General features: G+C 35.8%; 2 pseudogenes; both read right to left on the bottom strand.

The window, feature by feature from the left end:
• Window positions 1-18511: 18511 nt before the first annotated feature.
• On the bottom strand, window positions 18512-19814 carry LOC101244172 (uncharacterized; annotated as a pseudogene).
• Window positions 19815-36977: 17163 nt separating this feature from the next.
• Window positions 36978-45199, bottom strand: LOC138348870 (uncharacterized; annotated as a pseudogene).
• Between the last annotated feature and the right edge of the window lie 26890 nt (window positions 45200-72089).

Here is a 72089-nt window from a genome sequence, read left to right as displayed (position 1 = left end):
TGATGATAGAGTTATTTGACTATGCATGCAATTACATGATATGTATGTTTAATTGACTAGTTTTGATGTTGTTGGTCTTGTAATGCATATGTCTATGACTTAATTAATATGCCTAAGTGATTTGGTGTAGTATTGTTGATTGTGCATAACGGTTTTCAAAGTAAATTTCATACTTAATGAAATGTAATATTTAGGATGTTTTCGTGATGTGGGTGCATATGGTCTCATACTTAGTACAAGTGATGTACTAACACCATTTATTCCTTTTCCCCAACATTTTAGGTTCCGGTCATTGAAGGACTTTTGGAGACGACATTGAAGAAGCCTTGAAATTCCTACCAATCCAAGTAGGGTAGGTCCTCACTTTCCGAGGGAGATGCCACTATCAATAACTGATGTTGTTTTTTGTATAAAGATTCTTATGTTTCTTTCCTTTTCATTGGGATACTAAATATTGTATGACCTATATGTGGTCTTGTTTCATTGATGTATGGGATAGGCCCAATTTGATATACACTTATTAGATTGTTATGAGATGAGACGACTATTTTTTAGACTATGTTAAATTTTATATGCTTATGTTCAATAAAAGTAGAAGACTATAATCTTCATATGCAAAGGGTCTATGTAAACTCGATATATATATACTATGTGTATGTATAGGTCTACGTAAACCACCGAGTAGAAGTAATATAAAGTTTAAAATATCCACTAATTTTTACCTATGACTGTAATGATGTAAGCTAAAAGACTAGTATTTGTCCTCAATGAGGAAGATGTCGCCCGTCACGTCTAGGGGGTATTCCCAGATATGACACTAGAATTGGATGTTGATTAGTCTTAAAGACACTTTGTTCATTCTCTTTCATTTAAGTACTGCGATGGTATATCCTAGATGTGGCTTCTGTTGTAGTAATGTTTGGGCTATGCCCAATTGTTGTACTCTTGTTTAGATTGTTATGGTAGGAGACATTCGTTTTAAGACTATATCTTATCTTATACATATATATTCCATAAAAGTAGAAGACTTTGTAATCTTCTTATACGAAGGGTCTATGTATACACGATATGAATATATTATGTATATGCGAGAAGTCTATGTAAACCTCATGATATATAAAGAAGAAATGTTTCATGTTCGCCGCATTTTTAACCTATGAATGTAAGGATGAATGTTAAGAGGATACTTTTAGTATTATCGAAGGACGATGACGTCGGTTACGTCTACGGGGTACTTCTTGGATGTGACAACCTCAGTGATTGAGGACACTTTTTGTCACCATGTAGGCGCGACGCGCCTGGCCTTCCCCGGGTGCGTCTAACGGATTTTCAACTCATTTTTAATCTCCAAGCCCTCCAAACCTCCCTCGTTATTTCAACAAACCCTTGGGACTATTCTTACACTTAGAAACTAAAATTAACTCAGAAACAACCGAAGAAACAAGAATCAACCAACAATAGGTAGGCAACTATTCAATCAGCAAGAATTCGACATTTTCCTTCAAAACCATCAATTCTTAACATATAAACAACTTATAAATTGTCTAATTGAAACAAATTAGTGTGTGTGCATGAACTTACCCAACACAAAAAGAACTTACATACCTTTATAGAGATCACCCCTGACAAATTCCACTTGAAATTCCTCGGCATTTTTTACGAAACCCTAATTTTTCTTCCCTTTTCCTTCTTCTCTTCTTTTTTCTCCCAAAATCTAAGAATGATTTGTTTTTTCAAAACATAATTAAGGATTATTTTTTCCCCAATTAAACCCTTAAAACTAATTAGGAAATAATTAGGTGAAAAGACTATTTTGTCCTTACTAAAATTCGATAGGTATATCTCTCTCACACGATATTGAAAATGGGAAAACACTGCGATGTTAGAAAGATCTTTAAAAGGGATTTCCAAACATATCAACAACTACCTCTAACTCCTCCTGAGTTAGAAAATATATTTATTTGAAAATGACCAAAACTCACTTCATAAACTTGGAGAAATTTTCCAGATTTTCCCCTTTATTTCCAAAAGTGGTTATGCTTAATTTCTTTGCTTATTCTTAGTTATTTCAAGTCATGAGACGTACCAATATGTCCCCCATGGGAACATTCATCCTCGTATGAGATTTCTTTCATTAAGATAAGAATGATAACCTCATGCTTAAAATTAAGAAATCAAAACCAAGTAATAAAATGCTTATTCATAGCTTACAAAGTACCAAGAAGATAATTAATACCTTGATCTATGTTCTCTCGGATTCAAAGAGATGTGGTTATCTCTTGTTCATATCCCCTTTTCAGCTTCCCAAGTCGCTTCTTCAACAAACAGGTTCCTCTAAAGGACTTTGACTGACGCAACCTCATTTCTTCTCAACTTGCGAACTTGGAAATCTCAAATTTTAACCGGAGTTTCTTTTAAGGATAATCCATCCTTAGTCCGAACATTTTCAGTTGGTACAATCAATGAAGGATCACCCATGCAATTCTTCAACATGGAGATATGTAATATTTGATGAACCACTGATAACTTTTGTGGTAGCTACAATTCAGAAGCTACATTGTAAAATCTCTTATATATTCTATAAGGACAAATACATCGGGCAATATGTTTCCCTTTTATCAAACCTCATAAAACCCTTCATGGGTGAAACTTTCAAATATACCCAATAATCCACTTCAAAATCAAACGGCCTTCTCCTAACATATATGAAGGACTTTTGGCGACTTTATGTCATTTTCAATCTCTCTTGAATCACCTTCACCTTCTCGGTGTCTTAGTGAACTAGATCTGGTATTATCAACATTGTTTCATCAAGTTCAAACCACCCAATGGGATATATGCATCTTCTTCTATAAAAAGCTTCATATGGATCCATTTTGGATGCTTGAATGGTAGCTATTGTTGTAAGTGAACTCAATGAGAGGCAGGTAATAATCCTAATTCCCCATAAAATAAATCACACAAGCCCCCAACACATCTTCTAAGGTATGGATAGTACGCTTTGCTTTCACATTCGTCTTTGGATGAAGAGCAATGCTTAAATTCAACTTTTAACCCAAACACTTCTGGAAATACTTCCAAAACTGAGCAGTAAATTATGCACCTCTATTTGAGATGATGGACAATATGACTGCATGAACACTCACTCCCTCCATAATGTATTACATCGAATAATCCTCTATAGAATGAGTGGTCTTTACTGCCAAAAAATGTCCAAATTTTGTCAGTTTATCGACAATCACATAAATTGAACCATGAAGTCTACGAGACCTTGGCAAGACTATAATGAAGTTCATATTAATCATATCCCACTTCCATACTGGAAGTTCTATATTCTGAGCTAACCCTCCAGGCCTTTGGTGTTGTACTTTAACTTTCTGGCAATTCAAGCACTTGGCAACAAACTCAGCAATATCCTTTCTCATAACTTCCCACAAAAATACCTCTGTGAAGTCGTGGTACATCTTGGTGGAACATGTATGAATAGAATATCTGGATTTATGAGACTCCTCCATGATCCTATCTTGGAGTCCATCCACCCTAGGTACAAAAAATCTACCTTGATACTTATCTCCACCTTGTTCAAAAAAGTCGATACTTCTTGATTATGAACATTTGCATTAAAAACAAGCAAATTGGAATCTTGTTCTTGCTTTTCTTTCACCTCTGACACAAGTGATGATTCATCCCAATTTGTAACCACTATCCCTACTTTTGTTGAATTATAAGTTAAGACTCTTAAGCATGCAAGTCTGTTCACATCTTTAGGTAACTACCTCTTTTCTTCCTCAAAATGGGCTGTACTCCCCATGAATAACTTGTGTAAAGCATCAGCAACCACGTTAGCCTTACCCAGGTGTTAAATAATACTCATGTCATAATCCTTGAGTAATTCTTACCACCTCCTCTGTCTTAGATTGAGCTCTTTCTAGGTGAATACATATGGTAGGATCTTTTGATCAATGAATATATAAACATGAACGCCATACAAGTAGTGAATCCATATCTTCAAGGCAAAAAAACTACAATAGTCAACTCCAAGTCATGGATTGGGTTATTTCTCTCATGAACCTTCCACTTTCTTGATGCATAGGTTGTTTCTTTGCCATCTTGCATTATACAGAACCCAAATAAACTATAGAGGCATCACAATACACCACAAAACCTTGAGTACCCTCTAATAAGGTCAATATTGGGATAGTAGTCAACCTTTTTTCAATTCCTGAAAGCTTTTTTTACAAGCTTCAGACCATTGAAACTAATATATCTTCTGAGTCAAACTTTGTCAAAGGACACGAAAAATATGAAAACCCCTTAACATACCTTCTATCATAGAAAGCCAAACCCAAGAAACTCGTTATATCAATTGGAGACGTAGATCTAGGCCAACTTTGAACTGCTTCAATCTTTTGGTTATCCACTCTAATTCAATCACCAGAAACTATATGGCCCAAGAGTTCTATAGACTTAACCCAAAACTCACACTTGGATAACTTGACATACAACTTCTTATCTTTGAACGTCTGAAGGACTATCCTGATGTGATTACTATGATATTCTTCATTATTTGAATATATTAGTATGTCATCAAGACGATAACACATATATAAAAATAAGTTTTGAAGACTATTTATAAGGTCCATGAATGCTGCTAGTACATTATTAAAACCAAATGAAATGAGCAAAAACTGATAATACTCATATATGGTTCAAAAATCTATCATCAGAATTTCACACTCCCTAACTTTCAACTGATGGTAGCTAGATCTGGGGTCTATTTTTTAAAAAGTTGTGGAACCCTCAAGTTGATCGAAAAGATCGTCTATCAATGGGAGAAGATACTTATTATTGATGATAAATTGTGGTAGTTTATACACATCCTAAGGGAACCATCTTTCTTTCTTAAACATAGGACTAGAGCGCCCCAAGGTGAGATACTTGGTCAATTGAATCCTTTATCTAACAGATCTTTCAGCTATTTTCTCAACTCCTTTAACTATGTTGGAGCCATTGTATATGGCGGAATAGCGATAGCATGAATGTCTGGGATGATTTCTAATGCCGAAGTATATTTCTCTCTCAGGAGGGACTTTGGGTACATCATCAAGAAAAAGTTATAGAAAATCCTTTATTATAGAGACTGACTGAAGGGAAGGTACCTCAACACTTGAGTAATTAATTCGGACTAAGTGATAGATAATCCTTTTGATACTAACTTTTTCACCTCAAGGTATGAAATGAAACGACCCTTAGTTAGTACTAAACTACTACTCCATTCAATAACTGACTCATTAGGAATCTGAAACTGGACAATTCCATTTCTACAATCTATTGATGCATAAAAAGCATGAAGCCAGTCTATACCTAGAATGACATCAAAATCTACCATGTATAACTCCACTAGATTAGACCTGGGGTACTTGTAATTGATTGAAAAAGTAGAATCATGATACACTCTTTCTAATAGAATAGACTCTCCAATAGGATTTGAAACACAGAAAGGTTCACAAAATTTCTCAGGAAAAATCTCAAATTTATTTGCAACATAAGGAGATACAAAAGAAAAACTTGTTGTTGGGTCTAGCAAGGAATAAACATCAAAAGTAAAGACATTGATATACCCGTGAAAACATCTTGAGAGTTCCCTTGCTCTTCGCGGCTAGTTATTGCGTATAGGTGGTTTGCCTCTCCCTTAGTTCCAAAAGTTGATCCTTTAGGTGAAGCCCTATCTAGTGGAGTAACGAATGAAGATTGGGATTTGTTGCCCGAATTTCCAGTACCCTGCCTGTTCTTCGGGTACTCCCTATGAATGTGCCCTCTTATTAACACTTGAAGAAACCTGTATGGCCCTCATGACATTTAACTGGGTGGTTTCTTCAACACATAGCACATACAGAATCCCAATTACCTCTTTGTGCCACACTACCTTGAGACTACACTGGTTTAGCTCTGAAGTTCTATAAATTCTAGCCATGATGCTCACCTTTGTTTCTGGGTGCAGGAGCACCAGCAGATGATGGTGCATGCCCCTTTTGTTTCTGAAATTGTGGTCGATTTGAACCACCTTTTTGTTGCCCAGATGCAATACCAATTTTAGCTTTCTTATCCTTTACTCTTATCTATCCCTCAGATTCTCCACTTCAACCTGCTGAACATACACTATAAACTTTGATATGCCTATATTGCCTATCAACATTGAACCTCTGCCCTCTTTGCTTGAAGCACGCCCCAAGCCAGCACAAATAAGCTCATTCTGCTCTTTATGTCCTTAATCATTTGAGGAGCATGGCGGGATAGTTCGGTGAACTTCTAACCATATTTATGTACACTCTAGGAGTTTTTTTCCATGTAAGGAACTCCCTTACCATAGCTTCCTTTAGTTGTCGGGGAAAGAAGCACCTCAAGAAACCTTCTTCAAAGCAAGCACAACTCGGATGTTGTAAATCCCCATCGCTGACCTCCTTCCGTTGATCGAACCACGTCCTAGACACATTATTCAGTTGATATGCAGGTTGCTTAACTTTTTAACCACAACCATATGCCTCACATCAAAAACCTTCTTCAACTCTTTCACAATGTTTTCCAGATCCTCAGTAGTGCTTGAACAAGTGAAACTAAGATGATTTATTCTCTTCTCAAGAACTCATGAATCCTCGAAGTGTCAACCTCTTCTTGTCAAGCCCCTGTCTGTTTCCAAGCATGGTTAGTCACCGCTTGGCTTAACATCTGAATAGCCTCACGGAACTCAACATTGGTGACTTCTCTTAGAGGTTGCACGTTCGATGCATTTTGTTCCTCTAGTTCCTCAACATTTATTTTAGATGGAAGACCTCTTACTTCTCTTCGTGGAGGTATGATTTTAAAATAACGAAGACCATAGTAATGAGTATCATGTTTTTAATAGATTAGGATGGCTCCTAATTTGTTGTTCACCTTTGAGATAATTTATGGCATAGTCCTATGAAACTTGGGTAGTAACTTATTGTGTAAAGCATGTTATGAATTTGGTATTTGGGTTAAATGTCTGATTTGAAGTATTTAATGAGATTATTTGATGAGTTGATATAGAAACTGCGACTTCAGCCGATTTATGGATTGTGACTTGGAAATCATATTCATGATGTCCTGTACATAATTTTAAGCATCATATTGTATATGAATGACAATTTTTTTCGTGTGGGAATCATATGGAAGGTAATTTTGATTTACAGAGGAAGCACTCGTTTACTGACAAATGTTTAAAGGTAATGTTACTACTTGATGAAGTTTATGGCCTCCAATATTATTCAATTGGAAAACGTTCATTGATATACTTGATACAAATGTACCTTATGTTATTCCTCTGATCAATCATGAATATTCCTTTTAATTGATCAATGGTTGGTTCTATGAAAACTCAAGTTGATTTTGGGTACTTGATATGATGTGGTATTGGGGTATTTTTTAGTCTGAGGTCATTGTTGGATGGTTATATGGACTTTGCAAGTTTCCCATACATCTCAATTTACAACACATCAAATGTGGATGTTAAGTGTACACTAATAAGATCATATGCAATTGAATTTCATACTTATTAGTTGTTTTATTAACTTTTGTTATTGTATTGATTAAGTTGTTGGCACTTTTCAGAGTGCAAGTCTATTAATATTTTGTATGTGATATAGTACTATTTCTTAATAAATCTATAATATTTAGAGAATATACGTGATTTTCTATTCATACAATTCTTATTGTATATTTTCTGATGCATGTTTCGATACTAGTGATATTTGTTGACTCTGGTCATGCAGAATACTTGTGACCCAAAGTTGTGGTTAGCTCCTCATATTTGGAAAATTTACCCAACTTCGTTTATCTTTACTTTATACCTTTACTGCTTCTTAGTTAATTGAAGTATGTACTAGAATTATTGTTTTTCTTTTATTAGAAAGCTCTCAATACATCAAAATATTAAGTCTAGTACATACTTCAATTGTCTAAGAAGTAGTAAAGCCATAAATAGTTAAAGATAGTTGAAATTGGGTATGGTCTCCAAACAGGAGGAGCTAGCCAAGGGAGGTCTATATAAATCCAACAGTGACCTTAATTTTTTTCGTAAAATACGGATCATTCCCTCCCCTATAATTTCATATTATAATGTTCATAGATTTGTTCATATTAGGTGGTTTATCATGGGAATGTCCCTTCTAAATTTTATGGAGGCTTCCATGTTCGGATTCTTCACTGTTGGGTTCATTACTAGCACATAGTTTCCACTGTAAGGGTTAAAAGGGTGTCCAATATCTATTATGTTTTTTAAGAAATTTGGTGGACAACTAACTATGAATTTCTTGTTGTATTTTTTTTGTAAATCATTACTTTTATTTCCCTTAACATGACTATTATGTCCTTGTATCTCTCATTATTTCTTGAGCTTCCACTACTTCAAGGATTTTGTATTCTCAAGTCTAAATGGAACTAAGTTTACATGAGGGATCCCTATTGTAAACTTAGTTCAGTTAGACTTGTGAATACAAACACCTATAAATCAGAAAAATCATTTGAGATAATGAGAGAAACAAGAACGAAAAGAGTTGTGATAAAGGAAATAAAATTATAAAAACAATGATTTACAATGAGAAATACGACCAGAAAATTTTACTTTTCTGTCCACCTAATGTTTGAAAATTTTAATACATATGATGCACTCTTTATGTCCTTAGATAGGGAATTATATACTTGTAATGAACCCTACATTAAAGAATCTAAATATGAATGCTTTTATATTGAACCAATGTAGGGTGGAAGCGGAATTAAGAGTGAGAGAGAGAGATGTATATGAAAGGAATGATTTTATTATGAGGGAGAACCCTCTATTTATACAATCAGATTTACATGTATGGCCAATATAAATGGCAGACACTTACTTTTACACATGGCCTAATTATGTTTGGCCGACGCATAACGACAAAAACTTTACATGACAGTGGCCTTTACTTTATTTATGGCCGACACGACTTTTTACATATGGCCTTTTTTTATATGGCCGACGCAAAACAACAAAATACAATAATACTATTACAATAATATTATTATTACATTAATATCTTATTTTTGTAAATAAGTAATTTATCTTATTCTAGTTGTACCTCAATGTGGGGTGGAAGCGGAATTAAGAGTGAGAGAGAGATGTATATGAAAGGGATGATTTTATTTTGAGGGAGAACCCTCTATTTATACAATCAAATTTACATGTATGGCCAATATAAATGACCGACACTTACTTTTACACATGTCCTAATTATATTTTGCCGACGCATAACGACAAAAACATTACATGACAGTGGCCTTACTTTATTTATGGCCGACACGACTTTTTACATATGGCCTTTTTTTATATGGCCGACGCAAAACAACAAAATACAATAATACTATTACAATAATATTATTATTACATTAATATCTTATTTTTGTAAATAAGTAATTTATGTTATTCTAGTTGTACCTCAGGGATTATGTCATCACCTTGGTTACACTTAGAACATATATGGTCTGGATATTTATGACGAACTAACTTACAATATCTTGTCATTAGTTCTTCAGAGATGAATCCTTATTTTATTGCTCTAGTTGTTGCAGTAGCTTCTGGTTTTAATAAGGACAAAATCCATTTCTGGACTTCCTCCATATCTGCTTACCTTATCTCTCGCGAATTGGCATATATTTGTCACGACCCAAATCGGGCCGCGACTGGCACCCACACTTAGCCTCCTATGTGAGCGAACCAACAAATCTAAACCCCATCATTTCAAACATAATGAACAAAATACAATGCGAAAGACTTAAAACTCATTAATAAAAATAGATTAATAACTTCTAAAACTCAAACACTTATTATTATACCCAAAATCTGGAAGTCATCATCACAAGAACATCTATCCTCGAGTTACTAATTCTAAGAGTATCTAGAAAGCTAAAATAATATAAAGCTAGTCCATGCCGGAACTTCAAGGCATCAAGACATGAAGAGGAGGATCCAGTCCAAGCTAGAAGCATTAGCTCACCCTGAAATCCAGTGTAATGAATACTGGCTAGAGTTGCGGTTGAGTTGAAGATGACGGTACGTTTGCTGCACTCCACAATGAACAAAAGAAAACATATACAAGTAGGGGTCAGTACAAACACAAGTACTGAGTAGGTATCATCGGCCAACTCAAAATAGAAAACAGTATATATCAGATAACATCATAAAATCAACTACAATACTCAACATGCGGCATTTACAATTACGATAACCTTTGGTTACAACACCAAGCACATCAATGAGGACTCACGTCTCCTCATCATACTCATTTGGGAATTAGGTTCATTAAATTGAATATATTAACATCTTTCAAGATTCATTATCTTTATTCCTCTCGTGTGGGTACGTGACACTCTCCTCATATACTATGCTGGTGTCGGAACGTGACACTCTGATCCTCATTCTATCTTGGTGTCGGAACGTGACACCCGATCCATATTCTATCCTGGTACCGGAATATGGCACCCGATCCATATACTATCCTGGTGTCGAAACGTGACACTCCGATCCTCATATACTATCCTGGTACTGGAACGTGGCACCCGATCCATATACTATCCTGGTGTCGGAACGTGACACTCTAATCCCCAAATACTATCCTGGTACAAGAACATGGCACCCGATCCCCTAATCTCACTACTTTCGTTCATCAAGCCTTCTCGTATACTAAGGCATCATCATTAACAAAGTAGATTAGGGTTTCTTTTTCAAAATTTAGGATTCAATAACTTCATCATGCTTATCTCATTACAATTACATAATCACATTCATGCAAGCATACAATTAAGCATATAGAAGGGTTTACAATACTACCCATACATATAATTCGCTATTAAGTGTTTACTATGTATAGTATAAAAACCATAACCTACCTCCACCGAAGATTCGTGATCAAGCAAGCAAATTTCCCAAAGCTTTGTGTTATCCCCTTCTCGATCGATCCTCTCTCTCTCTTCTTGTTCTTTCTATTTTCTTTATTCAAACCCTCTTTCTTTTACCCTAATTAGCATATAATTAAGAATAAAAGATGGCAATAATAACCCACTAATTAACTTAAGGTTACCTCTTTTAACCCCCAAGTAATTAGACTTATTAATATTAACCCACTAATAACTTAAGGTTACCTCTTTTAACCCCCAAGTAATTAGACTTATTAACATTAACCCATTAACTTTATAATTAAAGCAGGAATAGTCAAAAATGTCCCTTAAAACATTAAAGAAAACCGACCCAGCCTGGGATTAAGCAGCCTGTGACGGGCCGTCGTGCCTGCGGTGGTCCGTCCTGCTGCTCCGTCACAGAGTTCAGAGACTCAATTCTCTGAAGAGTCTGTGACGGTTCGTCACACCTGTGACGGTCCATCCTGTCATTCCGTTACGAAGTTCAGAGAGTCGATTTCAGTACCCATTTTTTAGATTTTCTAAGTGTTTTGAAACGAGACCCCTCGACGGTCCGTCGTGGGTTCCGTCGTCTCAGCCTGTTTTCCCAGAAATAAATTTGCTGCTCAAAACGACCAAACAGGTCGTTACAATAGATACCAATTTACCCATCGTTCGTCCCCGAACGATCACAAGAAGGAAAGCAAGGGAGAAAAGGAGTACCTGAATCTGTAAACAGGTGTGGGTATCTTTCTCGCATATCAGCCTCTTTCTCCCAAGTGGCTTCTTCGACTGGTCGATTCTTCCATTGAACTTTGATGGATGCAATCTCCCTTGATCTCAACTTTCGAATTTCTCTATCTAGAATGGCAACAAACTCCTCCTCATAAGTCAAATTCTCGTCAAGCAAAACTGAATCCCAACGAATGATGTAGTTTCCATTCCCATGGTATCTTTTCAGCATAGACACATGAAATACCGGATGCACTCCGGACAGCCCTGTAGGCAAGGCTAACTCATAAGCCACCTCCCCTACTCGCTTAAGTATTTCAAAGGGACCAATATACCTTGGGCTTAATTTTCCCCTTTTTCCAAAATGCATTACCCCTTTCATGGGTGAAACCTTCAGCAAGACCTGTTCACCCTCCATAATCTCCAAGTCTCTAACCTTGCGATCCGCATATTCCTTTTGCCTACTTTGCGCCGCTAGAAGCTTTTCTTGAATAGATTTCACTTTATCTAACGATTCACTCAGAAGGTCAATACCCCAAGGTCTAACTTCAAATGCATCAAACAAGGCAATGGGAGACCTACATCTCCTCCCATACAATGCTTCGAAAGGAGCCATATCAATACTTGAGTGATAGCTATTGTTGTATGAGAACTCTGCTAAGGGTAAGAAGTTATCCCAATGTCCTCCAAATTATATCACACATGCACGAAGCATATCCTCCAACACTTGAATTGTTCGCTCAGACTGACCATCGGTCTGAGGGTGAAATGCAGTACTAAGGTCCAACCTAGTACCTAATTCAGCATGCAATGTTCTCCAAAACTTAGAAGTAAACTGCGTACCTCTATCTGATATGATAGAAAGTGGAACTCCATGCAATCGAACAATTTCTGAGATGTAGAGCCTGGCTAACTTCTCTGCATTATAAGTCACCTTGATCGGAATGAAATGTGCAGACTTAGTTAATCTTTCCACAATTACCCAAATAGAGTCAAACTTCCCCAATGTCTTTGGAAGACCAACCACGAAGTCCATTGCAATTCTCTCCCACTTCCATTCAGGAATGGGCATTCTCTGAAGTGTTCCTCCGGGCCTCTGGTGTTCATACTTTACTTGCTGACAATTTGGACATTTGGCAACAAACTCCACAAAGTCACGCTTCATTCTACTCCACCAAAAGTGTTGCTTTTGGTCACGATAAATCTTTGTTGCACCAGGATGTATAGAATACCTTGAACTAGGAGCCTCTGTCAGAATAGTGTTGATCAAATCATCGACGCGGGGTACACATACCCTTCCCTTGATTCTCAAAACACCTTCCTCATCGATTTGTGCTTCCTGAGCCTCTCCTCGCAATAATTTATCTTGGATTCTGCTTAGTTTCTCATCCTCAAACTTTTTTCCCTTAATCTTGTCAAGAAAAGAAGATCTTGCCTCCACACAAGCCAACAATCCTCCCTTCTCATTTACTTCTAACCTCATCAAGTCGTTAGCCAGAGTCTGAACCTATCTAGACAATGGACGTCTAGAAACTTGCAAGTTAGCTAGACTTCCCATGCTCCCTGCCTTTCTACTTAAGGCGTCTGCCACAACATTAGCCTTTCCCGGATGATACAAGATAGTGATGTCGTAGTCCTTCAGTAGTTCCATCCATCTCCTCTGTCTCAAGTTCAAATCTTTTTGAGTAAAGACATACTGTAGGCTACGATGATCCGTGTATACTTCACACTTAACCCCATATAGATAGTGTCTCCATTGCTTTAAGGCAAACACTATCGCAGCCAATTCCAAATCATGGGTCGGGTAATTGCGTTCATGCACCTTTAATTGCCTTGAAGCATAAGCAATTACATTCTTCTCTTGCATTAGCACCGCACCCAAGCCAGAATAGGATGCATCACAATAGACAATGAAATTCTTACCTTCCACTGGCAAGGTAAGGATTGGTGCGGTAGTCAACAAAGTCTTGAGCTTCTGGAAGCTTTCTTCACATTCATCCGACCATACAAATGGAACATTCTGCTTAGTCAAGTTCATCAATTCGGAAGCAATGGAAGAGAATCCCTTGACAAATCGACGGTAATAGCTAGCTAAACCAACAAAGCTCCTTATTTCTGACACATTAGTAGGTATTACCCAATTCTTTACTTTCTCAATCTTAGAAGGATATACCATCACCCCATCTTTCGAAACCACATTCCCCAAGAAGGACACTGAATCTAGCCAAAACTCACACTTGGAGAATTTGGCATAAAGCTTTTTCTCCCTCAACATTTCCAATACCATTCTCAAATGCTCTTCATGTTCCTTCTTGCTCTTTGAGTATACCAATATATTATCACTAAATACGATCACAAAGAGATCCAGATATGGCTTAAAAATCCCGTTCATCAAGTTCATGAAAGCAGCAGCGGCATTCGTTAGACCAAAAGACATTACTACAAATTCGTAATGCCCATACCTAGTTCGAAAAGCAGTCTTTGGCACATCCGTTTCCCGTATCTTCAATTGATGATAACCGGATCTCAAGTCAATCTTAGAGAAGACACAAGCACCTTGTAACTGATCGAACAAGTCATCAATGCGAAGAATGGGATACTTGTTCTTAATAGTTACCTTGTTCAATTGTCGGTAGTCTATGCACAGCAGAAAACTCCCATCCTTCTTCTTCACAAATAACACCGGAGCACCCCAAGGAGATGCACTTGGTCTAATGAAGCCTTTGCTCAACAACTCTTGAAGTTGGGCCTTTAACTCTCTTTACTCCGCGGGAGCCATTCTATAAGGGGGTATAGAAATGGGGCGAGTGCCCGGTTCAAGATCAATGCAGAAGTTAATATCCCTATCTGGTGGCATACAAGGAAGGTCTGCAGGAAACACATCTAAAAATTCGCGGACTGTCGAAACTGACTCAATTGAAGGTACTTGGGTAGTGTCATCCCTGAGATGTGCCAAGAAAGCTAGACAACCCTTACTAACCATTTTCTTAGCAAGAAGAAAAGAAGACAATACGAACCGGATTGGAAGTGTAGTCACCCTCCCACACTAACGGATCTGTCCCAGGCTTGGCTAACGTCACAGTTTTAGCATTACAATCCAAGATCGCAAAATTCTTAGAAAGCCAAGTCATACCCAGAATTATATCAAAATCAACCGTTTCTAATATAACCAAGTCAACATAAGTGTTGCTCTCCATAAAAGTCATAGGACAAGACCTATACACCTCACCTTCTCAACTATCACAGACTCACCCACCGGAGTAGAAACACGAATAGGCATGTCAAGCAATTCACAATTTAATTTAAGACCAGTAGCAAATGAGGAAGATACATATGAAAATGTGGATCCAGGGTCAAATAATACAAAAGCCATTCAATCACAAACCAAAAGATTACCTGTGATGACAGCATCTGATGTCTCCGCTTCTGACCGCCCAGGGAAAGCGTAACAATGGGCCCTATCACCTGTCTGCCCATTGCCTCTACCAGGCTGCACTGCAGTAGTTCCCATTTGTCCGTCACCCCGACCGTTTTTGTGACCACCATTACCTCGACCACCGCGTCCTCCAGAATGACGGCCTCTTCCATGACCACCTCTACCTCTAGCTATTGGGGGTCTATAACTCTGTTTTGGACAATTCCTCCTTATATGTCCAGTCTCCCCACATCCATAACACTCCCTGGAGTCAAGCATTGGTCTCTCAGAGAAGTGTTGACCGGTATGAGGTGGACCCCCAACTACAGTTTGTAGTGAAGACTGAATTGGTCGGACTGAGTAACCTCCTGAACCCTGTCCTCTAGAGTAAGAACCATTAAAGTCACCTCCCTTTCGAAGCCTTTTTGATGTTGTTGCCATGGTGATGTCATCTGGCTTCACTCCCTCTACCTCTATCACGAAGTCTACCATTTCTTGAAAAGATTTTGCCGTAGCCGCTACCTGTACGGCTGAAATCCGCAATTCTGACCTTAACCCCTTCACAAAACGGCGAATCCGCTCTTGTGGACTGAAACAAAGTTGGGTGGCATACCTGGATAATGCACAAAACTTAGCCTCATATGCGGTAACCGACATCCTACCTTGCTCTAGGCTCAAGAACTCATCTCTTTTCCTATCCCTCAAAGTACGGGGGATATACTTCTCCATAAACAAGCTAGAGAATGATGCCCAAGTCATAGGTGGTGCCTCTGTTGGTTGACACTCAACATGTGACCGCCACCACATTTTGGCGTTCCCTTGGAATTGATAAGTCACAAACTCAACACCAAACCGTTATACTATACCCATCTTGTGTAGTAGCTCATGACAGTCCACCAGAAAATCGTAGGCATCCTCAGATTCAGCACCCTTGAAGACTGGAGGTTTCAATTTCAAGAACTTACTGAAAAGTTCATGCTGATCATTTGTCATTATAGGCCCTGTAGTCAGACGAGGAAACGTGCCTATTTCCAATGAGGCATCCATGCGGGGAGCCATAGTAGCCGCATGTTGTACCTCCGGAGCCTGAGGTGCTGGTGTAGAAAACACTGGAGGCGCTTGGCCTTGATCACATAACCCGCTAAGATAAGCAAGAACCTGATTGATCAACTCTAGGGTAGGTTGGGGTGGTAATTCCTCATTCTGTACTTGTTCATTTTCTCCATCCTCCCCTTCTCTTACTACTTCCTCAGTCGGTGGAGGATTCACCGCCCTAGTACCAGATGGGCCAGTCGTTCGTCCTATTCCTCTAGAGGACGTCCTCCAGCGTCCTCTACCGCGGCCTCTTGCTACTGCTCCTCTTTGAGCTACAGTCTCAGTGGCTGGCTCAGATGCATCTTGTATTGCCGATGTTGATGTTGGCGTGGTTGTTGCTCTAGTTCTAACCATCTGCGAAATAGAGTGAAGATGGTCAGATACCAATTTGTATAACCTAGATACCATATTGGATCCAAGTAATAGCACGAAAGAAAGAAAGAAAGAATGGAATTTTCCTAAAGTTTGATAGCCTCTCAAAGAAAAGTAAAGGCGTCCCCCTACCATTCCTTAAGACTCTACTAGACTCGTTCTTGTGTGATGAGACCAACGAACCTAATGCTCTGATACCAACTTTGTCACGACCCAAATCGGGCCGCGACTGGCACCCACACTTAGCCTCCTATGTGAGCGGACCAACCAATCTAAACCCCATCATTTCAAACATAATGAACAAAATACAATGCGGAAGACTCAAAACTCATTAATAAAAATAGATTAATAACTTCTAAAACTCAAACACTTATTATTATACCCAAAATCTTGAAGTCATCATCACAAGAACATCTATCCTCGAGTTACTAATTCTAAGAGTATCTAGAAAGCTAAAATAATATAAAGCTAGTCCATGCCGGAACTTCAAGGCATCAAGACATGAAGAGGAGGATCCAGTCCAAGCTAGAAGCATTAGCTCACCCTGAAATCCGGTGTAATGAAGGCTGGCTAGAGTTGCAGTTGAGTTGAAGATGACGGTACGTTTGCTGCACTCCACAATAAACAAAAGAAAACATATACAAGTAGGGGTCAGTACAAACACATGTACTGAGTAGGTATCATCGGCCAACTCAAAATAGAAAACAGTATATATCAGATAACATCATAAAATCAACTACAATACTCAACATGCGGCATTTGCAATTACCATAACCCTTGGTTACAACACCAAGAACATCAATGAGGACTCACGTCTCCTCATCATACTCATTTGGGAATTAGGTTCATTAAATTGAATATATTAACATCTTTCAAAATTCATTATCTTTATTCCTCTCGTGTCGGTACGTGAAACTCTGCTCCTCATATACTATCCTTGTGTCGGAACGTGACACTCCGATCCTCATTCTATCCTGATGTCAGAACGTGACACCCGATCCATATTCTATCCTGGTACCGAAACATGGCACCCAATCCATATACTATCCTGGTGTCGGAACATGACACTCCGATCCTCATATACTATCCTGGTACCGGAACGTGGCACCCGATCCATATACTATCCTGGTGTCGAAACTTGACACTCCGTTCCTCATATACTATCCTGGTACCGAAACGTGGCACCCGATCCCCTAATCTCACTACTTTCGTTCATCAAGCCTTCTCGTATACTAAGGCATCATCATTAACAAAGTAGATTAGGGTTTCGTTTTCAAGATTTAGGATTCAATAACTTCATCATTCTTATCTCATCACAATTACATAATCACATTCATGCAAGCATGCAATTAAGCATATAGAAGGGTTTACAATACTACCCATACATATCATTTGCTATTAAGAGTTTACTACGTATAGTATAAAACCCATAACCTACCTCCACCGAAGATTCGTGATCAAGCAAGCAAATTTCCCAAAGCTCTGTTTTTTCCCCTTCTCGATCGATCCTCTCTCTCTCTTCTTGTTCTTTCTATTTTCTTTATTCAAACCCTCTTTATTTTACCCTAATTATCATATCATTAAGAATAAAAGATGGCAATAATAACCCACTAATTAACTTAAGGTTACCTCTTTTAACCCCTAAGTAATTAGACTTATTAACATTAACCCACTAACTTTATAATTAAAGCAGGAATAGTCAAAAACGACCCTTAAAACATTAAAGAAATTCGACCCCGCCTGGGATTAAGCAGCCTGTGACGGGCCGTCGTGCCTGCGACGGTCCGTCCTGCTGCTCCGTCACAGAGTTCAGAGACTCAATTCTCTGAAGAGTCTGTGACGGTCTGTCACACCTGTGACGGTCCATCCTGTCATTCCGTTACGAAGTTCTGAGAGTCGATTTCAGTACCCATTTTTCAGATTTTCTAAGTGTTTTGAAACGAGACCCCTCGACGGTCCGTCGTGGGTTCCGTCGTCTCAGCCTGTTTTCCCAGAAATAAATCTGCTGCTCAAAACGACTAAAAGGTCGTTACAATATTATTAAATGGTCTCTTGAATAATAGCTCCATATGGCATTTCCTTGTAAATAGTTATTAGCTAACTCCTGTATGATAGTTGATAACCCAATTATTCTTTTGTTTGCATAAAAACTGGGTATCTCAACTTTTGGTATCTCTGGCTGTTGCCCTATGTCTTCTGGTATTATCATCTATTGTGTTAATCTAATTTTCACTATTTGGATCATTGGTTTTATCTCATCATAAAGTATCTCAGCTGGTGGTGTGTAGAATCTTATAAAAAATAAGTTTCCTTTTGTTATTTTTTTGTATATAAAAACTGATTTGTGGACCTCCGGGATTCCACTTATCTCTTATCCTGTATATGTATAAACTGTATTTAATAATCCATAATTATAACAAGTCTTAACTAGATTTGGATTCGTTTTTGGTTGTGCAATTAGCTTGTTATAACCTTGTAATTTTTGGGTTAAATAGTCTTGGGTTTTTTCTGTAGTTGTGGCAGATTTGGGTTTGAGATTTAAAAAATTTTGTATTTTGTATAGGTTTTCAATGTAAGCTTGGTATATATGGTTATATGTTTTCTTTTCCTTATGCAGGCTGGCTGCATATGTAGATGTTTGTGGTGTTGGGGTATCTATTATTTGTACCTTTGGGATAAATTGTTTTGTAAATAAGCTGTTTAGGTTTGTATTTTTTGATGTAGTTTCTTCCATAGCTCCTGTACTTGTACCTGCAACATTAGCAATGTTATGGGTTTTAGGGAGTTTCCCAACGTCTCCTTTTAGCTCTGGCTGTTTTCCGTCTGCCGAACGACGTAGCTCCGCATGTTTATAGTTATGCTGCTGACTTGTAGCTTTAGATTTTTCTGCATTTTCTTCTAGCTTTTGAACTCTCAAGCCTATACTATCCACTTTTGTACAAACTGTAGTTAAGGTTTTTAGTATGTTCTCCATAAGATTATCTTGTTCTGGCTGTGTAACTTTGTTTTGATAGTTAGTCTGCAATCATATTTTTGCCAGTTTTAAATACCTCAATTGTAATTGTAAAATTCAATATATTCAGTACTAATCTCTTTATTTCTTTTGTTGTAACTGAATCCTCTACCTTTTTTGTTATCCACCATTTTACCTGTGTGTTATTTGTTCTTACAATAAATTTATTGTAAAGAATATATGGTTCAAATTGTAATAAACATTTATATAATGCAAATAAATTCTTTTCTGTTTATTTCCTATTTTATTTGTGCTTCTGCATAAGATCCTGAATAATATCTACAATAATGTTCTATTTTTTCTTTTTCATATTTGTATTTTTTAAAACTCCTCCATAACTATGATCACTTGAATCCGTTTCAACAATATAAATAAATGTTTTATTTACATCAGGAAAGTAATGTTTTGGTAATTTTTTACATAAATTTTTAATATTTCTTATATGTTCTTTATCTTTATTGTCAAAATAGTATTCTACATCTTTTTTAAGTTTTTTGTGTAATGGTTTTACATGTTCTGCTAATTTTGGTATATATTCTCTTACCTGATTTACTAATCCTAGAAAGGATTGTAATTTCTTTTTTGTATCTATATTTTCATCAAGGGTGATTATTATTTATACTATATGATTTTGCATTTTTATTCCATTCCAATCTATTTGTATTCCTAGAAATTCTATTTGTGGTTTCATAATTTCTATTTTCTTTCTACTTAAACTTTTACGTGAATGTTTGATTATATGTATAAATTTTTCTAATAATCTTATATGTTCATCTTTTGTTTTAGAATATAATAATATATCATCTATATATACAATACAATTTTCTAACCGGTTAAAGTGGTTGTCCATAAAATGTTGATATCTACCTGGTGCATTCTTATATCCAAATGGTAATACATTCCATTCATAGAAACCTTGTGGTACTGTGAATGTTGTTAGCTGTTTAGTTTCATCTTCTAGTTTTAGGTGATAAAATCCTGATTTATAATCGAATTAACTGAAATAATTATATCCTTGTATCTGTCTTATTTTTAGTATTTTATTTGGTATTGGGTAATTATATGTTTTACTTTTAGCATTTAAGTTGCGATAATTTATAACCATTCTGCTTTTACCTCTTTTTTGTTCACTATGTTTTATAACTATAAATGTTGGACTTGTATGTTTACTATTACTTTCTTGTATGTAATTATTTTCTAATAGTTCATCTATATGTATTTTGAATTCTTTTAAATCATCAAAGTTATATTTCAATGGTTTATGTGTTATTATACTACTTTCATCTATTAGTTCAATTTTTACTTTTGTCTTATGTTTTTCCCATCCTTGTAATGGATCTTCGTTATATAGGTGTTCTAGCTGTTCATTTATTATTATAACTTTATCTATTGTAAATATGATAATTTCTAATTGTGATATTTGTTTCTTATATATATTTTCCATTTCTTGATTTATTTTTTCACTTCCTTTTATCCATTCTGTAGGTTTTCGTTGTTTATTATTTACTCTTTTTGCTCCTATTTTGTTTTCGCATGGTGTAGTAAACCACCAGTGTGTTTTTGTTATTATATGTGGGTAGAATTTATCTAAAAATGACATTCCTAGTAACATATCTTTTGTTGTGAACTCAAAATTATAGATATCTTCTATCGTTAATATCTTATCACATATTTGTATTTTTATATTTTTTGCTTTGTATTTAATCATACTTCCTTCATTATTAAATCCTGTTACTACCATAGGTGTTTTTTATTTTTCCCATTTATCTTCTGGTAAACAATTATATTTACATATATTCGCTTCTGCTCCTGTATCTATCATAGGGGTATAATATCTGTTGTGATATCCTTCTATAATAATTTTTGCAAGTATAAATATTTTCATTTTTCATTTTGTTCTTTTTATAATTATTTTCTTATTTTGACAATTTATTGTTAATTGTTCATTTTCTATATTGTATGGTTTAACTTTTTCTAACCATTTTATACCTAATGTAATATTATGATTTCCTTGGTATATTTTAAATGGTATTATTAAGGGTATTCCTCCTATAATTATTTCTTTTTCCGTTGTTTCTTCATTTATGTTTACTATCTCACTAGGTAATCCAGAGCATATGTGTCCTGTTTTTATAATTTCTTCTTCTAATAATAACTCTCTTGTTATGTAATTTTCTTCTTGTCCTGTATTTATCAAAATTTTATATTTTCTTTGGTCCATTATTCCTGTTATGAAATAATGATATGGTGTTATTTCTTCCTTATCAAATAAGTTTTGTGGGATTTCATAGTTTCTTTTAGTTGTACTCATTCTTGATGAGGTAGCTCTTGTTAACGTATTTGGTACACTTGAAGTACTTAATCTTTCTTTTACAATTTCTAAATCTTCTTCCATGTCAATTTCTTTATAGATATAGTCATTATTGTCTATTACAGTAATTATTTTTTCGAAATGATTTTCTATCTTTATTTTATCAATTTTATTTTTTGTTGTTATTTTATGTTTTGTTGTTAATATATATAAGTTTTTACTTCTTGCTTTAAATATTTTACTGCCTGATGCTAACTCTATTCCAAACATTTTTCCAATATAATACTAATGATTTATCTATATTTCTGTCTGTTAATGCTACCGTATAATTGGCACTTATTATAAATTTAAATTTTTGGTATATTTAGTTTCCTGTTACTGCACTAATTACACTTTTTTCTATAGGGTGTATGACTCTGTCATCTGCTAAGTATATTTCAATAGGCGTATTTATTCCTTCTCTAAAACAAAGTTTTATTAATATTTCTGTTCCTCCTAAATGTACATATTTTATAGGTGTTTTAGCTTTTATACCTTGTATTTCTTTATTTATTATTCGTTTACTTAGTATAGGTATATATGCTTTTCCGCTTGTATATTTACAATCTATAATATGTTCTTTCTGATTAACTACATAATATTCTTCCTTTTGTCTTTTAAACCAATTTCTCAAAATAGGTATTTCAAGTACTTTTTCAAAACTTAAGTCTAATTCTTTTCCTTTTATTTGTTCAAAAATTGTATTATCAAATATAATTTTTTGGTCTGATAATTCTTCATTTTGATAATCTTCTTTAGATGTTATTTTTATCTCATCTTCAGACATTATATTTCTACATCTGTTTCATTATTATCTAGATTAATATTTTCTTCTTCATTTTCGGTTTCTATATCTGATACTTCATATATACTATCGTTTTCACTTAATTCATAGTCTATGTATTCTATTTGCATATATTTATCATTATCTATAATTACTTCTGCAATTTGCTTCCTTTTTGGATCTTTGGGTAGTTTTGTCACGACCCAAATCCGGGCCGCGACTGGCACCCACACTTACCCTCCTATGTGAGCGAACCAACCAATCTAAACCTTAACATTTCAAGGTAATATCAACATAAAGTTATGCGGAAGACTTAAACTCATTAATAAAATCAATTCCTTAACTTCTAAAATTCAACATCTATTATTCCCCAAAATCTGGAAGTCATCATCACAAGAACATCTACTTTAAACTACTAATTCTAAGAGTTTCTAAGAAGGTAAAAATACATAAGAAGCTAGTCCATGCCGGATGTTCAAGGCACCAAGACATAAAGGAAAAGATCTAGTCCAAGCTAGAAGCGTTAGCTCACCCTGAAGATCCGGTGTGACGAAGACTGGCTTGAGCTACTGTTGAGTCGAAGATGACAGCACGTTTGCTGCACTCCACAAATAACAAGAAGAAAAACATAAAAGTAGGGGTCAGTACAAAACACGGGTACTGAGTAGATATCATCGGCCAACTCAAAATAGGGAACAGTATATATCAAATATTATCGTAAATTAACTATAAAACTCAACATGTAGCAATAACAAGTACTATAATCATCAATAAGTACCATCAAGTTCATCCATGAGGGCTCAAGCCTCAACACCATACTCATTTGGGAATTAATTTTATTAAGTTGAGTATATTATCATCTTTCAAGATTCATTATCTTTCTTCCTCTTGTGTCGGTACGTGACACTCCGATCCCCTACTGCTATGTGTCAGTACGTGACACTCTGATCCCCTAATTCTACGTGTCGGTTCGTGACACCCGATCCCCTATATGTGTCGATACGTGACACTCTGATCCCCTATATGTGTCGGTACGTGACACTCAGATCCCCTATATGTGTCGGTACATGACACTCCGATCCCCTATATGTGTCGGTACGTGACACTCTGATCCCCTAATTTATGTGTCGGAACGTGACACTCCGATCCACTAATACTATGTGTCGGAACTTGACACTCCGATCCACTAATACTATGTGTCGGAACGTGACACTTCGATCCACTAATACTATGTGTCGGAACGTGACACTCCGATCAACTAATACTATGTGTCGGAACGTGACACTACGATCCACTAATATCATTCTGTAAATCATCAAGCCTTCTCTATACCAAGGCATCATCAATCCCATTACTTTAATTCATCAAGCCTTCTTTTATACCAAGGCATCATCATTAATAATGTATATTAAAGTTTCTTTTCAAGAATTGGGATACAATATTTTCATAATGCTTATCTTATCACAATCACATAATAATATTCATGCAAACATACCATTAAGCATATAGTAGGGTTTACAATACTACCAATACATATCATTCACTATTAAGAGTTTACTTATGAAAGCATGAAAACCATAACCTACCTCCACCGAAGAATTGAAATCAAGCAAGTTAATCCTCAAAGCTTGGTGTTTTCCTCATCTTCTCGATCGTTTCTCTCTCTCCCTTCTTGTTCTTTCTATTTTCTTATTCAAACCCTCTTTCTTTTACCCTAGTTAGTATATAATTAAGAATAAAAGATGGAAATAATACCCCACTAATTAACTTAGGGTTACCTCTTTTAACCCCCAAGAATTTGAGTTATTAATATAAACCCACGAACTTTATAATTAAGGCAAGAATAGTCAAAAACGTCCCTTAAAACTTAACCAGAAATCCGACTCCAACTGGGATTATGCAAACTGTGACGGGCCGTCGCGCCTGCGATGGTCCGTCCTGCAGGTCGTCGCAAAGTTCAGAGACCCAATATTTCCACCAAGGGCCTGTGACGGTCCGTCACACCTGTGACGGTCCGTCCTGCCATTTCGTTACGAAGTTCAGAGAGTCGATTTTCAGTACCCAATTTCAGATTTTCTAAGTGTTTTGAAACGAGACCCTGCGACGGTCCGTCGTGCCCATGATGGTCCGTCGTGGGGTCCGTCGCTTCTGCCAGTTTTTCCAGAATTGAAGTTTGTTGCTCAAAACGACTAAACAGGTCGTTACAAGTGTATAGTCTCTAGCTAAATGTCCTATCTTTCCGCAATTAAAACAAGTACATTGGGATATTTTTCTTTTTGGTCTTTATGGTCTTTTTATTTTATAGTTTTTTATACAATACCTTCGCCTTGGTTTCTTATATTTATACTTGGTTTTAGTTTTTCTATAATTTTTATACCTTTTGGGATTTTGCTTTTTATTTGTACATCAAAACTGTGATGCTATTTTATTTTTACAACAGGCTAAATTCTTGTTTAATACTTTTTCCATTTTTAATTTTTCTTTTTGGTTTTCACATAGTTGTATGAACCATTGGTGTAAAAATTTTATTCTAGTGTAACGACCCGTTTAGTCGTTTTGAGCAGCAGACTTTATTTCTGGAAAAACTGGCAGAAGCGACGGACCCCACGACGGACCATCATGGGCACGACGGACCGTCGCAGGGTCTCGTTTCAAAACACTTAGAAAATCTGAAATTGGGTACTAAAAATCGACTCTCTGAACTTTGTGACGGAATGGCAGGACGGACCGTCACAGGTGTGACGGACCGTCACAGACCCTTGGTGGAAATTTGGGTCTCTGAACTCTGCGACGACCGGCAGGACGGACCGTCGCAGGCACGACGGCCCGTCACAGGTTGCGCAAATCCCAGGCAGAATCGGATTTCCTTACACGTTTTAAGGGACGTTTTTGACTATTCTTGCCTTAATTATAAAGTTCGTGGGTTTATATTAATAACTCAAATTCTTGAGGGGTTAAAAGAGGTAACTCTAAGTTAATAAGTGGGGTATTATTGCCATCTTTTATTCTTAATTATATACTAATTAGGGTAAAAGAAAGAGGGTTGGAATAAAGAAAATAGAAAGAACAAGAGAGAGAGGGAGAATCGAACGAGAAGGGAGAAACAAATCTTGGAGAAAAAAATTGCTTGCTTGATCACTAATCTTCGGTGGAGGTAGGTTATGGTTTTCATGCTTCATAAGTAAACTCTTAATAGTGAATGATATGTATTGGTAGTATTGTAAACCCTACTATATGCTTAATGGTATGTTTGCATGAATATGATTATGTGATTGTGATAAGATAAGCATGATGAAAATATTGAATCCCAAATCTTGAAAAGGAAACTTTAATATACATTATAAATGATGATGCCTTGGTATAGAAGAAGGCTTGATAAATTAAAGTAATGGGATTGATGATGCCTTGGAATAGAGAAGGCTTGATGATTTACAAAATGATATTAGTGGATCGGAGTGTCACGTTCCGACACATAGAATTAGGGGATCGGAGTGTCACGTTCCGACACATGTAGGGGATCGGAGTGTCACGTACCGACACATGTAGGGGATCGGAGTGTCACGTTCCGACATATGTAGGGGATCGGAGTGTCACGTTCCGACACATAGAATTAGGGGATCGGAGTGTCACGTTCCGACACATAGAATTAGGGGATCGGAGTGTCACGTACCGACACATAGTAGTAAGGGATCGGAGTGTCACGTACCGACACAAGAGAATTAAATATAATTAATCTTGAAAGATGTTAATATACTCAATCTAATGAACATAATTCCCAAATGAGTATGGTGTTGAGGCTTGAGCCCTCATGGATGAACTTGATGGTACTTATTGATGATTATAATACTTGTTGTGGCTACATGTTGAGTTTTATAGTTGATTTACGATAATATTGATATATACTGTCCCCTATTTTGAGTTGGCCGATGATATCTACTCAGTACCCGTGTTTTGTACTGACCCCTACTTTTATGTTTTCTTCTTGTTTATTTGTTGAGTGCAGCAAAAGTACCATCGTCTTCAACTCAACAGTAATTCAAGCCAGTCTTACTACATCGGAAATTCAGGGTGAGCTAATGCTTCTAGCTTGGACTGGATCTTCTTCTTCAAGTCTTGATGCCTTGAACTTCCGGCATGGACTAGCTTCTTATGTATTTTTAGCTTTTAGAATACTCTTAGTTTAGTCATTTGATTGTAGATGTTCTTGTGATGATGACTTCCAGATTTTGGGGATGATAATAATAGCTTTGAATTGTTTTTATTAATGAGTTTAAGTCTTCCGCATTACTTTCTGTTGATATATGTTGAAATGTTAAGGTTTAGATTGGTTGGTTTGCTCACATAGGAGGGTAAGTGTGGGTGCCAGTCGCAACCCGATTTGGGTCGTGACAAACTTGGTATCAGAGCATTAGGTTCGTTGGTCTCATCACACAAGAACAGGTCTAGTAGAGTCTTAAGGAACGGTAGGGGGACGCCTTTACTTTTCCTTGAGAGGCTATAAGACTTTAGGAAAAATTTCACTCTTTCATTCTTTCTTTCGTGCTACTACTTGAGTCCAATTGGTATCTAGGCGATACGAATTGGTATCTGACCATCTTCACTCTCTCTCGCAGATGGTTAGAACTAAAGCAACGACTACGCCAACACCAACACCAGCACCGGCGGGACAGGGTGCGTCTGATCCCGCCACTGGGGCTGTAGCTCGAGGAAGAGCAGCGGCATGAGGCCGTGGTAGAGGTCGTGGGAGGACGTCCTCTAGGGGAAGAGGACGAGCACCTAGCCCATCTGATACTAGGGCAGTGACTCCTCCACCGACTGAGGAGGTAATAAGAGAAGGGGAGGATGGGGAAACTGAACAAGTGCAAAATGAGGAAATGCCACCCCAACCTACCCCAGAGATGATCAATCAGGTTCTGGCTTATCTTAGCGGGTTGTCTGATCAGGGCCAGACACCCCAGTGTTCTCTGCACTAGCACCTCAGGCTCCGGAGGTACAACGTGCGGCTACTATGGCTCCCCGCATGGATGTTCCATTGGAAATAGGCACGTTTCCACGTCTGACTACTGGGCCTATAATGACAAATGATCAGCATGAACTTTTTAGTAAGTTCTTGAAATTGAAACCTCCAGTCTTCAAGGGTGCTGAATCGGAGGATGCTTATGATTTTCTGGTTGACTGTCACGACCTACTACACAAGATGGGTATAGTAGAACGGTTTGGTGTGGAGTTTGTGACTTATCAGTTTCAAGGGAACGCCAAAATGTGGTGGCGGTCACATGTCGAGTGTCAACCAATAGAGGCACCACCTATGACTTGGGCCTCATTCTCTAGTTTGTTTATGGAGAAGTATATCCCCCGGACTTTGAGGGATCGGAAAAGGAATGAGTTCTTGAGCCTAGAGCAAGGTAGGATGTCGGTTAATGCTTATGAGGCTAAGTTTCGTGCACTATCCAGATATGCCACTCAACTCTGTTTCAGTCCTCAAGAGCGGATTCGCCGGTTTGTGAAGGGGTTGAGGTCAGAATTGCGGATTTCGGCCTTACAGATAGCGGCAACGGCAAAATCCTTCCACGAGGTGGTAGACTTTGTGATAGAATTGGAAGGAGTGAAGCCAGACGACTTCACCACAACATCGACATCAAAAAGGCTTCGAAAGGGAGGTGAGTTTAATGGTTCTTACACTAGAGGACAGGGTTCGGGAAGTTACTCAGTCCGACCAATTCAGTCTTCACTATAGACTGTAGTTGGGGGACCACCTCAGACCGGTCAACACTTCTCCGAGGGGCATATGATCGACTCAAAAGAATGTTATGGATGTGGGGAGATTGGACATATTAGGAGAAATTGTCCCAGACCAAGTTACAGACCCCCAATAGCTAGAGGTAGAGGTGGTCATGGTAGAGGCCATTTTTCTGGAGGGCGTGGTGGTCGAGGTAATAGTGTCACCAAAACGGCAGAGGTAATGGGCAAACTGGGGCCACTACATCCCAACATGGTAGGGGCAACGGACAGACGAACGATAGGGCCCATTGTTACGCTTTCCCTGGGCGGTCTGAAGCGGAGGCATCTGATGCTGTCATCACAGGTAATCTTCTGGTTTGTGATTGCATGGCTTCTGTATTGTTTGATCCTGGATCCACGTTTTCTTATGTATCTTCCTCATTTTCTAATGGTCTAAAATTACATTGTGAATTACTTGATATGCCTATTCGTGTCTCTACTCCGGTGGGTGAGTCTGTGGTAGTTGAAAAGGTATATAGGTCTTGTTTGGTAAACTTTGTGGGGAGCAACACTTATGTAGATTTGGTTATCTTAGAAATGGATGATTTTGACGTGATTCTGGGTATGACTTGGCTTTCTTCGCAATTTGCAATCTTGGATTGTAATGCTAAAACGGTGACGTTAGCCAAGCCTGGGACAGACCCGTTAGTGTGGGAGGGTGACTACACTTCCAATCCGGTCTGCATCGTCTCCTTTCTTAGTGCTAAGAAAATGATTAGTAAAGGGTGTTTAGCTTTCTTGGCACATCTCAAGGATGACACTACCCAAGTACCTTCGATTGAGTCGGTTTCAGTAGTTCGTGAGTTTCTTGATGTGTTCCCTGCAGATCTTCGTGGTATGCCACCGGATAGGGATATTGACTTCTGTATTGATCTTGAACCCGGTACTCGCCCCATTTCTATACCCCCTTATAGAATGGCTCCCGCAGAGTTAAGAGAGTTAAAAGCACAAATTCAAGAGTTATTGAACAAAGGCTTCATTAGACAAAGTGCATATCCTTGGGTTGCTCCGGTTTTGTTTGTAAAGAAGAAGGATGGGAGTTTTCGAATGTGTATAGACTACAGACAACTAAACAAGGTAACCATAAAGAACAAGTATCCTCTTCCCCGCATTGATGATTTGTTCGATCAGTTACAAGGTGCTTGTGTCTTCTCTAAGATTGACTTGAGATCCGGTTATCATCAATTGAAAATACGGGCAACGGATGTGCCAAAGACTGCTTTTCGAACGAGGTATGGGCATTACAATTTGTAGTGATGTCCTTTGGTCTTACGAATGCCCCTGCTGCGTTCATGAGCTTGATGAACGGGATTTTTAAGCCATATTTGGACCTCTTCGTGATCGTAATTATTGATGATATATTGGTATACTCAAAGAGCAAGAAGGAACATGAAGAGCATTTGAGAATGGTATTGGAAATGTTGAGGGAGAAAAAGCTTTATGCCAAGTTCTCTAAGTGTGAGTTTTGGCTAGATGCGGTGTCCTTCTTGGGGTACGTGGTTTCTAAGGATGGAGTGATGGTGGATCCTTCTAAGATTGAGACAGTGAAGAATTGGGTAAGACCCACTAATGTGTCAGAAATAAGGAGCTTTGTTGGGTTAGCTAGCTACTACCGCCGATTTGTCAAGAGATTCTCTTCTATTGCTTCCCAATTGACGAACTTGACTAAGCAGAATGTCCCATTTGTATGGTCGGATGAATGTAAGGAAAGCTTTCAGAAGCTCAAGACTTTGTTGACTACCGCACCTATCCATACCTTGCCAGTAGAGGGTAAGAACTTCATTGTTTATTGTGATGCATCCTATTCTGGTTTGGGTGCAGTACTAATGCAAGAGAAGAGTGTGATTGCTTATGCTTCAAGACAATTAAAAGTGCATGAACGTAACTATCCCACTCATGATTTGGAATTGGCCGCGATAGTGTTTGCATTAAAACAATGGAGACACTATTTATATGGGGTTAAGTGTGAGATCTATACGGATCATCGTAGCCTTCAGTATGTCTTTACTCAGATAGATTTGAACTTAAGACAGAGGAGATGGATGGAGTTACTAAAGGACTACGATATCACTATCTTGTATCATCCGGGGAAGGCGAATGTTGTAGCGGATTCTTTAAGTAGAAAGGCGGGAAGCATGGGAAGTCTAGCTCACTTGCAAGCTTCTAGACGCCCACTGGCTAGAGAGGTTCAAACTCTAGCTAATGACTTGATGAGATTAGAAGTAAATGAGAGGGGAGGATTGTTGGCTTCTGTGGAGGCAAGATCTTTCTTTCTTGACAAGATTAAGGGAAGACAGTCTGATGATGAGAAACTGCGCAGAATTCAAGATAAAGTATTGCGAGGAGAGGCTAAGGAAGCACAAATCGATGAGGAAGGTGTTTTGAGAATCAAGGGAAGGGTATGTGTACCCCGCGTCGATGATTTGATCAACACTATTCTGACAGAGGCTCATAGTTCAAGGTATTCTATACATCCGGGTGCAACCAAGATGTATCGTGACCTAAAGCAACACTTTTGGTGGAGTAGAATGAAGCGTGACATTGTGGATTTTATCGCCAAATGTCCAAACTGTCAACAAGTAAAGTATGAACACCAAAGGCCTAGAGGAACACTTCAGAGAATGCCCATTCCGGAATGGAAGTGGGAAAGAATTGCAATGGATTTTGTGGTTGGTCTTCCGAAGACAATGGGTAAGTATGACTCCATTTGGGTGATTGTTGATAGGTTAACTAAATCTGCTCATTTCATTCCGGTCAAGGTGACTTACAATGCAGAAAAGTTAGCCAAACTTTACATCTCGAAAGTGGTGCGATTTCATGGGGTTCCACTATCCATCATATCAGATAGAGGTACGCAGTTTACTTCTAAGTTTTGGAAAACATTGCATGCAGAATTGGGTACTAGGTTGGACCTTAGTACTGCGTTCCATCCCCAGACCGATGGTCAGTCTGAGCGAACGATTCAAGTGTTGGAGGATATGCTTCGTGCGTGTGTGATAGAGTTTGGTGGTCATTGGGATAGCTTCTTACCCTTAGCGGAGTTTTCATACAATAATAGCTATCACTCAAGCATTGATATGGCCCCATTTGAAGCATTGTATGGTAGGAGATGTAGGTCTCCCATTGGTTGGTTTGATGCGTTCGAGGTCAGACCTTGGGGTACTGATCTCTTGAGGGATTCGATGGAAAAAGTGAGGTCTATTCAAGAAAAGCTTCTAGCGGCGCAAAGTAGACAAAAAGAATATGCAGATCGAAAGGTTAGAGACTTAGAGTTCATGGAGGGTGAACAAGTCTTGTTGAAAGTTTCACCCATGAAAGGGGTGATGCGGATTGGTAAAAGGGGTAAACTAAGTCCAAGGTACATTGGACCATTTGAAGTACTTAAGAGAGTAGGGGAGGTGGCTTATGAGTTATCCTTGCCTCCAGGGCTGTCCGGAGTACACCTGGTATTCCATGTGTCGATGTTGAAAAGATACCATGGGGATGGGAACTACATTATCCGTTGGGATTAAGTTTTGCTTGATGAGAACTTGTCTTATAAGGAGGAGCCTGTTGCTATTTTAGATAGAGAAGTTCGAAAGTTGAGGTCAAGAGAGATTGCATCCATCAAGGTGCAATGGAAGAATCGACCCGTTGAAGAAGCCACTTGGGAGAAGGAGGCGGATATGCGAGAAAAATACCCACATCTGTTTACAGATTCAGGTACTCTTTTTCGCCCTTGTTTTCCTTCTTTTGATCGTTCGGGGACGAACGATGGGTAAATTGGTATCTAATGTAACGACCCGTTTAGTCGTTTTGAGCAGCAGACTTTATTTCTGGAAAAACTGGCAGAAGCGACGGACCCCACGACGGACCATCATGGGCACGACGGACCGTCGCAGGGTCTCGTTTCAAAACACTTAGAAAATCTGAAATTGGGTACTAAAAATCGACTCTCTGAACTTTGTGATGGAATGGCAGGACGGACCGTCACAGGTGTGACGGACCGTCACAGACCCTTGGTGGAAATTTGGGTCTCTGAACTTTGCGACGACCTGCAGGACGGACCATCGCAGGCACGACGGCCCGTCACAGGTTGCGCAAATCCCAGGCAGAATCGGATTTCCTTACACGTTTTAAGGGACGTTTTTGACTATTCTTGCCTTAATTATAAAGTTCGTGGGTTTATATTAATAACTCAAATTCTTGAGGGGTTAAAAGAGGTAACCCTAAGTTAATTAGTGGGGTATTATTGTCATCTTTTATTCTTAATTATATACTAATTAGGGTAAAAGAAAGAGGGTTGGAATAAAGAAAATAGAAAGAACAAGAGAGAGAGGGAGAATCGAACGAGAAGGGAGAAACAAAGCTTGGAGAAAAAATTTGCTTGCTTGATCACTAATCTTCGGTGGAGGTAGGTTATGGTTTTCATGCTTCATAAGTAAACTCTTAATAGTGAATGATACGTATTGGTAGTATTGTAAACCCTACTATATGCTTAATGGTATGTTTGCATGAATATGATTATGTGATTGTGATAAGATAAGCATGATGAAAATATTGAATCCCAAATCTTGAAAAGGAAACTTTAATATACATTATTAATGATGATGCCTTGGTATAGAAGAAGGCTTGATGAATTAAAGTAATGGGATTGATGATGCCTTGGAATAGAGAAGGCTTGATGATTTACAGAATGATATTAGTGGATCAGAGTGTCACGTTCCGACACATAGAATTAGGGGATCGGAGTGTCACGTTCTGACACATAGAATTAGGGGATCGGAGTGTCACGTTCCGACACATGTAGGGGATCAGAGTGTCACATACCGACACATTTAGGGGATCGGAGTGTCACGTTCCGACACATGTAGGGGATCGGAGTGTCACGTTCCGACACATAGAATTAGGGGATCGGAGTGTCACGTTCCGACACATAGAATTAGGGGATCGGAGTGTCACGTACCGACACATAGTAGTAAGGGATCGGAGTGTCACGTACCGACACAAGAGAATTAAAGATAATTAATCTTGAAAGATGTTAATATACTCAATCTAATGAAAATAATTCCCAAATGAGTATGGTGTTGAGGCTTGAGCCCTCATGGATGAACTTGATGGTACTTATTGATGATTATAATACTTGTTGTGGCTACATGTTGAGTTTTATAGTTGATTTACGATAATATTGATATATACTGTCCCCTATTTTGAGTTGGCCGATGATATCTACTCAGTACCCGTGTTTTGTACTGACCCCTACTTTTATGTTTTCTTCTTATTTATTTGTGGAGTGCAGCAAACGTGCCATCGTCTTCAACTCAAAAGTAATTCAAGCCAGTCTTACTACATCGGAAATTCAGGGTGAGCTAATGCTTCTAGCTTGGACTGGATCTTCTTCTTCAAGTCTTGATGCCTTGAACTTCCGGCATGGACTAGCTTCTTATGTATTTTTAGCTTTTAGAATACTCTCAGTTTAGTCATGTGATTGTAGATGTTCTTGTGATGATGACTTCCAGATTTTGGGGATGATAATAATAGCTTTGAATTGTTTTTATTAATGAGTTTAAGTCTTCCGCATTACTTTCTGTTGATATACGTTGAAATGTTAAGGTTTAGATTGGTTGGTTCGCTCACATAGGAGGGTAAGTGTGGGTGCCAGTCGCAACCCAATTTGGGTCGTGACATCTAGCTCCTAAAGTATCTACTAATCCTTCATTATTCCAATCTGTAATTATTTTTGTGCTAAATGGTTCTGGTAATTTTGTAAAATATTGTTGTCTTATTTCTTTTGCTTCATCTAAATTGTATTTTTCTTTGTAATAGTATTCGTTAAATGCACAAGTGTATTCTTCTAGATAACACATTTTACATATAGCTAATTTTGTCATAAGTTGTCTATTTATTATTTTTTTCTCTATTTTGTTCTCTTATATCTGCTGTCATACCTCCAAATTCACTTCTTATTGCTGATTCATATTTATCTAGTATATCTAAATTTGTTGATGTTGGAGATCCATCCATTTTCTTGTCACTTCTAAGTACTTCTAAACTTTCTAAGGGTAATTTTCTATCCATAATCTTGTTGTTCCTACAAATGTTCTTTCTATATACCTTGGTGTTTCTGTCGTTTTTATTTTATTATCTATTAGTTGCTTAGATATATTTCCTATCCATAGTAATATTTCTTTATTTGTATCTGTAACACAGTCTAGATCTAAGAAATTATAATGTTCGTTTATTGGTCTTGGTGTCCAATTTTTATTTAATCTACTATTCCATATTGCGTTAGTTCTATCTGATTGCTGATAACTTTCTGTATAATAAGTTGGTGGTGTCCATCTAGGACTAATTCTAGGACTATTTCTGGGACTATTGTCTGGAGTTTTAACTCTTGACATACTAGGTCGATTCATATCTCCTGTGTTTTTTTCTAATTTTTTCGGTTTATTTACCTGTTCTAGAAATTCTGTGTATGTCTGACTTATATCACTTATTTCTAATTTTTGGTCATTTATTGTATCCGATTCATTTTCGTCTATTTCATTTATTTCAAGGTCTTCAATTAGTTTTTGTTCCATCTCTTTTATTTCATTAGTTAATTCTAGCTCTTTTTCTCTTTCTATTTGTTTCTCTTTTTGTTTAGTTTCATATAATAATTTTAACCTAGCTAATTCTTTTTCTAATTCACTTATTCTTGTATTTTTTATTTCTTCTAAATGTTGTACTTCTTGTTGTGCTTGTATTTTTTTTTTCAATTTCTTTTGATTTGTCTATTTCATCATTTTATTTTGTTACTCTTATCATAGTTGTTAGACTATCTTCTAATTTTGCTGTTTCTTTTTCTAACATTAAATATAAATATTTCCTATTTTTTTTATATCTCCTTCCTAGATTTGAAAATATTATTTTTATTATCATTCCGTCGTGATTTTCGTATGTCTTTTCATCTACTGCAAATTTTTCTTTATTCATTATTATTTATGTATTGTGTCATGTTGTAATTTATATCAAGGTGATCTATTTGTATTTCTAACATAAATATAGCTTTTCTTTGTGCTAATATCGAATTTTTACATACTCTTGCTAATATGTTTTCAATTAATCATACTTTCCTATGTTGTAGATCTTGTCTTTTTTCATCTATTTTTTCTATCAATTGTTTCCTATATGTTTCTTTGTTCATACTGTTTTTTCAAATAACAAACATATTTGTATTCTGTTTTTGAAATTATATTTATCAAATAATTTTCTCATCGTCACTTCTTTTAATAAATTGTGATAGTTTATATTCTATGTATAAGGGTTTTAATTTTTTCCATATCTTTCTTACCTTTTTATCTATCTTGGTTTTCGTTATTTTAGTTTCTTTACTTGTTGTATTATTCATTTATATTTTTCTATACAAAATTTTAAAAAGTTTACTTAATTTGTTTGGGTCTTTAGTAAATTTTATCTTATAATTATTATTACTTCGTTTCTGCCAAACTTCAAACTTTTTTGGTTCAATCATTGATCTCTGAATATCTCTAGATCATCATATAAATCATATACGTCAAAATAAAATTCATCATAAAAATTATTTTGTATATCTAATTTAGTCCAACCTTGGGTTGTTACATCTATTACTTCATACGTTACCAACATATCATAAATTTCTCTTTTTATATCTGTATTAAGATCTTTTAATATATAGAGTATTAATATTTTGTAATTAACATCATCATTCAATAAATAGGAGTTCATTTTATTCATTTTTTTTCTAAAAATTTTATTCCTTCCAACCTCTTAATAGATTATACTTATTTATTATGTAATAAAAATGGTTTAATAATCAGCTCGTCTAGTAACTACTACAGTTTTGTTCTTTGATCAGTTACCCTAACAGCGCCTCAACTTTGTTTACTCTCCTAAACGGCCTTCTTGCCTATTGGTTTCAACCTTAGGATGGCATAGTCTGGGCATACTTATTCGCATAATATTTGTGTAGCAAACTTTCTAAATATGGTTATTATAACATTATTAAAACATGATAAACAATTATAATCAACAAGAGATTATCAGGAATAAATTGATTTAGCTACTCATGAACTTAAATGTGTATACCTGTTTCTGTAGATTTGTTGCTTCTGATTTGTTTTCCATAGTTCTAGTTTTGATTATCTGGCTCTGATACCAATGTGGGGTGGAAGCGGAATTAAGAGTGAGAGAGAAATGTATATTAAAGGGATGATTTTATTATGAGGGAGAACCCTCTATTTATACAATCAAATTTATATGTATGGCCAATATAAATGGCCGACACTTACTTTTACACATGGCCTAATTATGTTTGGCCGACGCATAACGACAAAAACTTTACATGACAGTGGCCTTTACTTTATTTATGCCGACATGACTTTTTACATATGGCCTTTTTTTATATGGCCGACGCAAAACAACAAAATACAATAATACTATTACAATAATATTATTATTACATTAATATCTTATTTTTGTAAATAAGTAATTTATCTTATTCTAGTTGTACCTCAGGGATTATGTCATCACCTTGGTTACACTTAGAACATATATGGTCTGGATATTTATGACCAACAAACTTACAATATCTTGTCATTAGTTCTTCAGAGATGAATCCTTGTTTTATTGCTCTAGTTGTTGGAGTAGCATCTGGTTTTAATAAGGACAAAATCCATTTCTGGACTTCCTCCATATCTGCTTGCCTTATCTCTCGCGAAGTGGCATATATCATTAAATGGTCTCTTGTATAATAGCTCCATATGGAATTTCCTTGTAAATAGTTATTAGCTAACTCCTGTAGTATAGTTGATAACCCAATTATTCTTCTGTTTGCATAAAAATTAGGTATCTCAACTTTTGGTATCTCTGGCTGTTGCCCTATATCTTCTGGTATTATCATCTCTCGTGTTAATCCAATTTTCACTATTTGGATCATTGGTTTTATCTCGTCATATAGTATCTCAGATGGCGCTGTGTAGAATCTTATAAAAAATAAGTTTCCATTTGTTATTTTTTTTTATATAAAAAATGATTTGTGGTCCTCCGGGATTCCACTTATCCCTTCTCCTGTATATGTATAAACTGTATTTAATAGTCCATAATTATAACAAGTCTTAACTAGATTTGGATTCGTTTTTGGTTGTGCAATTAGCTTGTTATAACCTTGTAATTTTTGGGTTAAATAGTCCTGAGTTTTTTCTGTTGTTGTGGTAGATTTGGGTTTGAGATTTAAAAAATTTTGTATTTTGTATAGGTTTTCAATGTAAGCTTGGGATATATGGTTATATGTTTTCTTTTCCTTATGCAGGCTGGCTGCATATGTAGATGTTTGTGGTGTTGGGGTATCTACTATTTGTACCTTTGGGATAAATGGTTTTGTAAATAAGCTGTTTAGATTTGTATTTTTTGATGTACTTTCCATAGCTCCTGCAACATTTGCAATGTTATGGGTTTTAGGGAGTTTCCCAACGTCTCCTTTTAGCTCTGGCTGTTTTCCGTCTGCCGAACGACGTAGCTCCGCATGTTTATAGTCATGCGGCTGACTTGTAGCTTTAGATTTTTCTGCATTTTCTTCTAGCTTTTGAACTCTCAAACCTATACTATCCACTTTTGTACAAAGTGTAGTTATGGCGGATTGGAAATGGAGCTAGCACTGATTTCTGGTTCCACCCCTGGCTCGGGTTTTGAGTATGTTTTCCATAAGATTATCTTGTTTTGGCTGTGTAACTTTGTCTTGATAGATAGTCTGCAATCATTTTTTGTCAGTTTTAATTACCTCAATTGTAAATGTAAAATTCAATATATTCAGTACTAATCTCCTTATTTCTTTTGTTGTAACTGAATCCTCTACCTTTTTTGTTATCCACCATTTTACCTATGACGTTTTCGTGATAAACAAATCAAATCTGAACAGATCAATGAGTATCAAAATATAGAGCTATAGGGAAGGGAATGACTATGATTTTAGGAAAACTTTAGGTCAGTGTTTGATTGGCATAGACCTCCCTTGTTAACCTTGCATGCTACTTGCGACATCATCATGTTCTACTTGATGTTTTTTCTTTCAACAATATGATTGATCTCCCAACTATTGGATACTCTAGTGAAATTGTTGTGTTGTGGGATGATACCAAACTAAAGCTAGATGAAATTGTCACAACTGTATAAAAAATGCGTGATATAGTCAAGGTAAGCTCTAGGAATATCTCAGGATTATTTAGTCATATATATGCTAGTACTTATAAAAATTTGCACAAATTTTCATTGAAAAATATAAAAATTATTAAGGATAACTATTGTAGTAAATGGTTAATAGGTGAAGATTTTAAAGAACTACTTCATAATTCGAGAAGAGCGGGAAAATCCTCTTAATTTTCACACACATCTGACTTCTAAAATGTTATTGATTATTACAAATTTATTGATATGAGCTTTAAGGGATGATAATTTATGTGGCTAAATAAAAAAGTTAAAATATAGAAAGAAAAAGAATTATGATTCATGTTTTAGTTCAAATCTTCCCATGAGCCATGTTGTGGTTTCATATATATAAAAAAATTTACTCATACCCAAAACTAATCAGAAACATTGTCACAAAGACAATTTAAAATTGTAAAAGAATACTCACTGATTCAGAACAATAGAACATTGAACTAAACAACATTTGATAAGGTAACCATGTATTCCACACATATATAATTTTTTTTCTAAAAACCTTAAATCAGTAAAAAAAAAAAAATAAGTTTAATTGTGGGGGAAGAATAAAGATTTGGGGTCTGTCTATAAGGGAAGGAGACAAATCTAATTGCCACAAAAACCTTTTTTTTAATCAATATACAGAATTTTAAATTAATTTTCTTATTAATTGCACTTGCCAACATCCACAAAAGTCTTTCTCAATAATTTGACTAGATTTTTAAATGAGTTCTACTAATAAATGCAATTATGTATTTTTAAATGTTGTTATTAAGGTACTTATTACATAGCTTAGTCATTACACATTATATTACTTGCACATGTTTATTAATTTAGTTACAATATAATTATAAGTTTATCGTTTGGTTGCACAAAAAGTCTCTTATATAGGTAATTGGACTAGATTATTAAATGGGTTCTCCTAATAAATGCAATTATGTATTTTTAAATGTAGCTATTAAGGTAGTTAATACATAGCTTATCCATTAGGCAATATAATACATACATTAAAATTTAAATTATTAATTGATAAAGATGAACCTTTATAAATGATATTAAATTAGGTATTTTAGAGGCATATTATTTCTAAGCATATATTAAGTAATAATCAAATGTATGTAACTAGCATTGTAAAATGTAATTGATGTGCGTGTCTATATATATATATATATATATCAAGAATATTTCAATTTAATAGAAAACATTTGGTAAGAATATCATTGACTAAATATTTGAAAAACATGAGTATCTACATGGCTCATAATTTTTTTATTATAATTGTGTTGTTAGGGCTAACTTACCTTCAATCGTTGTCAAAATTTGAACAGGTGGAGTATTTTTTTTCTTCAGTTGGAATTTACACTCGAGATCTTTCGATTTTCAATTTACCCCATTGATCACCAAATTACCCTAAGGTCAAATATGAACATTCTCTTCTTGATTTATTTGAGTAGGTCTTTTGATAACCTTTGGGAGGTGAGTGTCATATTCTATGAATGTTATTATGCTAAATGAGAATCATCTTATCCTAGGTAGTCTAAAAGATCTCTTAAGTGTGTGTGAAAGGGATTGTATGGGTGTTCGCTTCATAACTCACTCAAGTGAACCTTAGAATCATCTTTGATAGGGGAATCTCATGTTCATATGTTTGGTGTATTATAAGTGTGTATATCTCACTATAGGTGGTCTTAAGGATCATGTCTAGAGAGGGTGTATGACCGTCTTTATCTTACTTAAGAGAGTCTTAGGATAGCTTTTAGTGGGGGAGTTACATGCTAGAAAGTGTAAAAGGTGAAGTTGAGGAACTTCATTGTAACAGTGAAGGAGTTTAATGTAACATTGAATTAGCACAATGTAAGGTGTTCCTTTAAAATGTTAAATTTCTCAAATGTTATCTTATGTTTTTCTAAGGTGTAAAATGTTGTTCTTATGCTTATACTATGATATATCAACAAAAAAGATCATATTTCAATTAAATGTCCGTTTTCATTTTATTCATTATCCATCCATAGTACATGTGTTTGTACTAATTGCATGCTTTTATTTATCTCTAAAATGATTCATAGGTGAGGTGCTTTTGGGAGCTACGATTGGATTATAGGATCATTTCAAGCAAGTTGAAGTATGTGCTCATTTGACTAGAGGATATAGATGTCTTTTATTTCTCTTATTGAAGTATTGTAATAGACTTAATAGTACTATATTATTATTGTATGGATCGTGTCCCAAGTAATCTTGTGTTGAAGATTTGATGAAATGAGACTTAGTATTTCCTATGGATTTTATATGAAAGAGTTTTTGAAAGACTATTTGAATGCTTGTGAAAAGTTTTAATTCTCCACTATTGCATATGTATATATGCAATGAATGATATGAAAGGGCTTGTACAAGACCTCCGAGAGGTCAAGTACGCCATGCCAGGAGTCGAGATTGGCCCTATTTTCTAGGGTGTGGTCTCAGGTAGTGACACCACAGCGGTCACCATACTTCTACAGCGGGTCAGTGATCCCGCAATGGTGGCCCAAATCGTAATAGGATGCTTTAAAGGAATTCTAAGCCTCTTTTTTACAACATACCTCTAATTCACAACGCTTAGAAAATACCCGTTGCGCTAAGCTCAATTCCCGGAGATCTACTCACTAACACTTAATTCCATAAAATCATAAGGTTCATTAAGAAGTTGTCTAATACCTTATGTATCAAACAACAGAAACAATTCACTGGATTGCTACAAAAAAATTTCCTACACCTCAACTACTCTGAATCCATCCAAATTTGACTAGGTTGAGAAAAATGAATTACTACAAAAAAAATTTCCTGGCCCCAATTTTCCCTAATTGGATTTTTTATAATGATAGGAACCGATCGTTACAATCGATATCAATTTACCCGTCACTCGTCCCCGAGTGACAAAACTAAGAAAAAGTAGGAAAAGGAAAGAATGAAGAAGTACCCGATTAGAGGAATAATTAGCGATTCAATTATTATATATACCTCTCGGTTTCCCAAGTAACTTCTTCAATAGGACGATGCTTCCATTGAACTTTCATAGACTTAATATCCTTGGTCCTCAGCTTACACACATAACGATCAAGAACGACAATCAGTTCTTCCTCATATTGAAGGTCTTTGTCTAACATAATTGAGTCCCATCAAATGATATAATATTCGTCACTATGATACCTTTTAAACATAGAAACATGGAATATCGGATGAACACTGAATATATTAGGAGGTAGTGCCAGTCTATATGCCATCGGCCCTACACGTTGAAGGACCTCAAAGGGGACGATATATTTAGGACTTAGTTTACCTTTCTTACAAAATCTCATCACTCTTTTCATGGGTGATATCTTGAATAAAACATTCTTACCCACCTTAAATTTCATATATGTTCAGCATCCTTCAATAAATGAATCCCCAAAGGATTCACATCTCCAATCTCGAACCAACCTATGGGTGATCTACATCCTCTCCCGTATAATGCCTCAAATAGTGTCATATCAATGCTCGAGTGATAACTATTAGTGTAGAAGAACTCATATAAAGGTAAGAATTTATTCCAATGCCCTCCAAAATCAATTACACATGCTCTGAACATGTCTTCCGAAACATTCATAATTCTCTCAGAGAGTCCATCCTTTTATGGATGAAAGCTTGTAATAAAAGTGAGTATTATACCCAACTCATTATGCAATTTCCTCCAAAACATGGAAATGAATTAGGTACCGCGATCTAAGATGAAGACAGGGGAATTCCATGAAACCTCACTATCTCCTTCACTTAAATCTTAGCCAATTATCAACCATTACCCATATAAAATCAAACTTCCCCAAACTCTTAGGAAGACCAACCACGAAATGCATAGCCATTCTTTTCAAATTCCATTCCGAAATTGGTTATATACCGCCTTGCCTTTGATTTTCATACTTAACTTCTAGACAATTTTTACACTTAGCCACAAAATCCGCTATGTCTTCATGCACGACAACCAATAAAACTATTTATGATTTCTATACATCTTAGTCACACACGTATGAGTAGAATATCAGGAACTATGAGACTCTACCAAGAATATTTGAATCAATCCATCAACTTGAGGAACCCAAATCCTTCCTTTCACAATAATCGCACCATCCGCACAAAGAGTGGTCTCTTGTGCCTTACAATTCCCCATATTTTCTTCTAGTCATTTCAAATTATCATTCTCAAAATGTTTGTCGTGATCTCCTCAATAAATGTGACCTTAGTTTCAATGCTAGCTAATACCCTGCCTCATTCAAAGATGCCCAACTACATGAAGTTAGATTCTAAGGTCTGAAATCTTTGGCCAAAGGTCGCTTGCTCATATTCAAGTAAGCTAACATACCCATACTAACCTATTTTCTACTCAATACGTCTGCCACCATATTAGGCTTACCCGGATGGTACATGATGGTCACATCATTAGGACGAAAATATAATTCTGGAAAATGAACACCTTGAGTAACTTCATCCATCTTTGTTGTCTCAAATCTAAATCCTTTTGAGTGAATACATGTTCCAAACTATGATGATAAGTAAACACTTCACACTTAACGCAATAAAGATAATGACATCAAATCTTAAGAGCAAATAGTATCACTCGCAACTCCAAATCCCAGGTTAGGTAATTTCACTCATGTACCTTCTATTGGCGTGAGGCATAGACTATCTCATTCTTATCTTTCATTAACACAATGCCCAATCAAGAATGAGAAGCATCACAATAAACTATAAAATCGTTATGTTTCAATGGTAATGCGAGGATAGATGCGGTAGTTAAGAGAGTCTTGAGCTTTTGAAATCTCTCCTCACATTTTTCAGTCCATTCAAGTGGTATATCCTTTTTATTCAAATTAGTCAAGTAAATGGCAATAGATGCAAAAACATTCACAAATCGACAGTAGTATCTAGCGAGCCCCATAAAGATGCTAACTTCCATCACAGAGCTAGGCCGAACTCAATTTTTAAGTGCCTCAATCTTTTAACGATCTACCATTACCCCTTTTTTCAAGACAACATGCCCCAAAAATACATCAAAAGTCAACCAAAACTCATACATAGAAAATTTTGCAATCTTTGTTTTCCAAGAACACCCAAAACAATATGAAGATGGTCGACATACTATTCCCCACTCTTCGAATAAACCAAAATATAATCAATGAAAACTATCACAAACAAATCAGGAAATGACTTTAACACCCCATTCGTCAAACTCATAAAAGTTCTAGGCACATTAGTCAAACCAAACGACATAACAAAAAATTCATAGTGCCCCACAGTGAGTTCTAAATATTGTCTTTGGCACATCATATGGCGTAATTTTTAATTGATGATACCTAGAACTCAAGTCAATTTTTGAGAAGACAGATGCACCTTGCAATTGGTCGAAAATATCATCTATTCGAGGTATGGGATACTGGTTTCGTATAGTGTCCTTATTCAATTGCCAATAATCTATGCACATTCTCATACTAGCATCCATTTTATTAACGAACAACATTAGGGCACCCCATGGATAAGCTTAAGGTCGAATGAACCCCTTATCAAGAAGTTCTTTGGATCTATGCGTTAAGCTCTTTATATTCTGCCGGATCCATGTGATATAGAGGGATAGAAATGGTATGTGTACTAGGTTAAAAATCAATACAAAAATTTATGTATCTAATGGGCTGGAGGCATACCGGGTATATCATTTGGAAACACACCTCTAAATTTTGACGCCATAGGAATAGACTAAATAGGCAAGACTCTCCCTCGACATCCTAGATATGAGACAAATAATCTAAACAACCTTGCCATACAAGATTTCTAAATGGAGGATATGATCTTAACTTTCTTAGGCTTGTACACCCCTTCCACTCCAAATTTTCCCTTCCGGGAATTCTAAAGTTACCGACTTAGTATTACAATTTAATAATGCATAATAAGGGTAAACCAACTCATGCCTAAGATAATATCAAAATCATCCATATCTAAAATTACCAAATCAGCCCAAGTTTGAAAACCCAGAAACGAATAAGGACAAACACGATGGACATGTATGACTATCATTGAATCTATAATTGGGTGACTATCATTGAATCTATAATTTGGTACAAACATGGAGAGATGCATCAAGTATATTACTGATCATATCAAACTCGGAGGAAAATCGCAGAGATACATCAGAATAACTAGAACAGGGATCATACAAACCATCCGGTCACAAACAAGAATAGTACATGTGATCATCGCGTCAAAGTACTCCACCTCATTATTTCCTGGAAAGGCGTAACATTGAGCCATGTAATCTTGAATAGCCACCTCCCTTCCTGGTTGCACATTCCCTTTGCCTTCATTACGACTACCATTTTCTCTACCTCCACAACCTCTCAAACTACCTTCACAACCACCTTGCAGAAACCCTCGACCGTTATTACCATTCCCCGCGGGTACCACTACTTTAGACTGCTGTTGCACGGAATCTAAAACACGTGGATGGGGAAAATATCTCTTCATGTGTCCAAGTTCTCTACAATTATAACATATACAATCAGAGAAAGGCTTGATTCCTGCCGAAGGCGCGACCCCTCGGCATCCTTAAAATATAAGATAGAGCTTCCAAATAATTACCTATAGAGGTGGGCATAGCGGACTAAATTTGCTTGGCTGCAAGCGAAGGCCTTCTGTATCCCTTAGCATAAGTGATTTTTATTGTGACCAACAACACTAACTATGGTTCGAGTGTCTATGATTGTCGATAATAAAGTAACCCAACTTAGGGTTGGGTGTCCCAAGGGATCATTTTCGACAATATGTAGTCAATTAGAATTCCATTCTATTTTGTCATAGTGAAAGAAGTTTACGAGTAAAAACATAATAAATTAAAAAGCCAATGACACGAAAGTGTAAAATATCAAATGGGAGGTTTGTCAAAAGTAGTAAAATGGTAAGATTAAGGAAAAATCAAGTATGAGGGGGAGTTTTTGGGATATATCAAATATGAGGGGTTTTTGTAAATTAATGTTTGGAGTATCTAATAAAGAACTAAAACTAGTATTTATAGTTTTCAAATTATGTGCTGCGACGGATCTTTTGGTAACGCTAGTCGAGGTCGCCGAATAACTCAGCGACTCACCCATATTCTAGTTTATAGCCCTTTGTTCTTTTCCATAACATCTTCAAATCCTCTACCATAAGGCGGTATAATACTGCTTTGCAAAACTGTTTGGAAGCGCGTCGACTACTCCATTCTCGTTAATTTGACCCTTTCCTTTAGGGCTCAACGTGCTAGAATAGAGGGTGAAGTATGTACCTTAGCGGTGCGCCAAGTTTTATTGGCGATGCTTAGACTTCCGTTCCTTTGTTCTTTTCAGCCTTTTAATTCTTTTTTGCGCAATTGTGTCCATGCTTTCCTTAAAACATCAAACACTTGAAACTTGATAGTTTTCATCAGATATTGAGATAAAACAAACACTAATGAAACTATTTCTATTAAAATGTAGGCCTGAATGAGTCCAATTTGTGGACTCGTCAACACCCCCCAACTTAAACTTTTGTTTGTCCTCAAGTAAAACTCAAGTTCAGAAGTTCAAATGGGATGTTGAATATAGTGTTACACAGGACTCAATCATGAAAATACACAACTAGACTCAAACTACTTTTTAAGGATCAATTGTGTACCTAAAGATTGAAGTTGGGACATACCATTATCAAATATTTTCAATCTCGCATTACTTAGTTCAACTGCAAGTTCAAGCTCAAACATAAATATTCAAATTCCCTTACACAAATGATGATTCCATTCTCAAACACAAGTGTATAATCAATTTAGGGTTTAGGAATCATACAAAATTCTCACACTCCAAAAGAGGAACACAATGAATGTTTTCACCCATAGGCTTGCCCTTATTTTTCCAGTCAAGAATAGTTTTTGCTTTCTCAAGATCAAAATGTCTTTTCAAAGCTTGTAATGGGGCTGAGTGCAAAGGTATGGTCATTTAGGCTTAGTGACTAAAGATCCTCATGAATTATGGTGCTCACAATACTTTCTTTTATTCATCTTATTTTATCAATTTTTCTTCTAGTGCTTCTAGGACTCCTATTATTCACGTCCATGGATTTCATGAAAACCCCAAATTTCTTTTCTACTTTTATGCTACAACCTTATTTTCTCATTCTTTTCTTTTCTCTTTCTTTTTCTCTCCTCTTTTTTTAATAGAGGGTTTCCATTCCTTTGAAATACAATGGTCTAAGGGATACTTTTCTTTCACTTCTCGACTTCACTTTTCCTTTTCATCATATCCCAACTTACGCTTTTGTCTTAAGTTGGATATTCAGTAAACCACAATTAACGAGGATTATTTGTAGTGGATGAATAAAGGTCTAGTTCTAATAAGTTTCTCCCAAAAAAAGGTAAAGTTCAAGGGGTGTTCAAGAGAGGTTAACACACTAACAGGGTGGGTCAAAAGTGAGGTATATGTCTAATTGGATTACACTCTTCAAAGGCATGTAAGATCATTTCAAGAGAAAATATTACTTAATTGACTGGACTAACATGACAAATTGTATGTTTTATTCATGCACTCTTCATAGTAAGATTATCACATAAGAAATTGATATTTATGTTAAACAAGAATTTACACTTTCTCTAGTGTGGAATGGTCATTAAAAGAGAACCTGTTTTTCAATTGGCTAATTACAACAAGATGCAAAGAGTTCACATGTTTTCTATGCAACTTCATTTGGTCTCGTCGTAGCCGCAGATTCATGTTTGTTCAATATAAAGCACTATTAAAGTCATTTGTATTGATTGGAACCTATATTTAAATTTTGCATCAGCAAAGCCACTTTCACACAAGTAGTGGTAAAAAAATTTGAAAATTATTTTTTTCTGGAAGGGTCATTTGGAATTAAAATCAACCAAAGGAGCGATAAGTATAAAACACAATTTAAAACAACAACCCAACTATATACACAAGAAAAAATTAATATTAACACAAAAATTCATAGTAAGCAAACAAAGGTGAGTCTCCTCTCACCATTAATAAATGTGTTTATCCTCAAATGCAATGAATAGAAACATCTCACTTAGAAAAAAAGTGTGAGGTCAAGAGGGGATCCTGCCAAGACACTTGCTCCATCTGCCGGGGCATCAGTTCCTGATTCATCCGCCTAAAATATGACAATGGTCCTCATAATATTATCGTACTAGTTAACTTTGTGTTCAGTTGCCCTAGCCTCTATAGCAATATTATCCGCAATCATCTTATCCAATTCATGGGCAAAGATAAAGGAGTTTATAGCAGTGTAGACACCACATTACCATGAATGGATAGTGTGGTCAATTGGAGCCCTCCTGCTGGAACTTGTTTTCTTCTTCTCTCTCCTCTCCTTGGACAGCTCTTCTATCTTTTTGTCTTTTTTAAACTCTCGTGCTCTTATATGTTGGATGGCATTCATCTCCCTGCTACCTTTTGTCTAGCCATTTCTGCAAAGACTTTAAGAGAAAGTTAGAGAGATTTTAAGTAGGGAAAATAGGGAAATTTCGAGTGTAGAGTCACTTTGTCAAACTAGTTGATGAAGTTTTCATCCATCTAGGGGATTTGTTAAAAGTAATGCATAGAGGGTATAAGGAGGAAGACAAAAATGGAGAATAAGAACTCTTTCGATGAGATGCTGAATGCATTTAGTGACATATGTTTGATCACCAAAAGTTACAGAGTCAACTACACATTTGGAATCAATTTAAAGCTGGGATGGGGACGTTAGGAGAAATGTCAAACCGTTTGAAAAACTCGAGTCAGCTCGCTAAACAGAGCGATATGCTTATTTTCAACCCATCCTTTAGAGTTCAACCCCCCAACCTCTGGGAGTGCGATGTAAACCTATAAAACACTAATTCATCGAAAATTCACAACATTTTAACACTCTCATATTAAATCTATTCATTTCAAAGCAAAGTCAAATGAGATTCTAGTATTTAAATAAGAGTTGTTGAACAAAAATAAATAAAGGATGTACTTCAATAAACTTAGAGAGACTCAACAATGATATATATATGAGAATGAGTATAATACCGAAGAAATAAATATGGAGTTTGAGTTACCAACCATTGATGCCAAATGAAGTGTTAAGAAATGCTAGGCGACAATACAATCCAAATCCGAGCACAATTCAACAACTAGAATACTTGATAAAACATGAAATATAAATCTAGAGTGCTGGTGTGATTTTGTGCAGATAAAAAGGTAAGAGACAGTAACTGATTTATATCTTTTGTTTGCAGTGACCTTCCAGTTTTTGCACGTTCAGTGATATTAATTAAACTTTCTCATCCGCTCCGCGAAGCTAGGAGTATCTTGTGTCTTTGCCAAATGTAACAGGATCTCCAACTCATATATAAGTTCCCGATGGTGGTCTTCATTGAGATGACCGACCTGATCAGTGGTACACTACTAATATTCTATAGATCACTATGTTTTATAGGATCCAAGATAAAGGTTTAGTGAGTAAGACGGTGGAAGAAATCATGTTCGTTGACCCTATTGTCGGTTTGCCTACCGGACCTGTTGCTCTCCTTCATATACTCTTCCAAAAACTTTTCTCACTTCAACCTATACAAACAACACACCATTATTTTACTCATAAACTAAAGAAAATTTAAAAAGGGTTTTGGGTTGCCTCCGAAAAAACTCCTAGTTAACATCGTGGCATGATGTAATCAACTTTTAGATCTCATTTTGGGGTAGGACATAGTATCACTAGGAAAACACCCTTGCGGTCTTGGATTTAAGCAAGACGAAATATGACCAATCTAGGTTTCTAACTATTTGATCGACACTGAATTGGAGGTGATGGTATGAATAAGGCTGAACACATCTTCTTTAATACCTTTTAGCATTTTATCTCACCTGTCGACTTTGTTGAGGATACGAGAGAGCATGTCCTCTGACCTTCCACCTTCCAAATCCTTTGGCTTCTGACTTTCCTAGGAATGCACCTATCGATCTTTCTTCCCATATTTCTAATTTGGATTACGGTCTCTCCATTGATGATCTCTATCTTTCCATTCTTCGTCTCTGCCAGCGTTGGTTTCTACCCTATCTAGGGTAGTTTGAACAAAAGTCACCACCTTGGTTTGCTATAAAGTTCACCTCCTTGTTTTACAGCGCTTCAAACTTCATTTCCTTAAGTGTGCTCTTGACCCCCAAAACATTGACACCATGGGCACTCTCCCCCACGACATTCTTCAATAGAATATCAAGGTGTATCATAATATTTGCCATGTTTTTTTCTCTTTCATTTTTCTTTTCATTCTTCTCCTTAGATATCTAAAAGGTTACAAGAGAAACCTCATCCTCGTGAGTGTACCATACTATGTTGATGGTTGTCATGCCATGAAGAAGTTGAGTTGCTACTGCATATGGTTGTTGCATTAACCCTCAAGGTGAGAGGTTGTCAACGACTCCTTTATCTACAGTATCCAAACTTCGATAGAAATACTGAATGAGAATGTTATCATGCAGACCATGGTTGGGCACTATAGCACCCACTTTTAAACCGTATCCAAGTTTTGTGCACTGACTCTCCATTCATGTGATTAAAGATTTGAATGTTATCTAGAATAGTCATCATCTTCGAATGAGGAAAAACTCGCACATTGAATGTAGTGACAAGATCCTCCCATGAAGTGATCGGATTTCATAGTAATTCGGCTAACCACTTGCAAGCTTCCCCCATCAGAGAAATTGGGAATAATCACAATCTTATGGACTCTTGAGAGATTTTTTTTAATGAGCAAGGTCGGTAAACATCTACGAAGTTTCAAAAATGTTCATGAGGATCCTCATCAGAAAATCTTTAAATAGTCCATTTAGTTGAAATAGTTGCAATATATTACTGGTTATATGGAACTCTACATTCCCCTCAGCTGGGGTAAGCGTATGGATCCAACACCTCCCATAAGATATGGGTCATTGATATTTCGCTCTTGGACATCGTTGAAGTTACTAATGTCATCTTGGTGCATTACTTCTATTTACACTCATAGCTCCTAATTTCAACACAAACACATAAAAAAAATCTAAAAACTAAGTTAAGTATATTTCAAATAATAAGAATAACAACTCAATTAAACTATAAATCCTCAAGTAACACCACTCCCCCACAGTTGCAGACACTAATTATGGTTCGAGTGACTACGATCAATTGTAATATAGTAACTCAACCAAGGGTTGGGGTGTGATCCAAGGAAGGTGTTTCGAGAATATGTAGCCAATTAGTTTTTTATTATAATTAGTCTCAGTCAAGTGATTTACGAGTAAAAACATCATAAATTAAAAATGGTGTGTCACAAAAGTATCAAATATCAAATAGGGGGTTTGTCACAAATAGTAAAAATAGTTAAATTAAGGAATAATTAATTATGAGAGGGAATTCTTTGTATGTGACTACAATACAAGTTAATATAGATTGTTTGGTGCATGCTTTCGATAGAAAATTTGCAAAGAAATAGTGACTATGTTAAGCTTTAATTGGAAATAAGTTCTCTCTCAAGCAACTTACCCTGTTTCAAATGGGTTCCTCTCGGACACCCATTTTCCACATGCAATCCAGCCTACACATTACCACACTCACTCTCTCGAGTAGAGTGTTAAAACATGGGAATAGGGTTCACCCTCTCGAGTAAGCCAAAAAACGTGGGTGTACTTCTATTTGAAACAACAAATCCATTAGACTAAACCATCGTTACCAGAAGAAACCACCATTAAACTACATCTATGCTATAAGAAAGCAACACCCAACAATAAAATTAAGTCATATTTTCTAAATCACGTTCAAAGAATGGAGTTTTTAGCCACACATCAAGAAATAATAGATTATACCTTCAATGATGTTGAAATTAAATGAGTATAAGAACATAAATCTTGATTTAAGAAAAGGGAGAAGAATTGAGAAGACCTACTTCCAATTTTGGAAAGATGAAATCCTTCATTCTTCAAGTCTTCCAAAAACCTTTTTCAAGTTTGAGATAAAATATGAAAAACTAAAGTTTAAAGTCTAAAGACTAGTTTTCAGATTTTGTGTTTCGATGGACTTTTTGGCAAGGTTAGTCGAGGTCACCGAATGACACGGAGAATCGCACATCTTCTAGTTCATCTATCTTTTGTGATTTCCCATAACATCTTCAAGTCCTAGACCATTGGGCAGTATAGTAATGCTTAGTGGAACTGTTCAGTGGCACATCGATTGCTCTTTCTCCTTCAATTTGAACCTCTTCCTTCAGGGATCAGTGTGCTAGAATAGAGGATGAAGTATGCCCCTTCGTAAATGTGCCAATTTTACTTGGCGATGCTCAAGTCTCTGTTTCGTTGTTCTTTTCAGCCTTTTTGTTCCTTTTTGCACCATAGTGTCCATGCTTTCCTTGAAACTTCAAATACCTGAAACTTGATAGTTTTCATCAGATATTGATATTAAATAAGCATTATAGGTCACTATTTATATTAAAATTTAGCCATAAATGAGTCAATTTGTGGTCTGATCAATAAGAACCTTGAAATTTACCTGAAATTTTGGCCTTTTTTTCCAACGCCTTAGTTTGACCATCTCGCCTAACTCCCCCTCCACTTTCTTAACATAATTTGTCTCTTTATTAAAGCTCGTTCCTGCAAAATTCCTATGAACAAATAACACTTGCAACTCATAATTCAAATCTCTAATGAATAACCGGATTCTCTACTACTCAGTAGTAACCAAATGTGTAGCATATCTCGATATGACATAAAACTTGGCCTCATAAGCAGCCGCATATATACCACCTTTCTCTAAGGCCGTAAACTCCTCCTTCTTGTAATCCCTTAAAGTTCTAGGCACATATTTTTTTTTAAAGAAAGCATGAAATTGGGTACAAGTAAGGGGAGCTAATGTAGAAGATTTTCATTCCATATAAGCTCTCACCAATTGTGTGGACTCACCTTGAAGTTAGAAGGATTGAAAAAAAACCTGATGTTGGTGAACAATGCCCAATTTATGAAGCCTCTTATAACACTTTAAGATAATTTCATAAGGATATTCAGTATCTGAACAAAGAAATATCAGAGAATTAAGATTTAGGAACTTAGTCAACATGTAATGATAATTCTCTTTCATAACCGAACCCAACAAAGGACGAAAGATAACCATCATTCCCTCTAGTTTCTCCCGTCTAAGGCACGATGCTAGCTATAGGGGAATTAGAGGGAGCTTGAGCTACTTAGCCAGACGGAAGCATTGCGGGACTAGCGAACCCCTTAAGAACAATAGGATTTACTAAGCCAAAGATGGGTCCAAAGGAAGAACGCCTGTATTTCCATCCGGTACTCCTTATTTTTAACAATCTCCTAAACCTCCTGAAAATCCTTATTCTCATCCATATCTTTATGTTACGCATGAGGGTTCTTATTTACCAGCACTATAAGACCCCGAAAAATGAGTTAGGGTGTATAGAGACTCACATGTGCCTATAAGATTATTAACATGTTAATTAAGTGTTTAAAGTATGCATGAGTGATTTGAAGTCATGAGGAAGTCAAACGTCAAAGGACGACCATGACGTTTGACAACTAGTCACCAAGAGGCCTTAGATTTTTATGTGCTTATATCTGTGTCATTGTCTTATGAATTCCTTATATGACTTATAATAATTTTTATAGGTAGTATGTTGATTCTCATGAAGTTTAGAGGTTAAGTGTCCAAAATGTTAGAAAGTTAGCCCTTGAGACGTGCATGTGTGCCTTGAGTGTGCCTAGTATGTTTTGATGTGTTGCGAGTTTCGGGTGAAATTGGTATGAAAGGTATTTGACTTTTTAAGGTTTATATTTATGTTGGAAACTTTTGGGTAAGACTCCCCAATGGCGTACCAAAAATACCTCAAAAAGGATCCAAAGTTTGTCAAGACACTGCCAGTGTCTGCCAACGACCTTCAATCCACGGCCTATAGTTTCACCGACGCCCCGTCGAGGGTAAGGCATTGATTGACACTTAGCATGATGAAGGCTCAAGGCATTTTTCAATCCCCATACCCAAACAACGGCCTGTAGTATGGACTGTCGATGGACCTACTAGGCGTCGATGGGTCCATCAATGCAGCCTTCAAAATAACTAACATGCACGTTGTTTCACCAATTCACCGTACATGCTAAACTAACTCTATTTTGTTTATTTGGTTATTTTTAGGTCTATTAAGTGGTTTAAAAATGTGACAACCCCATTCCCAATCCATGAATTCAAATTAGACTTCCGTCTCTAAAAATATCCTATGTAGAAACCTCCATAAGAGATCAAGCTAAATAACAGCTTGAAGCTTTGATTCCCATGGGTTATTCATCAATTTTCAGTGGTTTTATTCTACAATGAGGTACAGTGATACTTCATCTCTATTTAATCTTCCATCTGGAGAGTTGTTTTCACACTTTTCAAAGAGAAAATATAATCAAACTTCTCCAACTTTAATATAGCCATGGGTTTTTTTCTCAAAACCTTTTCAAAGGCTTCCTCGTGTTGAATTGTTTATAATATGATGATTGTAATGTGAATTCCAATCCAATTGCATGATGAACCCATGCTCTCTTCAAACTCTCGTTTTAGCCAGGTACGGGCTTTGTGATTTTGATCTTATGTAAATTAAATTGTGATTCATTGCTGTTAAAATGATTATATCTAATGCCCAGTATGTGTTTTTATTATTAATTTTCTATGAGTGGTCCATGTGGATCAATGTTTGATGTTTTTAATAAGTCTAGTCTATAATGTACTATCTTGTGATCTTGCATGCTAAACTGGTGGTTATTTGACTCGATCATGAGGAATTATCTTAGCTACTGCTTACATAGTAATATGATGATAATTTAGGTATAATTTATCCAATATGAATAGATACATTCGAATTGGTAAGGATTGATCTAGTTTTTTCTAGCCTATAGATTGATATTGTAATGTACATGATGTGATCTCAATTCTAGGGTAGATGAAGCATGAGTTAGCTTGGGTTATTATGTCATTAGCTACTACCCTACATGTATATTGTTTATGAACTATGATTGATGATAAAGGCTAAGGAAATTTGTGAGTGATCTATATTACTCTACTTCCTATAGATTAATGAATGTAGTGTATTTAGTGTATTCTTGACTTTATAGTACATGAATGTAGGATTTCGTGTATATAAAGATACTTTTAGCTATTGAAATATATAGTATTGATTATGAAAAAAGAGTATTGATCATTGATGATCAAAGGATGAGAAATTGGTAAAATTGCATATCTCCTTTACTTTCTTATAGTATTGATAGTTGATGAAGCCTTGTATGGCGTTGTGTGGTATAGTCCACTTAAGGTATCGGTGTTTACTTTATTGACAATGTATATGTAATGTGATCATGGCCTTAAAGGTAATTTTATTATGAATATGAGGTGGTGAGGATCACCCAATGTGAAGCCTATACCTAGTTTCATATTCTAGCTATGATCTAGGTTGTGTTGCATATGTTATGAGCATGTGAATGGTTCTTTTAAGTTGATGTATATGTGCTGCCTATTATGAAGGTCTAATAATTTTCAATGTGAAGTAAAGTTAATATAGGTGCGTGATGACTAGAGCTTGTTGTTATGGTATTGTAAGGCTTGAATAAATGTGTCTTATGCTATGCTTATCAATTTAAGGATTATATGTGATATATCATGAATGCATATGGATAGACAAGGTTCCAAACCCTTTCCCATACTAGTAGACCTATCAATCATCCTAGTGTTTGGGTATCTAAGTATAAGAATATGAATGCATGAGTATGTTATGAACATGTCTTATATGTTATAATGTGAAGTATTTTTTAATGATGAAGTATGATCATACTTATCTTAATGTGTTTATATTAAAGGATTTCTCATAAATACGCTTATGTATTAATGTATTAACATGTATGGCCTTAATGTGTTATGTGAAAGGTTTGCTCAAATATAAGTATACACACACATGTATGATGATTTAGTCAATGGAGGGGTCTTTAAAGGTGTGCTTAAGTGTACCCTACACTACATAGGTGTCTGAATATGCTATGTCCATGTGAAAGGGTTTCTCACATGATTTAGGTTGATGAACTCTCATCTATGGCCTGTGAGCTAAGAATATGAGGATTCAATCTCCTAAAGACTATATTTCTATAAACTAATGTTAATTAAGGCTTTTTAATAAAGGGAACTTATCTTAGAACCAAGAGAACTTGAAGTTGAAGGGTGTCCCTTCCCATTATAGGAAGGTAGGTCACCATAGTCTTCACGAAGTGGTTAGCCTTATAGTCAAAAAGGCATAGAGTGATATTTCCATAGTGGATAACTACAATGCCCAATTTGGAATAATGAGGATTTCCACATGTACCTCGAAGTTCCATAAAATATGCTTGCCACATAGGATCTAGGAAGTGATTTCACTCAGTACGATAGAATGTGTTAATGTTCTAAGTGGCTAAGTAGAGCACCTTCCCTTGGTGTAAGGCTCTACAACAAAAAATTCCATGCAGCACCCACGGTCTTATTGTCGGTTCATGCTATAGTTTCCCTAAAGTAAAATTGATAATTGAAGTAAATCATTATGACTCTAACTAGGATAACCCAAGGGTAGTTTCTTAGTGTAGGTGGGGATATGGGACTTCACCTATGCATTATACTCGTAGGTCTTGAGGGAAGTTCTAGGAAGGTGTTCTAATACATGTGTTAATGTTTATGCTCCCTATGTATGACATTGTAGCGTTGTCTACTTGTTGAGATAGAATGTGTGGTATGAATCTATATGATGTGGTCTTATCATTATGTGCATAAAGTTGGTCTTAATGACTATATTATTAAGGTCTTTCTATGCATGAATGAAGTTGTCTATTCTTGACATTCTAATTTATGAAATGAATGTTATGGCTCTTATGGTCATAAGGTAGGGTTTCTAAGTATGTGTGAGGTTATGGGGCTTCACATGTACATTGCACTAGTAGACATAGATTAGGATTGTGAGTGAAGTCTTATGTTAAGTGCAATGTGATGTATGTGCCTTGTTATATGAAAAGGTTCTATATGAATGTGTTTCTAAACTTAAAAGGTTGTAGGTATGGTTTCCTTGTGGCTTTAAGGTGATGTTTGAGTGTGGATAGTGTTATCGGACATTATCTATACATTCCACCAAGTGTGACTATAGGGTACTTAGGAAAATCAACAAGTTAGAATAAGAAGAATATTCATTATAAAGAGAAAAATAAAGTAACTGTAAAATGGGAAAGCTTACTGTAAACTATTCCTAATTGTGACTTAAATACATTGTATGATTTTATATGATCTATGACCATTGAATATGCCTATATGAATTATGCAAATTGTATAAATTCTTATGTATCAAAGTTTTATGAAGATTTCTCAAAAAGGTATGAAGCATTACATTGTTTTCATACTTAGTGCATTCTTTTACTAACTCCATTCTTCTCTACCTTTTTACAAATAGTGTCGTTTATGGATGCTTAAAGGATGTCTTTAATGTTGAGGAGTTTGATATGTGATTCTCAATATCCAGAAAAGGAATTCTTAATTCCAAGGATTTCCTAAGTCTTACTTTACTATAAAATCTTTGAATAATATACTTAGCATTTATGTTGTATGGGTCGTGTCCCTTATGTACTCTAATGATGTTGATTCTAGGATGACAAAAAGAGACTAAAGTCTTTAACTATGTATTATGATATTTTATATATACTGTAAGTGATGTTCTAGCATATGATGTGCTAAGAATGTTTTGAATTTTCTGCAATTTACCTATGACAATATGATGAATGATAACTATGGACTTGTATAAGACCTTTGAGAGGTCAAGTACGCCATGTTACTTCTAGAGGGTTCTTCCAATCGTGACAAATATGGTATCAGAGCATCAGGTTAACTAAAGTGGTTTTAGGTTCCAAAAGTCTTATATTGCCACGTCTAGTAGAGTCTCGATCTTCGGTTGTGAGTCATTACACATCTATGAGCGGAGGCTATAGGATGCTAGAGTTTCCCTTCTTAATTATTCTTAGGTCGTGCCATAGAATTTAACTCTATAAGATCTCTCTCTTATGTTTTATTGTAAGCTCGTCTTTTGGATGTGATAGCTTGGATGAGATAGTATCTCTATGCAAGGAAGAGAAGGTGAGTATTAATGGTTATCTTTTATTTATTGTTTTATGAGTACGTGTGAAGGGTAATCTGGCATGCTTTTGCCAATTATGGCGATATATGTGAAATATGAGAAATAATAGGTTATGTTTATGTGACGTCCTTTGTGGCTATATATGAGATCGATATGAAATGGCTCGCTATGTTGAGAAACATATGTCATGATATGGTTAAAGCATGTTAGAAGTTGTTATGGTTAAAATGAGTCTCTTTTGGAACGGTGTGTTGCTATATGACTTTGCATGATGTTAGTCTTATGATATGGTTTAGACTTGAAATTCTTTGAAGAATGTGGTAAATATCTAAATGTGCATGCTGCCTAAGTATATGTGTTGCCTTGTTTGGATTGGAGTCCTTTGTATAGACTTGATCTTATAAGTAAGGGTAGCATGCTTGTTTTGGTAGGGGGATGATGTGGGTTTGATTAACCTAGAAGTTACCTTACTGTAATGTTCATAGAAAACAAAGAGACCTTATGTCTAGGTCTCCTCTATTCTTTTCCCCTAATGTTGTATGACCCTTGGTGTCTATGGAATAGTTGAGGCGTTATGTGGTTGGATTGAATGACCTAACTTTTTGATTGGTGATAACTTGCATAGATGATAAGGTTTGGAATGTCTTTGGTGTTTCTATGTTAGGTTATTGTAATTCCTTCTTCGTTGATGATCACTTTTAAGTGATAATGATGAAGGTTGTTAAGCTAAGATCCTCTTGAGGTTGGGTTAAGTTGATCTTAATTGGGTTTACCCTAAGTGGGGGATGGTGATGTGAGTGGTAAAGTTGTAGATATTTCTACCTTGTCCTTCTATTCTTACTTGAGCTTGAAACTAAAGATTTCCTAGAAGCTTGTTCATGATAGGAGTTTTATTAAAGTATGAGTTGCATGGTCTCCCTATGTTTTGTATGTCTTGGTTGACACTGTTTTATATATGTTTTGAAAGTTTAAAGTTGCATGAAAAAAGGATATTTGATCAAATTATGGTTTTCTCATGTTGGTAGTGCATCTTGCTATGTTAGTTGGGCATTTAACTTCATGAGATAACCTAAGAAACATAGTTGTAGTCACTTTTGATATGTAAGGTCAAGCCTTATAATGAGAAATTTCAGTCTCCTAGAAATGAAAATGATGTGTCTCTTGAAAACTATATGACTTGTATGGTTTGGAAAACATGATTGTAGGCTCACTTTTTAAAAAGTGAAGGCATGTTTAGCTATTGTCCTTGTGTGTGCCTAAAAATTGTAATACTTCCCCTAAATGATGCATATTTATGAAAGGTAATATTATGCTACAGATTAAACTTGGTTAAATGACTTCCTATCGTTGTGATGTGTGTGGTGTGAATTACCATTTTGACTTTATTAGCAAGAAAGTTGAAGCATACTTTGGGTTAAACTCGTTGAAAAATTCTCATTCAACATGTATTGACCTTTGTGCATTGCTTGCCTATGAACTCATGAGACATATAAGTGTGTTAGGAGAAGGACATTCCTCCATGGACCCAACCAAGCATGGTATTGTTGAGTATAGCCCAAATGGCAGAATGTCTAATTAAGAAAGACCCTTATTGATTTACTTAACTCTGGTCTAAGTTTATTGAAGTGGGAGTGCTTATTAGTTTCTTGAGTGTTGTTGAGTCTGCCTAAGTGTGAATTAAGGATGGTTTCATAATGAGCTCTTAATGAATTGAAATGTAAAAACCATGTAATGATTAGGAGAAGGATGTTCCTCATATGAACATGACAAGAACCTGTGTGTTTGATGCATTAAAGAATGAGTGAATAAAGGTTTTGCTTGTTTTTGTTGCATTCAGTGCTAAATGGTTTGAAGTTTGTAATCCTTGTAAGTTTTATACATTGACTTTTATGTGATGATTTTATTAATATTGTGAGTTTGTATATGATTCATTGAAGTCCTTGTTGTTATTTAAGTGTTCTAAGTATCATTTTAGGACGAATGTTCCCAAGTGGGGGAAATTGTAAAACACCCAAAAATGTGTTAGGGTGTCTAGATCCTCACATATTCCTATGATATTATTAACATTTTAATTAAGTTTTTTAAATTATGCATGTGTGATTTAAAGTCATGTGGAAGTCAAACATCAAGAGACAACCAAAATGTTTGACGACTAGTCACCAAGAGGCCTTAGATGTTTTTATGTGCTTATATGTGTGTCATTCTCTCATGAAGTCCTTACATGAGTAATAATGATGTTTATGGGAAGTATGTTTAGTTTCATGAAATTTAAAGGGTAAACGTCCATGACATTTGAATGTTAGCCCTTGAGACGTGCATATGTGTCTTAAGTGTGCCTAGCATGTTTGGACGTGTTGCGATTATTTATTTTATGTGAAACTGATGTTAAAGTTCCTTGAATTTTTTCATGTTATATATACGTTTGAAACGTCTGGGTACGACTCCCCAAGGGCCCGTAAAAGGCCCTCAAGGAGGACTCATAGTCTACCAAGACACCGCCTTTGCTGTGTATACCAACGACCTTCAATCGATGGCTTGAAGGTTCACCTACGCCCCATCTATGGTCATTCATCAATTGACTTAGTATGGTTAAGGATAAAGGCAGTTTTCAAGACCAGACCCAAATGACGACCATGCACGTTTTTCACTATGGGGTGAATAGGAAATTGACCCCAAGTGCTAACCTAACCCTAGTTGGTTTATTTTTTAATTTTGGGTCTATTAAGTGGGTTAAGAACGTGAAAACCCCATTCCCGATCCATGAATTCAAATTAGACGTTCCTCTCTCAAAATATCCTCTCTAGAAACCTCCATTGGAGATGAATCTCAACAACATCGTGAAGCTTTGATTCCCATCATTACTCCTCAATTTTCATTTGTTTTATTCTACAATGAGGTATGTTGATCCTTCATATCTATTTAAATCTTCCATCTAGAGAGTTCTTCTCAATGTTTTCAAAGAGAAAATATGATCAAACTTCTCCTTCTTCAGTCTAGCCATGTGTTCTTTCTCAAGAAATTTTCAAAGGCTTCCTCATGATGAATTGATGTTGATGATGATTGTAACGTGAATTTCAATCCAATTGCACGATGAACCCATGCTCTCTTTTAACTCTCATTTTAGCCATGTATGAGCTTCGTGATTTTGATCTTATGTAAATCGAATTATTATTCAATGATGTTAAAATGATTATACCTACTACCTAGTATGTGTATTGATGATGAATTGTTCATGAGTAATCCATTTGGTTCAATGATTTAATATTTGAATAAGACTAGTATATAATGTATTATATTGTGATCTAGAATGCTAGAATGGTGGTTATTTGACTCGATCATGATGAATTCTCTTAGCTACTTCCTACATGGTAATGTGTTGATAAATTAGGTATAACTGATCCAATATGAATTGATACAATAGAATTGGTAAGGATTTTTATATTTTTTTTCTAGCCTAAAGATTGATATTGTAATGTACATGATGTGATCTCAATTCTAGGATAGATGATGCGTGATTTAGCTTTGGTTATTATCTCTTTAGCCACTTCCCTACATGTATATTATTTTTGAATTGTTATTAATGATCAATTCTAAGGAAATTGGGGGGTGATCTACATTACTCAACTTCCTATCAACTGAGGAATGTAGTGTATTCACTGTAATGTTGACTTTATAGTCTATGAATGGTATGAATAATATATGATGTATTCTTATCATTATGTGCATAAAGTTTGTCTTAGTGAATATATTATGAAGGTCATGCTTGGCATGAATGAAGTTGTCTATTCTTGACATGCTTATGTATGAAGTGAATGTTAAGACGCTTATGGTCTTAAAATAGGTTTATTAAGTATGTGTGAGGTTTTAGGGATTTACATGTACATTGAACTAGTAGACATAGATTATGATTGTGAGTGAAGTCTTACCTTAAGTGTAATATGATGTATATGCCTTGTTATATGAAAAAGTTCTATATAAATGTGTGTTATCGACTTGAAAGGTTGTAGGTATGGTTTCCTTGTGACCTTAAGGGTATTCTTGAGTGTCGATAGTGTTATGGGACATTATCTATACGTTGCACCAAGTTTCACTAGAGAGTAATTAGGAATGTCAAGAAGTTAGAATAAGACGAATGTTCACTGTAAAGAGGAAACAAAAGTTACTGTAAAATGGGAAAGCTTACTGTAAAGTGGTCCTAAATGTGACTTTAATGCATAGTATGATTTTATATGATCTATAACCTTTGAATATGCCTATATGAAGTATGTGAATTGTATAAATTCTATTGTATCAAGTTTTATGAAGATTTCTCAAAAAGGCATGAAGCTTGGTTTCAAGTAAAATGTCCTTTTTAAATGTATGGTTGTCATACTTAGTGTATTTTTGTACTAACTCCATTCTTCTCTACCTTTTTACACAAAGTATAGGTTATGGATGCTTAAAGGATGTCTTTAATGGTGAGAAGTTTCATATGTGATTCTCAAACTCAAGGAAAGAAATCCTTAAGTCCAAGGATTTCCTAAGTCTTACTTTAATGTAACGTTTTAATAATACACTTATGATTTATAGGTTGTAAGGGTAGTGTCCCTAATGTACTCTAATGATGTTGAGTCTAGGATGGAAAAAAGAGACTAGAGTGTTTAACTGTGTATTATGATATTTTATATATACTGAAAGTGATATTCTAACATATATGTGCTAAGAATGTTTTAAATTATCCGCCAAATTTACCTATGACAATGCGATGAATGAGAAATATGGGCTTGTATAAGACGTCTGAGATGTCAAGTATGTCATGTTACTTCTTAGGGGTTATCCCATGTCGTGACAAGAACGTTCTAAGTAGTTACCTCAACTACCGTGGGTGCTACACTCCACCACCTATAGCCCTAGCTGTCCCTCAACCCCTGCCTCGATCGCGACCTCTCACTGCATGTTCCTCAATCAAAGCATTAATGCGAGCTCCGGGTATGACATCATTGGATCTAGTAATAACCATTTACCGACTAAAGAGTGAACGAGGTTAGATACCGATTCAAATCGATAGATACCAATTGGAATAAAGTCATAGCAAAAAAAAATACAGAGAAAAAATATGGAGAATTCCTAAAGTGCAATAACCTCTCGAAGAAAAGTAAAGGCGTCCCCATACCGTTCCACGAGACTCTATTATACTCATTTAGGTACATCAAGATCAACAAACATAGGCTCTGATACTAACTTTGTCATGACCCAGAACATTATGATTGGCACCGAACTAATCATTCAGTGGAAGAAAACTACTACCATACAACTAAAGCAAAGAATCAAAAGACTACGACATTCATCAAAGGAAAATAGAATAAATACTAAATCAAAGTTCTCATAAACTTTAACAATTTATCTAACTACTAACAATGCGGAAGATAAACCTATAATCTGAAAGTCAATATACCAAAACATCTAAAAAAGATAAAAGTCTAAACAAGAAATACTAACGAACTAATCCACTAATCAAAAGAGAAAGTCTTAGTTCGGAAATGGTGGACAAAGACGAAAGTGAATCCCATGGCAACCCAAAAGATTTTGTTCACCCTTGAATTTGATGCGACGATATTTAATCTCCTAAGTGAAATCTGTGAATAGCCGCTTAAACATGCCCTCTACTAAAAAAAGTACAAACAAGTGCAGAATCAGTACACAACCACAGTGTATCATTAGGACCACACCGTTATCCCAGTAGTGTAGCATAAATAAGTCAAACAAAATTATAGTCACATGCATAATATATCCACATCTACAATATTATTAACATGCTCATCATAATATTGTTATCACACATCGTTGGTCCTCTCACGAACCTAAACCCAAATAGTTAGCTTGCTGGAATGTGGCTATCTGATCCCATATTTGTGCCGAAACGTGGCAACGTAGTACAAATTAGTTTGCCGAATGTGGAAATCCGATCCCCATTTCATACACCATGATCACAATCACAAGTATATCATCAGGATCATACATTTAAGTCATGGTTCCATGTCCTATAGTTTTGCATTCTATATTATTTACAATAAGTGTGATTGCTATTGCTACATCTATGCATATACAAGTGTCATAATAAAGAAAGAACATGTATACAACATATAATCATAGAATCACAACCATCACCTACCTCAAAACAAGATTAAACCCATAAGAAACGTGATCCTTCCCTTTGGGATTCGTTCCTCTTGTTCTCGATCTACAACCAATCACAATAATGAGGAAATCAATAAACTATTTCTAATTACCCGAGTTATTAATAGCTCCATGAACCCTAGATCATACCCACAATATCTAGTATCTAAATCCACTATAATATCTAACAAGAAGTCCATTCCCATCATATTATCGCAATCTATTATGTTCTACGGATCAAAAAACAAATTAGGGGAGTGAAAAGCTTACCTTTAGCCTCAAGAATAGTAGAAAATGAGTTAGAATCGTCTGGGTTCATTCCTTAGCTCTAAAAGTCAAAAAGGGTCAAATATGGTCGTTTTGGGGTTTTAGTAATGACTTAATTTGCGCTAGACCCGCTACAACAACACCCATCCTGAGGTAACGGTCATGACACAGCGGCTTAAAGTCCCGCAACAATGGAAATTTTGAAAAAATGAGCCTCTCTCTTTTATCCACAATATTAAGTCTCGTCTTGTCAGTCACAAAGGTCACCATCTCTCTACTACGAAACCAATCCCGCTATAGAAGCCCAAATCATAACAGAACAACTTTTAAAATAATTTCAATCCTCCATTTTACAACACACCTCTAACTTACTATGCTTAAAAAATACTCTGTGCGCTAAGTACGATTCCCATGGATCAAAACACTCAAATTCAATTCCATAAATCATACAGCTTTGTTACCAAGTTGTCTAACACCTAATGTAACCAAAAATAAAAACAACTCACCCGAGTGGAACAAAATTTCCCTATACCTCAACCACTCTGATTTCGTCCAAATATGGACAAGTTTGGAAAAATTAATCCTTGCAAAACAAAAAAGTTTTTCCAATTCCAAAATGGGCTTTGCTTGTGCACACTTATATCTACAACCGTAATGGCACCAAAATGGGAACAAGTCAACAAATTCGAAACTCATATTTTTCAGATCCCAAATAAACATTTGGTGGTATCTTCACCAAACCCGTTGTCAACTCTAAGCTTATCGTAAATCTCAAAATATCAAACTAAAGGTCCAAAAACTGAAAACATTGGAGAATCTTTATAACTTCCAATTAGGCCATAAATCACTCATCATACCTAGTGGAATCATTAAAACCCAAATTCAGCCTCACCAACCTCAAATATTAAATTTGGTCAATCTTTACAAGATTCTAACTTTTAAAACTAAAATACTTTCTTAAAATGAATCTAATTATTTCAAAAATTGTATCGCTCATCCATGAAAATCATAAATTGTTAATCACAGTCATTAGGTGGGACAAATAGGTGGAGAAAAGGCGAAAATCACAAAACATCCTTGAAAATTATTGCATAAACATATTTATGATACACGGATTAAAAATACTATCATAATACAGTAGAAATGAAAAACTAAAAATGTTGCTTTGAACAGAATTTCCAAACACTCACCTTAGTGGAGGAAACTAAATAAGAAATTAGACCATTATAAAATCAAGCCTAACTTTCTTTAGTGGTACTGAATGCTTAACTAATTCATACTCACCCTGTTTCAAATAGAATGATATAGTTTGACTTCACATGGAGTATAAGAAAATAATGAAAAAATTTCAATCTTGTGTGCTCTAAAATTTAAGTTATGTCAAATCTACCAAATAACCCTTAAATCTTGTAATCTTAAACCTGCCACACAGAAAACTAAAATCAAAGAATTACCAACCAAAAGAAAGAAATTTTTTTTCTTTTAAATACAGTAAAAATAAAAATAGATCATTCTTTTTTAAATAATTTTTTCAGTGGTCAATTTTAATTTAAAAAGCTTATTGCATATAGAAGAAAACCTTTTGTATTTCCCCACTTCTTAGTAATGCAAATGGAGATTGATTTATAAATGTTACTGTGAAGCATAAAATCAAATAGTTGTTTACTATTAATTATAAATTCTCTAACAAAATATATTTTTAATTACATTGGAGCTTCTTATTCATCATTTTCAAAAACTAGGTTAAATACCCAAAACTTCACATGTTCGAATAATGGAGTTCTTATCCTTCTTTATTTAATTTCAAATAAGTGATATTTTATAAAATTTAGCTAAGAATACCATATATTATCAAAAGATGAAACTAATATTTTACCATAAGTAAATAAATATTTGACTTTTAATATGTTAAACTAGTTTATTTCTCTTAACACGAATTAAGTTTCAGATGATATTCTTTTTCCTTTACACCTTTATTTCCCAATCGCATTTTATGGTTCAAATGATTCTTGAATGCACATGCACCCTCACGCTACTAGGTGGGCCAGCATCTGTGTGCTAGCCATATTGTCTGAACATTTTATGGTAATTGAATTCCTCAAGCTAGCTTCTATTTTGCGTGTGTCTGTCTTTAAGCTTATAATAGAAGTAAACGCAACTTGTGAGAGATACCAAGAACAGTGAAATTATCTTCATTTAAAACTAGGAAAAATTATATAAAATATAATTTGATATTTTAATCTTTAAAATTGTCTACCATTTAGAAAAAATACATAAATTTCCTCTCGGATGAATCCCTATGTTTTTATGGATACATCGTTACACCCTGGAATACATCCTATCTACTCTAGGATACATCTCTATGCCCTCTCAGATACATCCGTCCAATGTAGTTATGTATCATTTGCAATGTATCGGACAACCAAAAATTAATGTATTTGAGAGCAATGAAAAATTAGGGATTTTTGTAATTGGGAAAACTTCTCGGATATGATGTATTAGGTTTTAAAGATAAGGGAGCTGAAGATGTGGAACATATAAAACAATGTGTGGTACAATATAATCAACATGCAAAATTGTTAACTATAATAGCTTTAGAGTCATACATAAACTAGGCTACTAAAGTCGACTAGCTAGGTTACTATATCTCATGTTAGTTGAAGTAGACTAGGATTAGTTATAAATGTAGTAGCAGTAGTAGTAGTAGTAGTAGTAGAATTCTTGTAAATTATGCATTTGTATTATAGTAGGACTCTAGAAAGCCTAGGATACTACATGTCACGATCCATACCTTCGTGATTGGCACCAACACTGACCCTTCGATGGGAGAACTACTACTACAACCCAAACAAGAAACTAAAGCAAAAACTAAGGTATTTACGTTATGGAAGCAAGTTAAATAAATAAAGTAAGAAGTTTCCATAAACTTCAACAAGGGTTCTGACGTACTAACTAAACAAATTCATAAGTAAACAACCTAAACCCGAAAGTCAATGTACCAAAGCTACTAAACGATAACCAAGTCTAAAACAAGAAGGGTAATAATCCCAACTATGATAAAAAAAATCCAAAGAACTAGTGTAAAAATGAAATATGGACATTGGTCAAAGAGAATCCAAAGCAGTTCAGAAGATGCCAGCTCACCCTTCAATTCGAAAGAAACAATCACAGATCTTCTAAACGAGGTCTATCAATAGTCGATGAAAGATGCGCTATACTCAATAGAAATAAGAGCAAGTGCAATATCAGTACACAACCACCGTGTATATGTAGGATCACGCGACTATCTTAGTTAATACAACATAAACAAGTTAATACAACAACATAACCATATAATTTATCAAACATATACAATGTTTAATATAACATGCTTCAGCAATACGCATTTATCGCAAGTACTTGGTCCTTTTATGGAACCAAACCCAGGCTATTAGTGCACCAGAACATGGTACCTGATCCCATAGTTATGTTGGAATACTGCAATGCGATCCCATTTATATTCTAGAACATGGCAATATGATCCCATTACTTTTGGACGGAACATGGCAATGCAATCCAAGTTAGTTATGCTGGAACGTGGCAATCCGATCCATCGACACACCACAATCACATACACAAGTATACATTCAAGTCATACAATCAATAATTGATTCATGGCATATAATTAGTCATATATCTCATTTACAACAAGTGTGACTAAACAATGCAACATTTGCATAAAGACATGCATCATAATTAAGCAATAACAAAAATGCATCATAAAATAATAGAATCAGAACCATTACCTACCTCAAAACAAACTTGAAACCCTAAAAACTTGATCTTTCCCTTTCCGGATTAATTCTACTTGTTCTTGGTCTACAAAAAATCAATACAATACGGGAATCAATACACATTAACTAGTTCCCCCGATTTCTAACAATTCTATGAACCCTAGATCATACCTTAGATCCCAAATATCTAAAATAGGATTGTTTCCACCATAGAAAATATAAAAAAATTCCCCATCAATATTCACCTATTTTATTATGTTCTACGGATCAAAAACGTATTTGGGGAGTGAAAAGCTTACTTTAGCCTCAAGAATGATGAAAACTAGTAGAAACCGCCTGGGTTTCATTCTTCAGCTTTAAAATTGGGAAGTGCCAACTAAGGTCATATAGGGGTATACTAATAATATTAAGTTATGTCTCGCCCGCCATAAAGACCATTACCTTGTAGTAGTGGCCCTTCCAGAGCGGCAGATATGCCCTCCTATGTGGAATTCTCGATCTAGTGAGCTATTCCAAGAATTGAAAATTCTCATTTCACAACACACATCTAAACCACAACACTCCGAAAATACCTTCCACACCAACATGAATTCGAAGTTCTACTTGCCCGTATTTATTTATGTAAAGCCATACGGATACCTTAATGCTTCAGTTAACTACTCTTGTTGTCAAAATCATAAATCATTCACCCTATTGTTACCAGATTTTCCCACACCTCAAAGACTCTGATTTCGACTGAATCTAGACTAGGTTAGGAAAAATTCAAATATTATAAAAATGGTTTCCAAAAAAAAATTCACTGTTGTCTTTTCTAAAACGACAAAACACGATCGTTACAATAGATATATTTTACCCATCTCTCATACCCGAGAGACAAATTGTAGGATATACAGGCTAAGAAAAGAATGAAGTAGTACCTGAATCGATGAGAAATTTGGTGTACTTGTCTCTCATGTCCTTTTTAGTTTCCAACGTACCTTTCTCAACTGGACTACTCTTCCATTGAACTGTGAAAGGCTTAATATCCTTGATCCTTAACTTACACACGTCACAATCAAAAATTACAATCGGTTCCTTCTAATATTGGAGGTCCTTTTCTAACTCAATTGAGTCCCATTTAATGATGTAATCATCATCACCATGGTTTCTCTAAAAGATGGACACATGAAATACCATATGAACGCTTGATAAGTTAGATGGTAGAGCCAATCTACAAGCCACCGGTCGTACACATTCTAACACCTAGAAGGGACCAATATATCGCGGACTTAACTTGTCTTAATTGTCAAACCTCATCACCCCTTTCAAACATAATACCTTAAGAAGAACATTTTTAGCGGTTTGAAACTCCACGTCCCTTACCTTATGATTTGCATACTTCTTTTGTCTACACTGAGATGCTAGAAGCTTAGCTTGAACACTCATCACCTTAGCTTGAGAATACTTCATCAAATCAACACCCAAAGGTTTCACATATCCATCTTCAAACCATCATATGGGTAATCTGCATACCCTCCCATAGAGTGCCTCACATGGTGTCATATCTATTCTGGAGAGATAACTATTATTATGAGAGAATTCACACAAAGATAGGAACTTATCTCAATTCCCTCCGAAATCAATTTCATATGCTCTCAACATTTCATTCAGTACTTTAATAGTCCTGTGTGACTTTTTGCCTATCTGCAGATGAAAGGTTATACTAAAAGTGATTTTTTCCCCAATTATCATGCAATCTATTCCAAAACTTGGGAATGAATTGGGTACCACGATCTGAGATGATAGATGGTGCACCCTATGCAGCCTCACAATCTCTTTCACATACACCTTTAGCTAATTGTCAAGCATTATAATCTATTCTTAACAACACAATATAGGCTGACTTAGTGAATCTATCGACCACTACCCATATAGAATCGAAGTTCCGCAAAGTCTTGGAAGACCAAAAACAAAGTACATGACTATTATTTCCCACTTTCAATCTGGAATTGACATTCTTTGAAGAAAACATGCAAACCTTTGATGTTCTTGCTTCACTTGTTGACAATTTTGACATTTCGACACAAATTCTGTAATGACTTTCTTGATACCCGACGAACAATAAATTCATTTCAGTCACACCTGGATGAATAGAATATCGCGAACCATGATACTCTGCCAATAACTTTTCAGTCAACAAATCTACTATAGGAACACATATCCTCCCTTTAAAATTGAGTACAACATTTGCATCAAGAGTGGTCTTTTGTGTCTTACCAAGCACAGTCTTATAAATTCCTCCAAATCTTCATCTTCGATTTGTTTGGCCTTAATCTGCTCCATGAATGTGTCTCTTACTTCAGTGCTAGCTAACACCCCTCATTTTTCTGAGAATCCTAACTGCATGGACTTAAACTATAAGGTCTGAATTTGTTTGACAAAGGGTCACTGGGATACACTCAAGCAACCTAAACTACCATACTCATCGTCTTTCGGTTCAAAGTGTCTTCCACCACATTATCCTTGCCAGATGATATTGAATGGTGACATTATAACCTTTAAGTAATTCCATCCTCCTTCGCTGTCTCAAATTCAGATCCTTTTGAGTGACAACATGCCTCAAACTATGATGGTTGGTAAATACCTCACACTTTACACCTAAGAGGTAATGTCGCGAGATTTTAAGAGCAAACACTATCGCTTCCAACTCCAAATCATATCTTAGATAATTCCTCGTATGCACCATCAATTAATGTGACGAATAAGATATAACTTTCTTATCATTCATCAGCACAACACCCAAACCAGAATGTATAGAATTACAAAAAACAATAAAATCCTTACTTTCCACCTATAATGCTAGGATAAGTGTGATGGTCAAGATAGACTTGATATTTTGAAGATGTTTTCATTTTCTATCGATTCAAATGGTATCTTTCTTTGTTCAAATTGTTCATGTGAGTGGTAATGGAAGTAAATTTCTTTATAAATCAGCGATCATAACTACCGAGTCCCACAAAACTCCTAACTTTAGTAACAAAACTTAGACAAACCCAATTCTTAACTACCTCAATATTTTGAGGATCTCCCATAACTCCTTCATTTAAAACTAAATTTCTTTAAAAATGCAACTGTTCAACAGAAAATGCACTTGAAAAATTTGTCATACAACTTCTATTTCCCAAGAATACCCAAAAACAATACGAAGATGGTTGCTGATGTACCGTGGATTTACGTTACTATTGATACTTTTCACTCATGATTTATGTGTGTCTGAGGGTTATTTTAAGATAGTTTACGTGCTTTTTTGTGATTTCAGGAAACAAACTTAGGCGCGGAGATTTGAAGAAATAGTCGAAGAAATTGCAAAAAATATACATCAATGAAGGCATTTACGGATCGTCGAATGACATACACTCCATACGGAAGTTTCGTAGAAATGATACGAAGATTGGTTTTGGTGCATGATGCTCAAATTTTATAAAGTATAAAGTGACAGAATCTCTTACGAACAGTCATCTCAATGAAGGGCCGTAGTGTTGGACAATAAAAGTTGACTGAGAAGTTAACATTTTCTAAAGATTGAAATTGCCTAAAGTTTATTTCCTTATTTTATTTCCCTTTTAACTTAGGATTTGTTTTCTATAAATAGGGCATGTAAACCCTATTTTTTGGCATTAGACATTATGACATTGTTTTGAGTTCTTGTCTGGGGATATTAACTTGCAACTTTACTAATTGTTACGTTTAAAGTTGGTTTTTGAAGATTTCGGTGCTGCAATTCAGGTTGCATGGCCCAGTCGGTTGGGTCGTAAAAAATTGCTATCAGAGCCTAGGTTATCGGTCTCCTCGTACAAGAGAAAAATTTTCACTAGACTCTTAGTTATTGGTGTATTGACATCCACATCTAATCTACAAGAGTCTAGGAAGTCGTTTCATTCTTTACTCCTTTTGTTTGAAGTGTTCCTTGTGGTATGGGTTAAGTCCAATTGGTATGTTGATGGTGAGGACTGACATTATTTGTATGACTCGCGGT

This window comes from Solanum lycopersicum, chromosome 5 (genome assembly GCF_036512215.1).
Source record: "Solanum lycopersicum chromosome 5, SLM_r2.1".
NCBI classification, from domain to species: domain Eukaryota; kingdom Viridiplantae; phylum Streptophyta; class Magnoliopsida; order Solanales; family Solanaceae; genus Solanum; species Solanum lycopersicum.
This window is presented reverse-complemented; position numbering and strand designations above follow the sequence as displayed.